The sequence below is a fragment of the Microcebus murinus genome, chromosome 7 (assembly GCF_040939455.1).
Source record: "Microcebus murinus isolate Inina chromosome 7, M.murinus_Inina_mat1.0, whole genome shotgun sequence".
In the NCBI taxonomy this organism is placed as follows: Eukaryota; Metazoa; Chordata; class Mammalia; order Primates; family Cheirogaleidae; genus Microcebus; species Microcebus murinus.
The window spans coordinates 98,427,896-98,499,984 of NC_134110.1; the positions used below are offsets into that span (position 1 = coordinate 98,427,896).

Genomic DNA, 72,089 nt, shown 5'->3' on the forward strand with positions numbered 1-72,089 from the left:
AGTGCCTGGAATATATTAAACATTTAACAAATTACATTTTCACTTTTTAGTAATTTCTACAAAATAAAATCATACTTGTTAGGAGGGTTTAAAAGTATATCTGCTTTTAAAAGGTGGCAGTAAGACTGAGTGCAGCAGCAGACAAATTTTGAATTTATTTACATATACACTCAACTATTATTATCTGTTGGTACATAGATAGTAACAGCACCAAGCTCTGACCACATTTAATTATGAACACAATATTTTCAAAAAGATGATGAAATAAAGATTATCATATGAAATAAGGTGCTGCTGTGGTGGATAATCTAAAAAAAAAGGGTTGAAGTTAGAGACGTTATTTTTGGTACAGAACTTTCTTACCATCAGGACTGTCTACACATAGAACAAGCAGACTCAAAAGAGCTGGTCACTTTAATAAACTGAAGGACTGCTTAATAGAACAGAAAGGGTTCCTGTATTGGTAAAAGTCATAAGTCAATGGTGAAATAGGAAGAAAAAAACTATCTGGGCCGGGCGCTGTGGCTCACGCCTGTAATCCTAGCTCTTGGGAGGCCGAGGCGGGCGGATTGCTCAAGGTCAGGAGTTCAAAACCAGCCTGATCAAGAGCGAGACCCCGTCTCTACTATAAATAGAAAGAAATTAATTGGCCAACTGATATATATATAAAAAATTAGCCGGGCATGGTGGCGCATGCCTGTAGTCCCAGCTACTCGGGAGGCTGAGGCAGGAGGATCGCTTGAGCCCAGGAGTTTGAGGTTGCTATGAGCTAGGCTGACGCCACGGCACTCACTCTAGCCTGGACAACAAAGTGAGACTCTGTCTCAAAAAAAAAAAAAAATTAAAAAAAAAAACAAAAAAACAAACAAAAAAAAACTATCTGGATAACTGATTTATGACACTAATTTAAAAAATCCCAATGAATACTACATTAAAGACAAAAGGAAAACACCAATTAAAACTTTTAAAACAGGTTAGAGACACTGAAAACCAAATTTGGGAAATCTTTTCTTAGTAGATTAAAATTGAATAACATTAGATTATTTCCCATGCCTGGTTCCATTCTAAACCAACCACACCATCATCAAAATCTCTCCATATGTCTACCCTTGTGATTATTTTGTTATTTTTAACAAAATAACAGAAATTATTTTTATTACAGACATTCATTCAAGGTAAACCCAAATGTTAAAATAATACTCAAAAAAAAAGTCACAGAAAAGTCAGAATTAAGTTTTATTTCACATTGATAGAAACCATGAAAAACATTACATTTTCCCATGTCACAGCACAACATTTCAACGGAATATTTCTTGCCATAAATAAGATCTTGCTGATTGTATAACTGAAACAACAGTTTATGTTCTTCAAGGTAAAGCAAAATGACTTAGCAAATGATTGTTTACAATTTTAAATCCAGACATAAACATATGGCTTCATTATTGACATCCTATATAGTCCATTACTAAATTATTTCCATTATCAGGTAGCACCCAGTTATAAAGATGCATTCTTAACATTTTTTGGTCAATGAGAATACAGCAGAAAAATTAACAGTTCAGAAATATAGAGCATATATTTTTGCTAAACTGCATGGTAATCACATCATACATCACACATGTGACTAACCTTTATTACTCACAAATTTGTTTTCAAATAATTTTTACTAGTAACCTAGAAATTTTGACTATTTAAAATCAAATGATTGCTATTTTTATATTCACACAAAACTAATTTTAAAAGAAATATCACTGACTAAAGTGAAAATTTCAAATAAGTCCATTGGCAGATAAAAATAAAGCAAATTTTTTAATGGATTGCTCATTTTCATTTTTACATTATTATTTATTTTCACTAAACATCCTACAATGCATGATTGCTCGTTTTCCACAGTAGTTGGTTTCAAACATATGTACAAAATAAGTAAACTTAAACTCTGTGCTACAAGGAGACCAAATCATCTTAAAAATTAGTTTTTAAGATCAGTCTTAAACACTGCAGAACATACCAGAATATAATTATTCTTTCAGTTGCTTACAGAAAAAATAAAACCACAGAATTATTCTTGTTATGGGGATTGAATTGTCTATTAACTAAATAGATTTAAATTTGGACTACAGTATAGCTGTTTGAAATAAGTAGTGCAGAAAGTTTTAAGCAATGTATGGTTTCTTTATAAAGTGTAGATTTTGATACCTTATGTCTGTGAATCAGAATGTGATTTATGACACATTTCTGTGATATATTGTGATATATTGACAGTAGATGTCTATGGCAGGGAGGCAATATTTAGTCGGCTATGAAGTACAATAAAGAAAGAACATTTTTTTCTTGAGAGGAGAAAAGAATATTAAATAGAAATGATGTCAGGGAAAAGAAAAGCCTGGTCCCAAAATAAAAGGGTCACTGATTGAAGAGAGCCATATTACTCTTTATTGACATTAAAAAGCATTATCCCTATTATTAGGGATAATCTAATACCACCCTCATTCTATGTATTACAATCATTATGTATATAGGAATACACATATAAAAATGCAGACACTGCATGGTGACTCAGCAATTTGGGAATTAATCCATAGACTAAGTCACAGCATGCATAAATCGTTTATATCTTAACTGCTTGTTTATACCTGAACAAATTTTCATTAAGCATACTAGTAGTTTTCAAATGATGTAATAAAAAAATCTGGTTGTAGTATTTTTTATTTTGCTGAATTACATTTGAGAAAAAAGAAGCTAGCTGCTTCACCTTAATACTAGTAATATTCTGGATCATAAGAATACATGTATAGAAATTTAAAAGATCATAAATTTCCCATGAGGAGACATTATTTAGTCTGTGTCACTGGCGTGTATTTGCAAAACATTTTAACACTGCAAACATCAGAGGTTTGGAGACTGGGCACGGGAAAAGGTTTATACTCTATTACAATGATGCTGGTGTACTTCTTACCAAGGCCTCTTAGTGACGTCAATCAATTGGAGGTAGGAGTTTTTCAATGAATTGCTTGACATCCATCATTTCCTGTTTGGAATAAAGTGGCTTAATAAGCAGTTATATAAATCAGAAATTAAATCCCCACTAAAATGCCACTAACCTAATCCATGGGGTACACAGGGAAGGTGAAAACCATATTTTTAATACTACAATTAAATAAAAAGACATTAAAAAAGAAATGAGTCTGAATAGAAATCTCAGAACACTTCCTATGATGATATTATTATCATGCATTGAAATGATAGCTCCCATCTACTATCTAGTTCCATAGAAATGGTCTGCATTTTCCTATACTTAAAACACTGGGACACAGGGAGGTTTAGAAGTGACAGAACCTATACCAAGAAGTCTCAGTAAACATACAATTACTGACAACTAAATATCAGTGAAAAAGCCAAGCTTTTATCATTCCCTCATTTGAATGAAATGCTAAAGGACTGTGTGTTTTTAATAACATCCAAGCAACAACTTGGGAGAGCATGTACCTAAAATGTGTCTGGAAAGATCTGAACATTAATATATCAAAAATCTATCTGCCAGGCGCGGTAGCTCACGCCTGTAATCCTAGCACTCTGGGAGGATGAGGCGGGCAGATTGCTCAAGATCAGGAGTTTGAAACCAGTTTGAGCAAGAGCGAGACCCCGTCTCTACTATAAATAGAAGGAAATTAATTGGCCAACTAATATATATATATAGAAAAAATTAGCTGGGCATGGTGGTGCATGCCTGTATTCCCAGCTACTCGGGAGGCTGAGGCAGTAGGAATGCTTGAGCCCAAGAGTTTGAGGTTGCTGTGAGCTAGGCTGACACCATGGTACACACTCTAGTCTGGGCAACAAAGTAAGATCCTGTCAAAAAAAAAAAAAAGAAAGAAAGAAAGAAAGAAAAGAAAGAAAAGAAAGAAAAGAAAAGAAAAGAAAAGAAAAGAAAAGAAAAGAAAAGAAAAGAAAAGAAAAGAAAAGAAAAGAAAAGGAAAGGAAAGGAAAGAAAAGGAAAGAAAAGGAAAGAAAAGGGAAGGAAGGGAAGGAAGGGAAGGAAGGGAAGGAAGGGAAGGAAAGGAAGGAAGGAAGGAAGGAAGGAAGGAAGGAAGAAAGGAAGAAAGGAAGAAAGAAAGAAAGAAAGAAAGAAAGAAAGAAAGAAAGAAAGAAAGAAAATCTATCATAGAAGAAACTTTCTCCTAGAAGCCTCCTGCACTTAGCTCAGATTTCTCACCTCCTTCAAACTCACTTTCTGTTACCAGCTCTTGTATTTCAAGGCTTTCGCCTCACAGTTCCAAAACTTAGGAATGCGGCAAGCCTTCAATCTTTTAATTTAGTCACTCAGAAAAGAGCCACAGCATGAAAGTGTTCTATTGCACAACACCCTGAAGTCCTAAACAGTTTCCTATGATACCACCTCCTGCTGTCCTCTCTCCTCACCTTCTGTTCCTGTTCATTCAGTCCAGTGGCCTCCAGTGTGACTACATAAAGACTTGTGTACAGAGCCTTTATGAAGCTCTGTTAAAAGCCCAGACTTCGTTGTTATACAATTCAGCCATGTAACAAAAAAACACTTGTACCCCTTAAAACCTATTTAAATAAAAAAATAAATTTTTTTAAAAAAGAAGACTTCCTACTCTTCTCCCACTTTATCAAAATCCTTTCAAAAGGTCTATACACGCTGCCTCTACTTCTTCCTTTCCCTATCCACCTCACAGTCCATTACAGTTTGGCGCTACCTCCCCAAACATCAAGGTTATAGGTGGCTTAAATTAGACAGTTCTTCCTGGCCTATTTCTCCTTAATCCTTCTCTGAAATACATGACATTGCTCCTTCCCACTCTGAAATTCTCTCTCCCATACTCTCAATACCTAACTTCTTTTCTTCTTAGCCTAAATCTTAACGTATCTCCAAAGTTCTATCCCTCAGTTTTTCTTCTCATGATATTCTCCCAAGGTAATGTTTTTTTAGAGACGAGGTCTTGCTATGTTGCCCAGGCTGGATTCAAACTCCCAGGCTCAAGAGGTCTTCCTGCTTCAGCCTCCTGTGCTAAGATAATTCTCCATTGATAACAATATTAGTAATTATTCCAAATCTCCACTTTCAGGCTTAAGCTTCAGAGAAGTATTTCCAACATTCTCTTTTGATATCATGGGGATAGGTCAATCTCAATACATCACTAAACTCCGTATTATCACCTTCCTTTACTCCAAAATTCCTTGTATGGAATTTTATTTACCTACTTTATGGTAGCATCTTCTTAGTCATCTGAGTTAGAAATCCGAGGCCACTTTGATACTTCCTTCTTTCCTATCCCATAGAATTAATCTCTAAATCCTACTCAATTCTGCCTCACCTGTCTCTAGAATATAGATTAGACCACTTATCACTTGGATCAAAAAAATTAATGGCTTCCTGCTGCCTAGAGAAGAAGGCCTCATCAGAATGACATAAAAGCTCTCAACGATCGAGTCTCTGCTCCCTATGTCTTCTGTCCTGTGACACTCGGCTTTTTGTAAGACTCTAGGCAAACCGGACAGCTTGCCTTTCTGTTTAACAGTTCTTTCCCTGTACACTTGATATCCAAATCCCACCATCCTTCAAAATCTAGCTCTTTCACCATGATCTCAGTGCCTCATGAAATTAATCTCACTCTTCTCAGTTTTCCAGGGCACTTTTTGAAAACTTCTAATATAACACATATCACATTCTATGTTCCATACAGTTACCTGGATATGCATCTTTCTCCCCCTATTACATTTTTTTTTTTATTTCGGCATATTATGGGGGTACAGATTTTAAGGTTCCCCCTATTACATTTTAATTTATTTTAAATTTTAACAAAAGGGAATGTTTATTGTTTATCTTTAAATTATGTACAGTGCTTATATGTAACAGGTAATCAGTAGATATTTAAATTAAATGAACTTTTATCTAATGACCTGCTAACGTATGATTCAATATAAATTCATTAATTAACTACTCTCTAAATCCCCAAGCAGTCAAATGTTATTTATCTTGAACATATCACATGAAAGAAGCTACAACTATGGCTGTGATCAGTGATTCCACACACCTACCTGCTGAGATGAACTGTGCATCATGCCTTCATAGGTTTTAAAGGTTACATTAGCTGGATTTACCAATGTTTTTAGTTTTTCAGCAGTAAGAGAACCAAACGTCATGGGAACTAAAGGGTCGGAATCTCCATGGCACTGGAGAATAGAAATATCTCTGTTAGGGCCACTGATAGGACCCTGCAAAAAAACAAAACAAAAAGTAGTATTATTTATTCAAATGTATAAAGCATAATGCCAGGCATTCATTCATTCATTTATGAGAGAGGGTCTTGCTCTGTTGCCTGAGCTACAGTGCAGTGGCATCACCATGGCTCACTAGAACCTCAAACTCCTGGGCTCAAGTGATCCTCCAGCCTCATCCTTCCAAGTAGGTAGGACTATAGGCGCACCCCACTGTGTCTGGCTAAATTTTTCCTTTTTAATTTTTTTGTAGAGATGAGGAGTCTCACTTTGTTGGCTCAGGTTGGTCTCAAACTCCTAGCCTCAAGTGATCCTACTACCTTGGCCTCCCAAAGTGCTGGGATTACAGGCATGAGCCAACACACCTGGCCTAAATTATTTCTATGTTTTAAAAATTCTAGAAGAAAATGTTGGAAAAACTCATAGACCTCGGCCTAGGCAAAGAATTTATGAAGAAGACCCCCAAAGCAATCACAGCAACAACAAAAATAAATAAATAGCACCTGATCAAATTAAAAAGCTTCTGCACAGCCAAGGAAACAATCAATAGAGTGAATAGAAAACCTAAAGAATGGGAGAAAATATTCACATGCTACACATCCAGTAAAGGGCTGATAACTGGAATCTACAAAGAATTCAAGTAAATCAGCAAGAAAAAAAACAAAAAGCCCATTAAAAAGTGGGCAAAAGACATGAAACAGAAAAAACTTTTCAAAAGAAGACAGACTAATGGCCAACAAACATGAAAAAAATGCTCAGTGTCTCTAAATCATCAGGGAAATGCAAATCAAACCACAATGAAATATCACCTAAATACAGTGAGAATGGCTTCTATCAAAAATTCCCAAAACAACAAATGCTGGTGTGGATGCTTAAAAACACTGTTGGTGGGACTGCAGACTGAGTACAACCTCTATGGAAAGTTGTATGGAGATACCTCAAAGAACTAAAAGTAGATCTACCATTTGATCCAGCAATTCCACTACTGGGTATTTACCCAAAGGAAAAAAAGGACATTTTATAAGAAAAGATACTTGCACCCGTTCATAATTGTAAAGATGTGGAAATAACCCAAGTGCCCATCAATACATGAGTGGATTAGTAAAATGTGGTATCTGTGTACAATGGAGTACTACTCAGCCATAAAAAACCCACACAAAAACAGTGAATATCTCTTTTATTAACCTGGATGGAACTGGAGATCATTCTTCTAGGTGAAGTATCATAAGAATGGAAAAACAAACACACTGTACTCACCATTAAATTGGAACTAATTGAATAACACTTATGTGCACATATGGAAATAACATTAACTGGAAATTAAGCGGAGGGTGGGGTGGGGTAGAAGAAGGGAAGAGTAAACTCACACCTAACGGGTACAATGCACACTATCTGGGTGAGGGGCACATTTATAACTTTGACTCAAACTTTACAAAAGCAATTTATGCAATGAAAACATCTATACCCCCATAATACTGTGAAATAAAGTAAAATAAAAAAAAAAAAGAAGAAAAAAATAGTACTAATTTTCTTATCTATCCTAAAATACATCAAACCCTGCAAATATAAGATTTATGACAGTAAGGCTTACTTCTTACCCCATATATGTAATCCACAATAAAGAGAACAGTGCACAGATAAAACCTAGTAAACATCACAAAAGTTTAAGGACATGGCTGTAAGCCTAGCACCTTGGGAGGGTGAGGCAGGAGGATCACTTGAGGCCAGGAATTTGAGGTTAAAGTGAGCTATGATGACGTCACTGCACTCTAGCCCAAGCAACACAGCAAGATACTATCTCAAAAAACATCTAAGTTTCAGTGTACACATTAGCATGTGAGGAAACAAACAAACAAAAGAAATAAGAAAAAAAAAAAAAGACAAAAAACATATAAGGCCGGACCAGGCATGGTGGCTCACGCCTGTAAACCTAGCACTCTGGGAGGCCGAGGAGGCATATCGCTCAAGGTCAGGAGTTCGAAACCAGCTTGAGCAAGAGCGAGACCCCATCTCTACTAAAAATAGAAAGACATTAATTGGTCAACTAAAATAAGTATAGAAAAAATTAGCCGTGCATGGTGGCACATGCCTATAGTCCCAGCTACTCAGGAGGCTGAGGCAGAAGGATTGCTTGAGCCCAGGAATTTGAGGTTGCTGTGAGCCAGGCTGATGCCATGGCACTCACTGTAGCCTGGGCAACAGAGTAAGACTCTGTCTCAATAATAATAATAATAATTAAAAAATCTAAGGAAATTCTTTTTAACAAAGGATGACTGCTGTAAACTATGAACTTTGGGTGATTACGATGTGTCAGTGTAGGTTCACCGACTATAACAAAGTGCTACTGGGCTGGGCAATGTCAAAAGTGGGGAGGCTGTCCCTGTGTGAGGACGGGGATATGTGGGAACTGTGTATTTTCTGCTCAATATTGTTGTGAGACTAAAGCTGCTGTAAAAAATAAAGTTTATTGATTTATAAAAAAGGATGACGTAACACCATCTGCTACCTCTTAGCTCAGCATTTCTCATGGTTACATGCATCAAGCAGGCTACCTGAAATGAGGCCCGAAGTGGAAGCCAGCAACTGAGTGCAGTGACACCCGCCAGTTTCTGCTGGGTGGTAAGAGCGGTATATAAAGACAAAGCTCCTCCCTGAAAAAACAAGCAGGGAAAGTCAGTGGAACAGACACAACAGCAACTTATGAGATTTCTTGTTATTAATGATATCCATTAAAAAAAAAAATCAAACTCAGTGGCTGATGAAAGCCAAAGCACGCAAATAGCAGAAATTCATACACACACCACTGTGTACTAAAGGACATGGTTCTTTACACCAAAGAGGACATACTCACCGACTGGTAGAGACATAGTTCACGGCACACTAAACTGTTGCGTTTATAATGTGCCTTAGGGATATTCTGAATTTATAGTTATTTTGCTCTTCTACAAAGTTTTAGGCCTAAAATCCAATGTCATCTTAAGTTGGTATTATTTTCTAATACAGGAATTCAAGATAGTAAGGACTAAGAAGCAGACACCTTTAGATTATCTGCCTTCCCAGCTCATAAGACCCTGTGTTCTGGGAACTATTACTCCTGCCAGCCATCCAGACACCCCGTCACTCTGACTGTGCCTATGGGTCAATGCACCACACGGGGACATAAGATTCTTTCTTGCCCCAGATAGTGATATTCTTTCTCCCAGCATGTGGAATTGGGATTCAGTGACTGCCAGTCTTTTTGTGTGGCTGGAACTATAACATGTAAACTCAAGAGATGGAAAATATATAGGCTGCAATAGCCAACTGCTAATGGAGCAACTAGCAGGACCAACTGCTAATGGAGAGGCAACCAAGACAGAGAAACAGAGACAAAAGCTAGAAAGACAGTCCTGCCAGCTTTCCAAGTCCTACCTAGTTTCTGAGGCCTTCCTTCATTTTCATCCTCATTTTTCTTGATATGATGCCCTAACAGCTTAATCGTTCTTGCATAAGGTATTAGGAGTAGGAGGTTGGTTTTTGTACATTATAATAAATGATTATCAAATATACAGACTCCTATATGCACTTCCTATTTTGAATCAATCATCAATTTTTTGTCCCTATGTTTACATCATAGTGTGTATTAGAATGTACATTACCTATAAATTTCAACAACCACCAACTCAATAACACCTTTGTTTACTGCACTGTATTAACAACACATCTTCCCATTGAATTCTATCTTCTAAATGATCCCAGAATTCTGACATTTCCCTAATGAAGATGGTCTGAACACAAAGTGGTTGATTTGGAAGATTTACAGATTAGGAGCTAGAGCATTCTGGAGATGGGTCCATAGCAAACGTGATATGCTGCAGTACAGAGAGAAGGTGATTGTGAAGAAACAGTGTCTGTGGAGAAAGGATGAAGGAAGGAGAAAAAGTACAGACAGGCAAACAGATGCCAAAAATAAACATGACATATTTATATCTAAAACCCATTTTACATGGCAAAGACAGGAATACACTCTCTTGTATTCTACCTTTCTGTTCCTATCAGCAGTTTCCTCCTTGAACAGGGGACTTATGCCTGTTGTTAGTGGAATTCTGCTTAACAGAAAATATGTTAACTTAGAAACCTAATTACATGTGTGTTATGATTATTTTGAGAAAATACATCCCAGCAACCTGGAATGTATTTACATTCAGGCTACTGCTAAAATGACAGAAAACAACAAAAGCATAAGAGTGTATGAAGTAGCAATTAATTAGTTCCAGTCCATTCAAATGTAATCCAACATTAAAGGTAAGTATAACAGTCAAGATCTCTCTTTTTTTTTTTTGAGACAGAGTCTCACTTTGTTGCCCAGGCTAGAGTGAGTGCCATGGCATCAGCCTAGCTCACAGCAACCTCAATCTCCTGGGCTCAAGCAATCCTACTGCCTCAGCCTCCCGAGTAGCTGGGACTACATGCCTGGCTAATTTTTTGTATATATATCTTTTTAGTTGGTCAATTAATTTCTTTCTATTTTTAGTAGAGACGGGGTCTTGCTCTTGCTCAGGCTGGTTTCGAACTCCTGACCTCGAGCAATCTGCCTGCCTTGGCCTTCCAGAGTGCTAGGATTACAGGCGTGAGCCACACTCCCAGCCAACAGTCAAGATCTTATAACATCTTCCATTTTCTATGGAAAACTGCTCCATAGAAAGAGCACTGAAACCACAGACTTCTAGATAAACATACTGATGGTACTGACATACCACCCAAAATTTATCTTACCTGAGAAAATCCTCCCAAAATAATTCTGTTAGAAGGAATGCCATTCTTCACCTCTTGATCTATCAAAGCCTTTACTAAAAACAACATGAAAGCTAATCAGCAATACTTTCACAGTTAAGCCCACTGATACAATTTACAGAAAGAAAAAATTAATAATAGAAAAGCACAAATAATATTTAAGGTAGAAATGAGCCAAAAGCTTTACAATACAAAATTAAAACATATTTGCATTATCAAATTTCTCAGATTTTGCAGGTGTTGCTTAAACTAAAACTTCAAAATTTCTTGTCAAATGCTTTGTATTCTTTCTCTCATCAAGAGATGGATTTTTAAAAATATACAGTTATTACCCCACCTTTGGCTCATCTATGGGACCATAGGCATTTGCACCTAAAAGTTGTCATTTTAAAATTGGACATAGTTAAGTGTTTAAAACTGTTCATTCCATTAAAAAAAAAATCACAGCATTAATTTTTCCTGTATGGGGAAATTTTCCAAATTAGTAGTTTTGTTTCTGTAAAATATTTGACACACATCATAAAAATATTTGATAACTCCTAAAATTTTCTTTTTCTCTATAATCAGTCCTGTGTTTTTGGAACAAATGTGTCTTTTACAAATATATCTCCTTTAAATTTTTACATATGTGCAGAGTTTCATTTTTAAGATTAAAATTTACAACTTTATATTTCCTTTTTTGATCAAAAAACCAAAAAATCTACTTTTATTAAAATACCACAAAAAACCAAATGCCCAAATTAAACTTATTTTTGTTTTATACAAAATTTGGTTCCCTATTTACACCCGAAATGTCCAAAAAGAAAGAGAAAAAAATTTTTTTATAATTTAAAGAATAAAATTTTAATATTTATAAAAGAAAAAAGTATAAAAATAAAAATTAAAAAAACCCACAAAATTTGGTTCTTAGTTATAATAGGCTCTCTAACTAGAGTATGGGACAGCAAGTTAGAGACTAGTAAAGGAGACTTAAGAAATTAAAGAACCACTGGAAGTATAAGGGGTTTATTACAGGGGACTGCACAGCCCTGGCTGGAGAGAAGTCGCAGAAGGAGCAGAAACAGCCCCGAGGTGTGAGGGAGAGGAGGAGGGCCGCTGAGATGGGGCCTGGGGAGCGTCAGCAGCCAGCCAGGGAGCTCTGGGGCCCATCCTCCCTCAGTTTCACACAGATTGACTCTCCACGGTTAACCAACCAGCTAGGCTAAAGGTATTTTCACAAACTACAGTGACAGCAGCCAACTGTGGAGTAGGGGGTTCTAATTCCAGTCACTTTCTACCCCAGGCAAGGGCACCAGGCACTCCTGACAACCTAAACCGAGCACACTTGCCTGTGTTCAACAGCACATTCTCTTGGTCCTTTCTTTCCGCTCTGAGTCTGACCCTAATTCTCCCCAATAATCCATTACTTCAGATTGGAAAGAAATGAGCATTTCATAGGCCAACTCTATGGTCAAGACAGACTATTTCATTCTGGGGTTCCCAGGCCTGCCTGTCTTCTCCACGGGGCCCGCCCTCCCTGTCTTCTACCGGGTCAAACACTCCCGTACTATTATTTCTATCAACTATTATTTTTAGACAAAATCCTAGCTGTAGGATGCTAGCTTTGATCTATTTTTTGATGATCCAAAAAGTCGTGTTCTTAGCTTGACATTCCTAAATATACAATGTCTTTTCCCTGTTTCAAAGATTTTAATAGTTTTTTTAAAGACAGATTAAAAGCATCTCACTGGTTTTGGGTTTTAACATATTTTAGAAAATCTCAAACGAATATAAAAGTAGAAAGAGCCATGTAATGACTCCCATGTACACACTACCTCAATTCTGCAATTATCAATTCACAGCCAGGCCTGTTTCACCCATGCCCGCATACAGCAGGAGTCACCACCCAGGTTATTCTCAAGTCTATCACACTGCTCGATTTGTGAATATTTCAGTACATACATGCAAAAGAAAAGGATGCTTCAATGCATTTTTAAAAACTAGGTATCTCCCAGTAAGTTACTGTTCTTTGTTTTTTTTAAAATTTTTTTCTGACAGTTTGTTTTTATAAGAGACCAGGTCTTACTATGTTGTCCAGGCTGGACTTGAACTCCTGGGTAACCCGCCTGCCTCAGCCTCCCAAGTAGCTAGGACTACAGGCACGCACCACCATGCCTGGCTCTAAGTCAGTGTTATATTTTCATCCACAAAAAAATGGCATTACCATGTTCATAAAGGAGAAGGAACTCTTAACCATAGACCAGGCTTTGCAGATTCTGCAAAGCAAAGCTAACACTTCATGGGGCTGTTAGATGAGGTGACTTATAAGAAACATCTATTTTGTAAACAGCTAAGTGCTCAATCAGTGGTACCTATTATTATTACCACACTAAAACCATTCATTAGTAACATTTTCATTGTTTATTATCATTATATCATTATTTTCATTGTTATTTCAAGTCTTCTTTAAAAAAACACTGGCTACAACTATTAAACATTCTGCTGTTTTCTCCACTTGCCTATGTAAATGAAAGCAACTTTTTTTTTTTTTTTTTTTTGAGACAGTCTCACTTGTCACCTAGGCTAGAGTGCCATGGCATCAGCCCAGCTCACAGCAACCTCAAACTCCTGGGCTCAAGCAATCCTCCTGCCTCAGTGTCCTGAGTAGCTAGGACTACAGGTGCACACCACAACAAGCCTGCCTAACTTTTTCTATTTTAGGTAGAGATGAGGTCTCTCTCTTGTTCAGGGCTCAGGCTGGTCTCAAACTCCTAAGCTCAAGAGATCCTCCCACTTCAGCCTCTCAGACTGCTAGGGTTACAGGTGTGAGCTGCTGCACCAGTCCAAAGAAAAATTATTATGTATCTGACAGAGGAGAAAGCTTGCTCTCCATCTATCTCACCTCCACTAACCATAGTCATGTGAGTCCATATGGACATCAAGGCAAACAAATTACATCGTGATCAGAAAGGAAGGAGACAGCAGTACCTACTGAGATCAGATGTGTAATATTTAATCAGTATCAATATGACCACTGAATCTACTTAAAAATATTTAAGAATTATTTTGTCTTTATAGAACTATTCTGTACTTACTACTTTCTGCTGCATGTTTAATTCCAGGTTCATCTTCTTGAGAATCTGGTGAAAGCCCAATAATATCAAACCTGGAAAATAAGGCAAAATCTTAAAAGAACCACTGGATTCTAAGAAGATCTATTCTTTCTAATAAGTATATTTTACTAAATGCATGGTAGTTTGGATAAAAAGGGCAGCTAACTAGAGATTCTCTCTGGAACATGGAACTCAAATTAAAATGCCTACAGAAGCCAAATAATTTACTTAAATATGTGACCTGACATTCTGTACGTTCCTTTCACTCCAATGAATACCGATTCTATCTTAAAAAGTTACAGTGCCAAATAATTTTAGGGCAAGAAAAATCCAAGAAGTTACCTAGCCAATCTTACATCCAAGCAGGAATCTCAGCCTACAATCCCGAAAAGTCTGTAATAAAATCCAGTTATTCATTTCTTTCATTGCATCCAAGGCCAATCCAATGGAATAATTACTTTTCTTTGCCATGCCACTCTTGCATGTACTACCTCATGCCTAATGAACATAGGAATTTAAACTGATCGTTATCCATATTCTACAAAACATTTTGATTATGCATTGTAGATACCTCAGTCCAGAAATCAAGGGAAGCCTTCCTTCGGCCCTTCTAGCTCCCTATCAGGTTATATGTTTACATTATGGTCTCTGGCAACATTAGGGAGACATTCTGGTTCTGGGATAAAGATTTTTACAGATAGGGAAGATGAAAGAACCAAAGGCCAAGATGGGTGGAAACTTGTAAAAATTGCCAAGGAATCTAAAGTGGGTAAAAAGGAAAGTGCATGGGTGGGTTAGGGATGGATGGGAAAAGTAGAGGGGACGAGAAGACACAAGAATGGAGACCCTAATGACGTCTAAGAACAAACAGGGTGGGAACAGGGAAGCAAACCCAAAGGGTGAACAATTGTTATGCATAGTAGGTTTGAATTAAGTGACTTCAGAAGTGGGGCAGCTTCAGATGACAAAGCTCAAGGCATGGCTGTGGATGCCTGAAGTTGAGAGAAGGAAAAAGTCCCTGGTCCCTGGGGAAGACAAGAGGTCAAGGAAGTAACAAGTCAGTCGGGGTTGTAAAAGAGCCATTTACACTAGATCCTGCAGTCACCCAAAAGATAAAATAGTGGCAGGACCTTGAGTGGAAAGTAAAATACCAGTCAGATGTCAATGTCATCATTTTTTAAGAGACCTAATGGCAAGGATCTGAGAGAACAGAGGGAGAAGTCATAGTCTGGAAGTAGCACATGGTAGCACAAAAAACTGACTCTACTTCCTGACTATAAAGTATACAAGGAATGTGAGAATATCTTGAGGGGGCTGAAAGGGAAGAGGTTTCCTTAAAAACTAGCCAGCTCTCAAGGAAAGCAAGAAATTGGAAGGGTGATGAGGCTGTGGCTTAACAGGAGTGTATGCCACAGGAATCATCCAAATGTTTGGTCACTGAAATCAATACAGGTTTATCAAGCAGTAGAGATATTTCCCCATATTATTTCTATTCACTCATTCTCTCCTATTTCTCTACTTCTGTGTACAGCTCCTTAAATTTACTCTCAAATCTAAAGTATAAAAAAATAAGTTAAAGTTAATCATGTAACTTTGCAATTTAAAAATAATTAATTAAAAACTACTGTACAATAAAAGTGCTTCTGATAAAAGATTAAGTAATATAAAGTTTTTATTGAATAAGTAAATTCTTACTTACCAAGTAGGCATAGCCATGTTCATATTTAATGTAACAGGCCTAACTGGCCTACATGAGAAAGAGAAAACAGCAAAATAAGAATAATAAAGCAAAATCCCATCAATCAAAAACAGAGTGAACCCACTCAAAACTGTATGCTACAATGCTAACGTATGAACACTGTTTCTCCATTCCCTTCAAATGTGTTCTGAAGACAGCAGCAGCAGCAGCAGCAGGACTAAGCATGATAAAAAATGTTTCCTTTTTCAACACCCTTACTTAATACTTTTAACTTCTCAGACATGAGAAAGGAAACCAGGAACCAAAATAATTAGAAATGTATAAAATATGAAACTCTGGAAAGAAGCTAAGGACAATGAACATTTATTGCACAGATATTGTAGCATCAATTCCCATATGCTCAGATTACATTTTTGCTTATTTTCTAGTTCTTAGCTATATACCTACTTGATTAAGAGACCTCTAAATGAATAAGAGAAATATAAAATTTGCCTAAGTGTCCCATTATACCCAATTCAAATCTGTGATTAAAAATATGCTGGATAATCTGAATTTAGCTAGGTAAAAAGGAAAGAAAAATAAATACACTGTAGCTACATCTTACAACTATCCTTCTGTTTCACGAAATAAGTCTATTTTAGAGGTTACAAAACTGTTTCAAAATTTCTTTGGGAATATAAACTACCCCAGATGGGAAATAGCTTTAAAGCAATTCAATCTTGGGACAATAACAATACAGTGGAAACTCCAACATAATCAAGAAGTCTGTGTCTTGCTTGATCGGAATACTATTAATAGGTGATGACACGGCAACCCTAGCCACAGTATTCAGGTGTAGCCTACAGATATAAGACAGACCCCCTCTGTTTCATGACAAAAAGAAGAAGTAATCTAATCTTCTGAAATATTTCCCTCTTACAATCCCCTCTTTCATGTTCATGTATCTGTCTCAACTCTAATGCTACCACCACTTCTGAGGATGAATTTCTAACCTACTAGCATGTATCCAAGCCCTCTGTCTTCTCCATGACTACTGCTTCTCAACAACCATTTGACCTAAAACTTGCTAATTTTAATGATTTTCTGAGTTTACTCAAAACTTACTATATTTTCCTCTCTCTCTCTCTCTCTCTCTTTTTTTTTTTTTTTTTTGAGAGAGAGAGCTCACTGTGGTGTCATCATAGCTTACTGCAACCTCAAACTCCTGGGCTCAAGCAATGCTCCTGTCTCAGCCTCCTGAGTAGGTGGGACTACAACGCACCATCACACCCGGCTAGGTTTTTTCTATTTTTTTGTAGCACTGAGGTCTTCTCTAGCTCAGGCTGGTCTCAAGCAATCCTCCTGCCTCAACCTCCCAGAGTGCTAGGATTACCAGGCATGAGCTACTAGTTTCTTTTTGATTCCACAAACATTTTCAGCCCATAATTCAAAATCAAATCTATTAGACTCTACTAGACTCTATTAGATTTTTCCACAGTATATCACATTGCCTCTAATTGATAAAATCCAAGAGTATTCTCAACATAATAAAGATTTCTCAGGCCGGGCGCGGTGGCTCACGCCTGTAATCCTAGCACTCTGGGAGGCCGAGGCGGGTGGATTGCTCAAGGTCAGGAGTTCAAAACCAGCCTGAGCGAGACCCCGTCTCTACCATAAAAAAAAATAGAAAGAAATTAATTGGCCAACTAATATATATAATATAAAAATCAGCCGGGCATGGTGGCTCGTGCCTGTAGTCCCAGCTACTCGGGAGGCTGAGGCAGCAGGATCGCTTGAGCCCAGGAGTTTGAGGTTGCTGTGAGCTAGGCTGACGCCACGGCACTCACTCTAGCCTAGGCAAGAAAGCGAGACTCTGTCTCAAAAAAAAAAAAAAAAAAAAAAAACTTACTACAAAGCTCTAGTAAACAAGACGGTATAGGACTGGTCTGTGATAAACATAAAGATTTCTCATAGACTTTACTAGTAAGTTCCCTTCAGAGATACCCCACAGGTATCTTTTGAACTTTACAGATATTTGTATGTCCAAAATAATTTTTATGGCTTTACGTTCAATTAACCTGCAAGAGAGCAATATTTTAAATTTCTCAACAAAAAAGAAAAAAATATTTCAATTTAATCAAGAGATCATTTTAGTTTTCAGGAATCCTATTAATCTTTATTCTTAAATTGAATATTTAAAAGATAAACATTAATTATATTCAAGTACTTTTCTGTAAGGATAAAGCTATCACAATTGTTTTTCTCCAGACTGAATCACAAACCTGAATATCAGAAATACTCACGCATGCGGGCAGATATATTTGATATGTGAACTTCTGATACCTGCAAAGGCTTCTGCCCATCCATGCCTGGTGGAAAAATTATTTGAATAATACAATTAGACACTGTTTTTAAATCCAAATAAATTAGTAGAACAGTACTTTAAAAATTTGTCAAGATAAATGTTAAATCCTTAAAATATCTTAAAAGTGTAGACCATCAATGATAGTAAACCACCATGAACCTAGAAATTACCTGACAGCTGTTATTTAAGCTTTAGTAGGGACAAAGATAATCTCTCATGATTTCTGAACAGCAATGTGTGCTCTTTCATATGTTTCCACAGGGCTTTTTACAATTTCCCAAAGATAGGTTTTTTTAAATCTCTCTATAACTTTACTACAATGTGCTTATAAAGTGGCAAGACAGACAATATAGTTCACATTTTATACAAAGAAAAAAGGCTCAGAGGAATAAAGTAAATCAGTTGTCTAATATCTCTGCATACTTATGATGCTATTAAAAACAGTAACTCTAATTAATATTCTTTTCTCATGTATGTACACATGTTCAAAACAGAATACAGGAAAAATTTTAAAAAATGTAAATCATCATAATCCTTCTAGCCAGAAATAAACAGTTAATCTTTTGATGCATTTCCTTCTGATTTTTCCCTTGCATATAAATTAAGAAATATAGATTTGACAAAAATGGGATATTATACATGTAGTTTCCTGCTTATTTACACTTTATAATCTCCCAGATACTTTTTTTTTTTTTTTTTTTTTGAGACAGAGTCTCACTTTGTTGTCCAGGCTAGAGTGAGTGCCGTGGCGTCAGCCTAGCTCACAGCAACCTCAAACTCCTGGGCTCAAGCGATCCTCCTGCCTCAGCCTCCCGAGTAGCTGGGACTACAGGCATGCGCCACCATGCCCGGCTAATTTTTTATATATATATCAGTTGGCCAATTAATTTCTTTCTATTTATAGTAGAGACGGGGTCTCGCTCTTGCTCAGGCTGGTTTTGAACTCCTGATCTTGAGCAATCCGCCCGCCTCGGCCTCCCAAGAGCTAGGATTACAGGCGTGAGCCACAGCGCCCGGCCTCCCAGATACTTTTTACATGTTATCTTTACTAAAGGATAAAGTAGAAGCAATTTAAGCTTTCTTGTATAAAAAAGGATGCAAATAAATATTAAATACTTTTGTTAATTATTTTCCTGTTTTAATCCACCTCTATCCAAAGTGTTAAGGACTTATAAAAGATTAATAGCAATAGTGTTAACAGTAACACTTATATAACACTTACCTCTGAGCTAGGCTATTCAAGGAGTTGTACATATGTACACGAATGTTTGTATGTGAGTGTATATGAGTTCATGTGTGTATTGTGTGCAAATATATGTGCCTATGTTAAAGATTTTACTCTGAAAACTACAAAACAAATTGAAAGAAATTAAAGAAGATCTGTATAAATGGCAAGAAAGCCCATGTTCATATACTGGAAGACTTACTATTTTTAAGGTGGCAGTGCTCCCCCCAAATGATCTACAGTTGTCTACACAATCTTTATCAGAATCCTAGCTGACTTTGCAGAAACCGACAACCCCATCACTAAAACAATCTTGAAAAAAATAAAGTTAGAGGATTCACACTTTCTAATTTCAAAAGTTATTAGTACTACAAAATAATAGTAAGAAAAACTAGTACTGGAGTAAGAGCAGACATATAAATCAACTCAGAATCAGAAATAAGCCTTCCCATTTATTGTCAACTTATTTCTGAAAAGGGTACCAAAACAAATCAATAGGAAAGAATAGTCTTTTCAACAAATGTGGCTGGGACAAGTGGATATTCACATGCAGTAGAAGGAAGTTGGACTGCTACCTCACCATATATAAAAATTGGACCTAAGACCTAAATGTAAGAGATAAAGCTATTAAACTCCTAAAAGAAAACATACATAAAACTTTGTGACCTTCGACTTGGCAACGGTTTCTTAGATAAGACAACAAAAGTATAATCAACAAAGAAAAAATAAGTAAATTAGAAATCATCAAAACTAAAAACGGTTGTGCTTCAAAGAACACTACGAAGAAAGTGAAAAGACATAGAATGGGAGAAGTATTTGTAAAATATGTATCTAATAAGAGTCTAATATCCACAATACATAAAGGACTCTTAGAACTCACATACAAAAAGACAACCCAATTTAAAAATGAGCAAAAAACTTGAAAAGACATTTCTCCAAAGAAGACATGCAAATGGTCAAGCAGCCCAGGAAATGATGCTCAACATCACTCACCGTTAAGGAAATACAAATCAAAACCACAATGAGATGACCACTTCATACTCCCTAGGATGGCTATAAAAATAACGATAGGAGGAATAAGTTCTAGTGTTCTGTAGAACTGTTTTAACTGTCCTCATTTGATCATTATATTTTGTATACATGTACTAAAGTATCACTCAGTATCCCGTTATTTATTATTTATTTATTTATTTTATTTTTTGAGACAGAATCTTGCTCTGTTGTCTGGGCCAAAGTGCAGTGGCATCGTCATAGCTCACTGCAAGCTCAAACTCCTGGGCCCAAGCAATCCTCCTGCATCAGCCTTGCATATAGCTGGGACTATAGGTACATGCCACCATGCTCGGGTAATTTTCTACTTTTTGTAGAGCCAGGGACTCGCTTTGCTCAGGGTGGTCTTGAACTCCTGGCCTCAAGTGATGCTCCTGCCTCCGCCTCCCAGAGTGCTAGGATTATAGGCACGAGCCACTGTGCCTGGCCATTAGTAACCCATTATTAACATGTTCAATTATGTATCAACGAAGAAGGAAAAATAATTTTTTAAAAACTTGAAAATACAAGAATTGGCAAGGATGTGGAGAAAATGGAACCACTGTACATCGTTGGTGGGAATGTAAAATGGTCAGTCACTATGGACAATTTTGGCAGTTCCTCAAAAAATTAAATATATTGGTGGTGGTGGCGGCGGCGGCGGCACAAGAAGGACTTGCAAGTGGCTCGGGTTGTGGCCCAGGAAGCGGTGTCAAGAAGTCCTACTGTGCCATCAACAAAATATCCAGAATTCCAGCACCTCTTTTAGCCTCCATGCTGCCACCCTGGCCTGAGCTACCATCAGTTCTCTCCTGCATTACTGGAGTAACTTTGCAATGCTCCTCCTGCTTCCACTCTTCTCTCCCCACCGTCTGCTTTCCACACAGCAGCCAGAGAGATCCTTTTAAACTCCCAGGACAATGTCTGGAGAACTGCCACCAAACACTAACATGAAGGAACCCTGATGCAACCAAAGCACTTCTGTTGGATGAGTCAATTATTTCTTCACTGTAATTGACCCCAGGAATATTCTGTTAACAAATGAAAAACTAGATAACGAAAGAAAAGTAGTACATGATTACAGGCAAGGAATTGTTCCTACAGGTCTTACAGGATTCAGCTTTTCACCCTGACGCTGATGAAAAGATTTTAATGGGAAGAATGTCAGCTTGGGTTCTAATGAACATGAGCATCACAGGTTGTACGATGGCATTTTATAGGACTACACCAGCTGTGTTTCTGGCAATAGATTACCCAGTTCTTCAATGCTGCTGTCAGTTACACCAACAGACATGGAGATGTTCCCCTCACTGTAAATGAATTGGGAACGGCTTACATTTCTTCAACTGGTGCTGTAGCAACAGCTCTAGGACTTCATGCATTAACCAAGCATGTCTCACCACTGATAGGACGTTCTGTTCCCTTTGCTGCCGTAGCTGCTGCTAATTGCATTAATATTCCATTAATGAGGCAAAGGGAACTTAAAGTTGGTATTCCTGTCACAGATGAAAACGGGAAATGCTTAGAACTGGCAAATGCTGCAAAGCAAGTCGTCACACAAGTTGTCATCCCCAGAATTCTCTTGGCAGCCCCTGGCATGGCCAGCCCTCCATTGATTATGAACACACTTTAGAAAAGGCCCTTTTGAAGAGGTTCCCATGGATGAGTGTGCCTATTCGAGTTGGATTAGTTGGCTTGTTTGGTGTTTGCTATACCCCTATGTTGTGCTGTTTCCTCAGAAAAGTTCCATGTCTGTGACTAGCTTGGAGGCTGAGCTGCAAGCTAAGATCTGAGAGACCCATTCTGGATTGCGACGCATATACTTCAATAAGGGATTGTAAAGATGGGGAGGAAACCTCTATGGCTAATCCTGCCAACTGCAAACCTGGAGAAGCCACCTGAGTGAGGAAAAGCCTGTTCAACCTGGGTTCTCCCACTTACAAATACCCTTTAAAGAAACACATTAGCCTTTTGGCATAAAGCTGTAGCTTTTTTAGTAATTGTTTTTCAAAGACAATATCCTAGCCCACACCTATGGTTTTAAAAAAGCACTGCTAGACACAGAATATAGGTGCTTAGTATATGCTCAGTAAATACTTACTGATTATCAATCAGTGAAAGGGAATCTGTTTAAAATATTAAATTTTCATCCCACTCCTGTCTCAAATCAAGGAGCTCTCAGCAGTCAATTAGGAAAAAACAAAAGTTCTGAGGCTAACCTATAAAAATTTACCCTTACATATTGAGAAAAATTTGCTTCCAGTTTGGGCAGTGGGCAGGCCCAAAACAGATGATGAAGCTTTTGGATATGTAGGATTAAAGCTCCTTCATATACCTTCCCCAAACCACAGTCATGGACCAGTGCAATACACTTTCCCTGCTGTCAACAAGGACATGCATTATATTGCGAGTGGATTTCCTTGGTTGATTTTTTTAATTTAATGTTTTATGTTATTATAAAGATGTTAATCTTACCTTGCAGTTATTGACTTTATATGCAATTATTTACATCAAATAATCAAATAACTGAAATGCAAAAATGTCTAATTTTGGAAGTATGTTCATACTAATGCTGTAAGACTGGACTGAATCTGGTTTGTCAGATTTTTTTTTTTTTGAGACAGAGTCTCGCTTTGTTGCCCAGGCTAGCGTGAGTGCCGTGGCATCAGCCTAGTTCACAGCAACCTCAAACTCCTGGGCTCAAGCAATCCTGCTGCCTCAGCCTCCTAAGTAGCTGGGACTACAGGCATGCACCCCCATGCCCGGCTAATTTTTTCTCTCTATATAAGTTGGCCAATTAATTTCTTTCTATTTATAGTAGAGACAGGGTCTTGCTCTTGCTCAGGCTGGTTTCAAACTCCTGACCTCGAGTAATCCTCCCGCGTTGGCCTCCCAGAGTGCTAGGATTACAGGTGTGAGCCACCGTGCTCAGCCGGTTTGTCAGATTTTTTAAGAAGTGAGGCCACACAGTTCCAGCTACCTATCTTTTTGTGTCATTCTTAAAGATATCTTTGACTTTCAGAAAGATACAGAGATAATATGTGTATAAATCACAGTGAATTTTACTTGAATATTGTATATTGCATTTTACCCTGTTTGAAAATAATGAAACTATATACCATTGTTTACATCTGAAATAATTTCAGAGATAACATTTAACAAAGATTACATTTCAAGTCTGTAGATGTTTAATGTCATATACAGTTAGCCAGCTGTATCTGTAGGTTCTGGATTCATGAATTCAACCAAATGCAGATTGAAAATATTTTTAAAAAACAATAAAAAATACAACAATGAAAAATAACACAAATAAAAAACCAATACAGGCGAGGTGCAGTGGCTCACACCTATAAACCTAGCACTCTGGGAAGCCAAGGAGGGAGGATCATTTGAGCTCAGGACTTTGAGATCAGCCTGAACAAGTGCGAGACCCTGTCTCTATTAAAAAAAAAAAAAATTAGTGCGCCAGGCATGGTGGTGCATGTCTGTAGTCCCAGCTACTCCGGAGGCTGGAGCAGGATGCTTGAGCTGAGCAGTTTGAGGTTGCAGTGAGCTATGATGCGCTCTACCTGGGGCAACAGAGTGAGAGACTCTGTCTCAAAACAGAAACAAAAAAACCAGAAACGAAAACAAAAACAATACAGTATTGTAATAATTTATATAGTGCTTACATTGTATTCGGTATTATAAATAACTGAGAGATGATTTAATGTATACAGGAGGTGTTCTACAATTTGGCTAATTGCAAAAAAACCACCCCAATATACAGGAGGATGTCTCCAGGTTATATGCAAATATTCCATCATTTTATATCAGAAACTTCGGCATCCTCAAATACCAGCATCCGAGGGAGGGTCTTGGAACCAATCTCCTACAGATACCAAGGGGCAACTGTGGTGGTTGTTTCATTGAGTGCAGATCATTGTAATTCAGAAATTTGTAAGTAAAAAAAATACAGAAGCTATTTAGTTTTGACAGATTTTTTTTCCTGACAATGTAACCAGACTACATTTCCTCATAAAGAAAAAAATGGTGTGCCTTGTGCCTGTGTTTCTCTCTTCTCTGAAAGGATTAGTGGATCTGAAGCTTTAGGTCACCTGGAACCTTTCCTGATGCCATCAGAATCCTCTCATTTTAGATTTTCTGTCTTAAACTGGTTGAAGCAAAATGGCTTCCCCATGACATTCTGGCCTCATTTGGATTCTGTTGCCCTCAACGCTTCTCTTTAAAGAGCGGTAAAAGCCTGAAATTCAGGACAGATCTCCATGAGATGTCTGGAAGCGAAAGCACTTGAGGCCCAGCCCGCTCACCCCAGCTCATCTCAGGGTCTTCACCCCTGGATAATTTGTAGCTCCATCACAGAATGTTAACCTTCAGCAAAGTTAAAGACTGGCTGGAAGGGTGATGAGCTAACCAAAATCTTAAACACACCAGAAGATATGACAAAAGCACAGTTATAAAAGAGTAATGAACATGGAGATGTATCTTTCAAACGTTTTTTGACGCTTCAGACTCTTAATGCTTTTATATAGAAATATTAACTGTATAATCATAGTTTATTTAAAAAACAAGATTAGCAATACGTATTGTTCTTATAAAAATAACTTTTCTGGAGGAAAAAAATCTACATGTAGTATAATTAGCTTGTAAAGGTAAACAGTTATTAACATTTCTATTGACATCATAAATATTATGATGTAAGCATTTAATTCAGTTTTATTTCAGTATTAGCACAGTGTCTTGCCAATGTTGGAGTCAATGTATTATTTCAGTTCAACTGGATGGAATGTTAATAAACTCAGAATGAAAAAAAATTAAATATAGAATTACCACATAACCCAGCAATTCCAATCCTAGGTATACATCCAAGAGAATTTAAAACAGGTACTCAGATATTTGTAAATGAAGTGTTCACGTGGCACTATTCATAACAGCTAAAACAATTCAAATGTCCATCAACGGATATCTGGCTAATATACACATACTGGAAATAATTCAAAGATCCAGGAATGGATATATGGCCAATGTACATACAATGTGATATTAATCCACCATGAAAAGGAATTAAAATACTGATACATGCTCCAAAGTAGATAAACCTCAAAAATACCATGCTAAGTTAAAGACACCAGATACAAAATGTCACTTATTGTATGATTTCATTTATATGAAATGTCTAGAATAGGCAAATTCATGGAGACAGAAAGGAGATTAGAGGTTTCCAAGATGGAAAGAGTGGAACTTGATTACTTATGGGTTTAGGTGTTTTCATGGGCTGATAAAAATGCTTTGTAACTAGATAGTAGGGATGGTTGTACAATACTGTGAATGTACTAAATGCCAATGAAGTGTTCACATTAAAATAGTTAATTTTACCTATTTGGTACAAAGAACACTATTCTGATAATGAGCACACCAAAAGCCCTGACTTAAGCATTACACAAGATATCCATGTAATAAAAACCCGTGTATCCCTTAATATTTTGAAATTTAAAAAATGGTTAGTTTTATATTAATTTTACCGCAAATGTTTAAAAAAAGAAACTTCAATTAAAAATAAGCAAAGGACTTGAATAGAAATTTCTCCAAAGACACATAAATGGTTAGTAAGCACATGAAAAGATGCTCTACATCATTAAGTAATTAGAATCAATGCAAATGAAAACCACTGTGAGATACCATTTCATATCCACCATAATGGCTATCATCAAAAAGGTAATACAGGCCGGGCGCTGTGGCTCACGCCTGTAATCCTAGCTCTTGGGAGGCCGAGGCGGGCGGATTGCTCAAGGTCAGGAGTTCAAAACCAGCCTGAGCAAGAGCGAGACCCCGTCTCTACTATAAATAGAAAGAAATCAATTGGCCAACTGATATATATATATAAAAAATTAGCCGGGCATGGTGGCACATGCCTGTAGTCCCAGCTACCAGGGAGGCTGAGGCAGAAGGATCGCTCGAGCCCAGGAGTTTGAGGTTGCTGTGAGCTAGGCTGACGCCACGGCACTCACTCTAGCCTGGGGAACAAAGCGAGACTCTGTCTCAAAAAAAAAAAAAAAAAAAAAAAAAAAAAAGGTAATACAAGTGTTAAAGAGGATTGCAAGAAATAAGAACTTTCATACATCGTTCACAGAAATGTGAATGGTAACGCCACTTTGGAAGACAGTCTGGCAGGTTCTCAAAAGGGCAAACATACATGATCCAGCAATTCTATTCCTAAGTCTATACATAAGAGTACTGAAAACATATGCCTGGACAAAACCACTTGTACACAAATGTTCTTAACAGCATTACTCAGCCTCAAGGTGGAAACAATCCAAACATCCATCAAATAAATGATGAATGAATATGGGCAAGGTGCAGTGGCTCACACCCAATCCCAGCACTCTGGGAGACTGAGGTGGCAGTATTGCTTGAGGCTGGGAGTTCGAGAGCAGTCTGCACAACAAAGCGAGATTTTGTCTCTACAAAAATTTAAAAAAATAGCCAGGCACGGTAGCATGTGCCTGTAGTCCCAGCTACTTGGGAGGCTGAGGCAGGAGAATTGTTTGAGCCAGGAGTTTAAGGCTGCAGTGACCTATAATCACACTACTGCACTCCAGCCTGGATGACAGAGCAAGATCCTATCTCAAAAAGAAAAGAAGAAAAAAATGATGAATGAACAAACAAAATGCAGTATATTTACTCAATAGAGCACAATTCTATTTATACGAAATGTCCAGGACACGAAAATATATAGAGATAAAAGTAGATTAGTAGTTGCTTAGGGCTTGGGACAAAGGGGGATTGGGGTGATATTTAAAGAGTTTCTTTTTGGGGTAATGAAAATGTTCTAAAATGGACTGTGGTGATAGTTGCACAACTTGTGGTGAATATATTTAAAACCATTGAATAACATACGAGTGAATTGTGTGGTATATGAATTACACGTCAATAAAACTGTTACCAAAAATAAAGACAAAGAATGCATGACTGAGCCCATTCAAGAGGAATCATTAGAAAGACCCAAGTTCAGGATCATTCTACAGAATGCGAAGAACATAAGGCTATAAAAGAAATGAAAGACAGAAAAACTGATAAACTGTTTCAGACTGAAGATATGACAGCTAAAAGTAACACATATTCCTGGAAGGGATCCTGGACCAGGAAGGAAAGAGACACTGTGGACTGGATGGCAGTGTTGAGTCAATGCTGATTTCCTAACTTGGAGTGTGGTATGGTGGTTATGTGGAAGTGTCCTTGTACATGGGAAATACACACAAGAGTACTTACAGGTGATGGAAGATGACATTAGCATGTTGATCTCAAGAGTTACAAAAACACTCTTAATCAACAGATGATTTGGGGATGGACACGTCTGAAGCTCTTACTCGAGAAGGGAGGGGAAGGATGGGCAATATATGTAACCTTAACACTTGCATCCCCATAATACGCTAAAAAAAAAAAAATAAAAAAAAAAAACAACCATCCTCTAACATGCCTGTCTGTTGTAGGTGTTGACACTGTGGCCGTTGTGTGCCTGGAATGGTTGAAAATTGAATGTAATCATTCCCAGAGCAGGAGAGGCTGCTGGAGCACTTGGCAAGCAGTTGCTTCCACCTTGAAGCAGAGGTATTATACTTTATAATACCAAGGACAGCAAAAGACCTACATCAGGGGTCCTCAAACTTTTTAAACAGGGGGCCAATTCACTGACCCTTAGACCGTTGGAGGGCCATTGGAGAGTACAGCACACATTCCACACATGCGCACTGTGGGTCCAGGACAAGTTGGCTGCTAAGCGGGACAGGCAGAGGCAGCAAAAACACCCACGGGTCGTAGTTTGAGGACACCTGACCTACATTCTCCATATTGTAGAGAGGACCACAAGTGGAATGTATACTTGAGTTTCTTTTTTTTTCTTTCCTATAGTAGCAGTCAACTTAATGGTTTCCAAAATATGTTCTATGGAACCTTGAGATGTTAATATTTCTGCAAAAAAGAGTATTATTTGGTCAAAAAAAAATCAATAGATGAGTTTATATATCTATATCTATCCATATACATACATATATGGGGAGTTGTGGCAGGTGAAACCAGACACAGGACTGAGAGCACACACAATGGAACAATGGGGAAGCTCTGTGACAGCAATATGGAATTTCTTTATACACAAGGACATATTAACTGGGTGCTGTGGCACAGGCCACTTGGAAGGCTAGGGCAGGAGGATTGCTTGAGCCCAGGAGTTCAAGGCTGCAGTGAACTATGATCCTGCACTCTAGCCTGGGGCAACAGAGCAAGATCCTGTCTCTAAAAATAAATAAATAAAAATTTTTAAAAAGTATAAAGTACACATTTATAAAAAATTTTTGAGTTTAGCATGATAAAAAATTATGTTCAAATGGATAAATCTTATAAATATAATGGACAAAAGGAGCTGGACACAGACGGAGCTATACCATATGACGCCATTTATATGAAGGCCAAAAACAGACAAAACTACAGTAATGGAAGTGAAAATAATGGTTACCTTTGGGGATGCAAGTGAGAATAATGGTTACCTTTGGGGATGGGAGGGTATGGATGGGAAAGGGAACTGGAAATGTTCTATAGCTTCATCAGGTTGACGGTTACATGGGTCTGTGTATATAAAAATTTATCCAGCTGGCCGGGTGCGGTGGCTCACGCCTGTAATCCTAGCTCTTGGGAGGCCGAGGCGGGCGGATTGCTCAAGGTCAGGAGTTCAAAACCAGCCTGAGCAAGAGCGAGACCCCGTCTCTACTATAAATAGAAAGAAATTAATTGGCCAACTGATATATATATATATATATATATAAAATTAGCCGGGCATGGTGGCACATGCCTGTAGTCCCAGCTACTCGGGAGGCTGAGGCAGCAGGATTCGCTTGAGCCCAGGAGATTGAGGTTGCTGTGAGCTAGGCTGACGCCATGGCACTCACTCTAGCCTGGACAACAAAGCGAGACTCTGTCTCAAAAAAAAAAAAAAAAATTTATCCAGCTGAACATTTAAGATTTGATATTTGACTATATTACAATCCAATATAACTTTCAAGATAATTTTTAAAAATAGGACATCCAAGTCAAAAAGGTTTCTAGACTGATCTGAGTTTAGAACTGCGTAACAGTTGCAAACCAACTGATAAATTATCCTCTACCTACCAGATTCAACTACTAGTGAAGTACAGAGGGTCCCTGATTTAACGCTGGTTCGACTTAAGATTTTTTGACTTTATGGTGGTGCGAAGGCAAAACACATTCAGTATACTCTTCGACTTTTCCAGTGTAGATGGGTTTATCGGGACATAACCTCATTGTAAGTTAAGGAGCATCCGTATTCAGCTAAGGGTCACTGGAGTTGTCTGAATTTGGCCTTTTCTGGGCTACCTGCTGCTCAGTGCTGATCTAGACTCTACTGACTTTGCAGTAAGCAATAAAAGAGAGAAAGCTGAAGGAAATGAGCTGGCTTCCCTGAGATAAGTCTGAAAAGATTTAGGAAATCATTTTAAGACAGGATTACAGATTCTGCAGATAGAATCAGCTTCTGCCATCTGCTAAGAGAAATGTAAAAATATGTGCAGTATTAAGTGACTCAAGCATATTATTACAGGTCTATGTTAAACAACCCCTTTAATTGGTTTTTCATTGCTGTTTATGTTTTATACTTCAATTTATTACAGGCTATTTATTCACTTGACTGTGATATCTTTTTTGAATATATTTATTTTTCATTGTTAATAATCACTAAGTTTTCTGTCTCATATTTTCAGAATTAGGAATATTTCACAATACATGTATATAGTTAGCTTTGGAAACAGTACACTTACATTTTAATGTGTAAAATAAGCAATATTATGTAGCAATGGTAAATACATGGCATATGGGCTACCACTCCCAGATGGTGGGCCCACAGTAGACATTACCAAGCAATCAAGACACTCTGCTAGAGCCTTGACATTTAGAGACCTTTTCAACAAAGTGATCCAATCAGCATTTAAAGTATACAACTGGCCAGGTACAGTGGCATACACTTATAATCCCAGCACCTTGGAAGGAAGAGGCAGCAGAATTGCTCGAGGCCAGTTCAAGACTAGCCTGGCAATTTAGGGAGACTTCCTCCCTACAAAACATAAAAAGTTAGCTGGCCATGGTGGCAGACACCTGTAGTCACAACTACTGGAGGGTCTTAGGCAGGAAGATTGTCTGAGCCCAAGCGTTTGAGGCTGAAGTGAGCTATGACTGCACACTGCACTCCAGCCTAGTTGATAGAGCAAGGCTCGGTCTTTATAAAACCTATCTGCTGCCCCTACAAAAGATAACAGTATAGCCACATTACAAAATGTTATTTCCATGGTCATTGCCAATGCTGATTTTATGTAAATGTTTCTGTTTCTATGTTTTTTAATTTCTTTTTTTTTTTTTTTTTTTGAGACAGAGTCTCACTCTGTTGCCCAGGTTAGAGTGAGTGTCATGGCGTCAGACTAGCTCACAGCAACCTCAAACTCCTGGGCTCAAGCGATCCTACTGCCTCAGCCTCCCGAGTAGCTGGGAATACAGGCATGCGCCACCATGCCTGGCTGATTTTTTCTATATATATTAGTTGGCCAATTAATTTCTTTTTATTTATAGTAGAGACGGGGTCTCACTCTTGCTCAGGCTGGTTTAGAACTCCTGACCTTGAGCAATCCTCCCACCTCAGCCTCCCAGAGTGCTAGGATTACAGGCGTGAGCCACCGCTCCCGGCCTTCTTTTTCAATTTCTAAGTATATCATTACTGTATTTTCTATTTCAGGATTTGTGCTAATGACCACAGGTATAACTAAACAAGCCCCAAACATCATGGTTATTATTTCAGCTAATTACAGCTTTGGGAATGCATGGCCACTAAGAAACTACACTTAGGAAACAATCTTCCACCTATTAAAGTCCAAAATGAAATATAGGTTCAGTTATTTTCCTTAAAACATTACTACATATAACAAAAGCTTTACTTACCATGGTTGGCTAAGGTAGCTGACTGCTTTACTCTCTTATAGTTTACAAAGTAAAGCCATTTTAAAAAGTATATTGAGAAGACATGAATCAATGGTGATTAGACAAACAGAATAAAATTTTAAATTTGGTATTAATTTTAGAATTGTTCTTTTTAAAACTTTTTTATTATTATAGATTTTTTAGTGACAGGGTCTCACTCTGTCACTCAGGCTAGAGTGCAGTGGTGTGATCATAGCTCACTATAGCTAGAACTACAGACAGGCATGTGCCACCAAGCCCGGCTAATTTTTAAATTTTTTTTGAATGGGGCGGGGGAGGGGTGGGGGTGGTCTCAAACTCCTGGCCTCAAGCAATCTTCCCACCTGGGATTAGAGGCTGTGCCCAGGCTTCAGCCACTATATCTGGCCTAGAATTGTTCTTAATACAATAAAGCCTTACCTATTTTCTCCATACAAAAGAATTCTATACCACTGGCTTTTTGAATTCTTATCACTTTCTGTATGCATATATACATTAGGCTAAGAATAAAAAAGTTGGAATTCACTGTGAAAAAGTACAAGAGCTTTAGGGTATACACTGCTGTTCAAAGGCATTTGGGTATACTCACTAATTCTTGGCCCTGTTTAGTGTAACAGAGGCTGCTGAAGAGTTGCCTCTCAATTATTCAACTCAAACATATAGACAATGCAACTATATTTCACATTCAACTTCGACTATTCATGATTCTGCTTAAAACTGCAATACCACAATTATTATATTAATAACTCATTTCTATTTTGTGCTTTCTCCTATGATAGGCTGCTACTCTGAACTACTTTTGTTTATGTTTTAACCACATACACCACTGTTTTCCCCACCAATATGCACAGACTTTAGCCAACAGCTCTAGCCCAATACAACAGCACAAGAAAATGCCCTTTCTATTATAGAAGATATGTTTAAAAAAAGAAATGAGAAAATTTAAAAAAATTCTACATGCATGAAAGATACAAAGATTAGATATGGACTGTGTCCTCAGTGAGCCTACAATCTAGTAGGAGAAACAAGATATAAATATACCATCATACAAATCAAAATTTAAGCACTACAAACAAGTTATGAAGAATGTCAAAATAAGGAAGAGAAAGAGAAGATTAATTTCAGCTATGGGAATCTCTATAGAGAGGAAAAGCCATAAGATATAAACCATGTTTTCCCCACAATACATACACATATACACACTGTAGTGGGTTTCATTCCGTATTACAATTTAGGGGAAAAGACAAACAAAAAAAGAAAATTAAAAGCCCATGGAGTGGTACAGTCAAGAAACAATTGTTAAAAAAAAAAAAAAAAGGAACAGTAATTACATCTTAGTTTTTATTTTTTATGGGACTATACTATATCAAGAGTTTTATTTTATGTTTTTTGAGACAGGGTCTCAGAGTGCTGCCCAGGCTGGAGTATAGTAGCTTCATCACAGCTCAAACTCTTGGGTCAAGCAATCTTCCTGCCAGTCCTCCTGCCTCAGCCTCCAGAGCAGCTGGGACTATATGTGTCACCACACCTGGCTAAAGAAGTTTCTATTGTTGTAGAAACAAAGTCTCGCTAAGTTGCTCAGGCTTACAGTTTTAGAATATACTTTTCCCACTTAAATTGCTGGAATTCTTTTTTTTTTTTGAGACAGAGTCTCACTCTGTTGCCCAGGCTAGAGTGCCATGGCATCAGCCTAGCTCACAGCAACCTCAAATCCTGGGCTCAAGCAATCCATCTGCCTCATCCTCCCGAGTAGCTGGGATTACAGACATGCACCACACTATGCCCGGCTAACTTTTTCTGTATATTTTTAGTTGGCCAATTAATTTCTTTCTATTTTAAGTTGAGATGGGATCTTGCTCAGGCTGGTTTCGAACTCATGACTTTGAGTGATCCAACCACCTTGGCCTCCAAGAGTGCTAGGATTACAACCATGCCTGGCCTGGAATTCTGATTTATCAAATATTCTTCTATTTCTAGAAATTTGGTGTTTCAAATTTTTCACATAAAATTTTCACTGTACACTCATAAACAAATTTTTGCAGATTCCATTTTTTCTTTGGGAAAAATTCCTAAAAATGGTAATGTCACAAAAATATAAAAAACTTTAGGCCTTTGGATATTGCTAAATTAGTCTAAAAGAGTATTTAAAAATCAGAGATGAAGAGAAGTTGAAGCCATCTCAGATAACGCAGGCCAAGACCACATGGTGAAGAGCCATGATTGCTGTGTTTTTATGTGGATATTATCATGTAGCCCATAGGAAACTACTGGAAAATCAAATGATAAATATCATCATTTTAGGAACATTATTTCCAGTGTATTCAGCTCTCTCACGTAAGCTAAAAATTATAATGAAAAGCTCAATTTTTCATGGTATGAATATACTCACAGTCCTTGACTTATAATGGTTCAACTTAATGATTTTTCAACTTGACAATGGATTTACCAGGATATAACCATCATAAGTCGAGGAGCATCAGTATATCAAAAAATATTCTACAACAGGGGTTATCGCTTTCTGCACAGGATCAAAACAGTCAATATTTTAGGCTTCGTGAGCCAGAAGGTGTCTGCTGCAACTACTACACCCAGCCACTCTAGGATAAAAGTAACCACAAACACTGTGCAAACAAATAGATGTGGCTGTGCTCCACAACAAAACTTTACTTACGGACACTAAAATTTGAGTTTCATATACTTTTCATATCACTAAATATTATTCTTAACTTTTTCTAACCATTTAAAAAAAGTAAACACAAGTGGCAGCCAAAACTACGAGATTCAGCAAAGGCAATGCTCAGATGGAAATTTACAGTTGTAAACACCTATATTTAAAAAGAAGAAAGATCTCAAATCCACAGTCTAACCTTCCATTTTAAAATACTAAAACTCAACCCAAAGCAAGCAGAAGGAGGAAATAATAAAAATCAGAGTGACAATAAATGCAATAGAGAATAGAAAAGCCACAGAGAAAAACCAACTAAACCAAAAGTTGGTTCTTTGAAAAGATCAACAAAAATGACAAATCTTTAGGTAGGCTGACCAAGGAAAAATAGAAGAATCAAATTACTAAAACAAGGAATCAAAGAAAGGACATTACTACTAACCTGACACATAGAAAGGATTAAAAGAGAACACTATGAACAATTATATGGTAATAAATTAGATAATTTAGATGAAATAAATAAATTCCTAGAAAGATACAAACTACCAAAAATGGATTCAAGAAGAAATAAAATCTAAATGGACCTATACTAAGTAAAGAGACTGAATCAGTAATCAAAAACTTCCTACAGGCCAGGCGTGGTGGCTCGTGCCTATAATCCTAGCACTCCACTCTGGGAGGCCAAAGCGGGTGGATCATTTGAGCTCAAGAGTTCAAGACCACCCTGAGCAACAGTGAGACCCGTCTCTACTAAAAATATAAAGAAATTAACTGGCCAACCAAAAATATATAGAAAAAATTAGCCAAGGATGGTGGTGCACGCCTGTAGTCCCAGCTACTCAGGAGGCTGAGGCAGGAGGTTCACTTGAGCCAAGGAGCTTGAGGTTGCTGTGAGCTAGGCTGACACCACGGCACTCTAGCCTGGGCAACACAGTGACACTCTGTCTTGGGGGTAACAAAAGCAAAAATTTCCTACAAACAAAAGCCCAGGACCAAATGGCTTCATGGAGATTTCTAGCAATATTTAAAGAAGAATGGGCCGGGCGCTGTGGCTCACGCCTGTAATCCTAGCTCTTGGGAGGCCGAGGCGGGCGGATTGCTCAAGGTCAGGAGTTCAAAACCAGCCTGAGCAAGAGCGAGACCCCGTCTCTACTATAAATAGAAAGAAATTAATTGGCCAACTGATATATATATAAAAAATAAGCCGGGCATGGTGGCGCATGCCTGTAGTCCCAGCTACTCGGGAGGCTGAGGCAGGAGGATCGCTTGAGCCCAGGAGTTTGAGGTTGCTGTGAGCTAGGCTGACGCCACGGCACTCACTCTTAGCCTGGACAACAAAGTGAGACTCTGTCTCAAAAAAAAAAAAAAAAAAAGAAGAATGGACACCAATCCTCTCATCCAAACAAAAAAAAGGAGAGAACACTCACTAATTTATTCTATAAGGCTGCTATTATTCTGATACCAAAACCAGACAAAGACACACATTACAATAAAAGAAAATGACAGAACAATATCCCATAGAAAGATAGATATAAAATCCTCAAAAAACAAGCAAAAAATTCGAGCAAATCAAATCTAGCATCATGTAATTGGGATTATACACCATGACCAAGTGGGATTTATCCCTAGAATGCAAAGGTGACTCAACATAAGAAAATCAATCAGTGTAACAGACCACTTTACTGAAGATTCTAGCCAGGGAAATTGTCAAGAAAAAGACAAAAAAAAAGCATCTAGACTGAAAAACTCTCTCATGAGTATCTTGTAATCTTATATACAGAAAATCCTATGAAATAATAAAAAAAAAAAAACCCTAAGAGCCAATAAGTGAGATCAGTAAGGTTGCAGGATATAAGATCAATACACAAAAAAGGTACATTTCTGTACATCAGCAATGAACAATATAAAAATGAAATTAATACAAAATTCCATTTAATATAGCATCCAAAAGAATAAAATACTTATTCAGTATATAGTGGGGGGAAAAATAAAGAAGAATAAAATACTTAGAGGAATAAATTCAACAAAGTAAGTGAAGGACTTGTAAATTAGAACTTCAAAACATCATTGAATGAAATTAGAGACCTAAATAAACATATATCCTGTGTGCATGAATGGGAAGACAATACTCTTAAGATACCAATAATCCCCAAATAGATCTATAGATTCATGGCAATTCTTGTCAAAATCCCACCTAACCTTTTAGCAAAAATTGGCACACTAAAATTCATATGGAAATGGAAGGAACCCAGAAAAGCCAAAACAATTTCAATAAAGAAAAACAAAGTAAGAGGACTCACGCTTCCCAATTTCAAAACTTAGGACAATGCTATATTAAAAAGACCATATGGTACTGGCATAAAGATAGACATACAGATCAGTGGATTACACTGAAAGTACATTACAGTTATGGTCAATTGATTTTTGACAAAGGTGCTAAGACAATTCAATAGGAAAAGAATAGTCTTTCTAACAAATGTAGCTGAGATAACTGCATATTCACATGCAAAATAAAGAAGTTCGACCCTTACCTCACACCATACATAAAAATTAACTAAAAATAGATCAAAGACCTAAATTTAAGAGATAAAGTTACAAAACATTTAGAAGGAAAAAGGTGTAAAATGTCACTACCTTGGATGAGGGAATGATTTATTAGCTATAACACCAAAAGCACAAGTAACCAAAAGAAAAAAGATAAACTGGAATTCATCAGTATTAAAAACTGTTGTGCCTCAAAACATACTATCGAAAGGCTGAAAACTCACCCCACAAAATGGAAGACAATATTTATACATCATATATCTGATAAGAGTCTTACTGTTCAGAATATATAAGGAGTTCTTACAAATCCAACACAAAACAACCCAATTTTTAAAATGGCAAAGGATTTGAATAGATATTTTTCCAAAAAAATTTACAAATGGCCAACAGGCACATGAAAAGATGCTCAATCAACATCATTAGCCATTAGGAAATGCAACTCAAAAAGATAATAACAAGTATTAATTAATGATGGGGAGAAATCAGAACCCTCATATACTGCTGGTAGAAACGTAAAATTTCAAAGAGTGACCAAGGTTTTAAAGAAAAATAAAAAATAAAAAATAAAATAAAAAAAAAATAGAAACGTAAAATGGTGTAGTCACTATAAAAACCAAAGGGTTAAAGATACAGTTACCACTGACCCAGCAATTCCATACAAAGGTATATTCCCTAGGGAACTAAAAAATATGGCCATGCAAAATCTTGTACATGAATGTACAGAGTAGCATTATTCATAATAGCTGAAACATATTAACAACTTAAATGTTAATCAACATGATAAATGATGAATGAATTTTTTATATGAGAATTTTTTTAAAGGGATGGTTCTCTTTATGTTGCCCAGGCTAGACTCAAACTCCTGGGCTCAAGGGATCCTCTCACCTCACCCAAGTAGCTAAAACTACAGGTACAAGCCTGGCTAAAAATGTGGATTATTTGGCAATAAAAGGAAAGCAGTATTGATAAATGTTACAATATAGATGAGACTGAAAAAGGCTTTTACTTTGTTAAGTAAAAGCCAGATGCAAAATACCAAATATTGTCCGATTCCATTTATATGAAATGCCCAGAATAAGCAAATCCATAGAAACAGAGATTAGTAGTTGCCAGTGAGGGGAATGAGTAGTCTGCTACTGCATGTGAGATTTCTTTTTAGGATGTTGAAAATATTCTTGAATTAAGGTGGTGGAGATGGCTGCACAACTTCATGAATATATTAAAAACTACTGAATTATATATTTTAAAAGGGTGAATTTTTTGGTATGTGAATTATATCTTAATAAATACAATAGTTCCCTGCCCATCCCCAGTTTTGCTTTCCAAAGTTTTAGTTATCTCCATTCAACCACCACCCAAAAATAGATGAGTACAGTACAATATGTTGAGATCACATTCACATAACTTCCATTACAGTATATTGCTATAATTGTTCTACTTTACTATTATTGTGGTTAATCTCTTACTGTGTCTAATTTATAAATTAAACTTATCATAGGTATGTATGTATAAGATCACTCGAGGCCAGGAGTTTGAAACCAGCCTGAGCAACACAGTGAGACCCTCTAACAAAGTTTTAAAAATTATCCAGTCGTCGTGATGTGCACCTGTAATTCCAGCTACTCTAATAATCTACCCCAATGCCTCATTTTAAAGAAGACTTAGGGTTTTCCTACTACTTTATCAAAATTTACTTATCTTCAGTTTTCCTCCAATTTTTCAATTTTTAAACAGCATTCATATTTTGCCTGAGTTTCAAACAGATAATCCCCAATTTAAGTTAGATATTATAAAAACCCAAAAATCTCTCAATGTGTAAAAAGCCTGAGTAAAAGATAAATCATATAGCTATAGTACAACAAAATGTGTCTGATAAGCCTCCAAATAAATCTTTGAGTTGCCCCCCCTGCCTTTCAACTGATTTCTCTTTTGGGGGAACACCTAATCCTCATTCAGAATGCTGTAGGTATGCCTTTTGTTGCTACTGTTTCTCTTACCAAAATCAACTAGTTCTCCTCAATCTGCTCTGAAATTTTAACTCCCCTGGAAAGCTCTCAATGGCACATTGTCTCTAGTAACATTCCACCAAACTCTGGTATCCAATATCCAAACCAACTTAAGGAGGAATTTGCAATTTTAATATGTTCCAGAAACAGAAGTTGAAAGATGATAAATTCAAGATAATAAGGGGAAAACTCAGATTTTCAAAAAAGATTGTATCTTATTGCACTATAACTAACATCACAATCAATCATTTTAAATACATTTTTAATGTCCTTAAACGTTAAACCTTTGACCTAGTAAGGAGAGTTGCATGACCCCGTTTCATTACTGTAACTATTAATGACACCTACCCGGTATCCCCCAGTCCATGAAGGAAAATAACCTAGAAGAGAAGAGTAAAAATTAATAAACAATGCCTAAATAAGCCCACACAGAATTGTTACACACTAGCCTTGCTTAAGGTTGAAAACGTAATGAAGGTTCTTAAAACCTACGAGAGAATTACACAATACTATCTTTGGCAAGTTAATCTCTACAGATCTTTTTAAATGGCAAAAAAAAAAAAACCCACAAAAACCAAAAAACGAACTGGCTTCTCTCCCTTTAGTTCCTAAGGTAATTAACGTGGGGTTTTGGTCCTTAGAGGTCCCTGTTAGGCAGTCTCAAGTGCAAATTATCATATTCTAGGAAAAACAGTTTGTCTCTTCCAAGTCATAAGTCTCACATATCCAGTAGAATTTTTCCATCACGAAAAGGAGCTTCCGGGGGCAAAAATAAGTTTGAGCTCTCATACACAATTTTCCCCCAGAAAGCCACCTCTAATCTCATAAGACACTAAATCTTCAAACTTCTTTCATTGAGAGCCGGCGTGCAGGGCGAGGCAGTAAAGCGATTTCCTCGCGTGCCGAGCCTCCCCTCCTGCACGAAGCGGCAGACCCGCGCGGCGGCCCGACCTCCCGGCCGGCGGGGCCCCGCGCACGGCGTCCGCAATGCAGAGGCCTGGGGAGCCGGCCCGCGGCGGCCCGACCGGGCGCCCACACCGCGCAGGCCGGCCGCGCCGCCCGCACCCACCCCGGCGCCGCCGGCCAGCAGCGCCCGCCGCACGCGAGGGCAGTCGCCGGTGGGCCCGGCGGGCCCCTCCGAGCCCCAGCCTCCGCCACTCACCGCGGCAGTGGCCTTCCGGGCGGCAGGCACGACGGCAGGCAGCGGAGCAGACATGATGTTGCCGCACATACGACGGCCCCGCCGACTGAGGGAGCGGAAGGGAGAGCGGTCGCCCGGCCCCGGCCCAAGGGCGTGTGAGCGGCGAGTCCCGGCCCGCCCCACCGGGCGCGCGCTCAGGCGCGTGCGCGCCAACGGGCGCCGCGATGCCCTCCGCCGGCTCCGCGCGCCCCCGGCGCGCCCAGGCCCGGCCCCGCCCCCGCGGCCCCGCCCCCGCGCGTCACAAAGCCTGGGCTTCTCCCTCCGCCCGCGCCGGCCGCGGCCGAGAGCTGTGCGGGCCGCCAGCCTCTCTCTCCCCGCCACCCGGCCCGGCCGCGCCTGCCCCGCCCGGCCGTCCCGCGGCGCTCTCCCGCCCGCCGTCGGGGCGCATCCTGCGGGGGGCGCTGTCGGGGCCGGGCTGGCGGCCGGGCCTGGGTCCTGGCTCAGTCCTCCGCTCAGCCAGCACGGTAGAGAAAAGACCGCAAACCAGCGGTACCCAGCCGCAGAGGCTCCCTGGTTCCTCTGCCAAGGTGTCTCCATTGGTAAAAGTCAGAAGGGCTGGACTGGGAGAGGCCAGTCCAGCTTTTGCTATATTTCCAGTTGGGGCTAAGCCAGTGTGTGAGTTGGGAGTCAACTCCCCTTCTCTTTTAAACGTTAGTTGGAAAGGAAAATATTCAGTTGTCACCAAGAATCCACCACATCCCTGAACTGACAATACTCATTGATGGTCCCATGTTGCAATAGTACAGATTTAAGCAGGAAGCTAGATGGTCCCTTTTCTGTGCGGGTGGCTCTACGGTTTAAAATATAGTTTACTCAAGGAATTTATTGCATATCTAATACATGGTAGGATCTGGGAAGGGGACAGGAGATAGAAACACTCAAAACCAAAATGCCCTGACCTTCAGAAGTTTACGATTCAGTGAAGATACTCAAAGGCTATACCGCACACAATACTTAGGGTGAGATTGGGAGGGAAGCTAGTGAACAAAAGCTTAAAAAGGGACAAACTACACTCTCATAGACACAGTAACCAGAGTGCAGAGGGATTTGGGGTCTTATTCGCACTGTTTTTATCATTCTTGTCCCAGATTTGCATGGTGAGAATTTTGTGGGCCCTCAAAAATGTTAAATTTTTTATTTATTGAAAATGATAATAATGGGGCTCATGTTTGATGTACTAGTGTACATTTTTGCTAGGCTTTTAAGTTATTTTGTTGTGAAACATCACAACAAAATAGAGAAAATAAAACTATCTTTAGCTCTTACTATGAACATAACATATTCCAAAATCACTATTTTGTGAAATTTTCTATGATGTAATATGTAGAATTTCAGGCGCCACCAATCACTTTATTGGTGAGGAGTAGGACAGCTCAAGTTGAGGTATCTATGCTATTAATACTATTCCTGCAAGATTCACCCGGCCGTGCATCCTCCAAGGAGTCTTTCCTCACTCTTCTAATTAAATTATCTCTCTCTCCCAGGTAAGGGAATGGAATAAATATAATAATTGAAAAAAGACAAAATTATTTCAGATAGTATGATTGTACAAAGGGAAAACTCAATAAAAGCTATTTAAAAATTACTAAATTGAGCAATATAGCCAACGTCTAAATCAATATCCAAAAGGAATGGTTTTTCAAGATATAATAATAGCTGGTTAGAATATGTAATAGAAGAAAAAAATCTTCACAGTAGAAATTTTAAAATGTGTATATAGGCAAAACTTTTTTCTAAACCACTTTATTGAGGTATGATTGACATATAAATAGCTGTGCATATTTAATGTCTACATCTCCATGAATTTAGGAACAAGTATACACCCCTGAAACTGTCACCACCATCAAAACCATAAACATACTCATCACCTCCCAAAGTTTCCTACCATCCCCTTTATTATTATTATTATTGTGGGGGTGTTTGCTTTTGTTTATTTTGTTAAGAACACTTAACATGAGATAGACCCACTTGTTGCCAAGCACATGGGTTCTGCTGCCTGCCACGCAAAAAGCAAACATGAGAGGTGAGTGAAGAGAGGTAGTTTATTCAAGTGCTGGCAGCCTAAGGAGATGGTGGATTATTATCTCAAAAACTGTCTCATCTTTCTCTGCTTACTGAGCACCTCATAAAGGGAAAGGATGAAGGGGGTTCGTGGAAGAAAGCAAACTTTGTTCAAGTCAGCATGGTTATTAGCAAACAATAGGTTGTCTGGTGAATCTTGTCATCAGCAGTCTGTGGTTGGCCTATTCGGAGTCTTGATCTGTTTTTCTTCAAGGTCATTTTCTAATCTTGCGCCTGACACCTGTATAAGCAAGAATCAGGTTAATTGTAAACTTTTAAGACAGAACAAGCCAAAAGCATGCTGGAGGCAAAATGGCTTCCCTTTAGCTAGCCTAGCGATATAGTCTGAATGGCCTTTGGGGTGCGCTTACACTCTTAGCAATTTTAAGTATACGGTACAGCACTATTAGCTTATAGGCACTATGCCACATACCATGTTTCCCCAAAAATAAGACCTACCCATAAAATAAGCCCTGGCAGGATTTCTAAGCAATTGCGCAATATAAGCCCTACCCCCAAAATAAGACCTAGTGATGGGCGCGGCTACGCAGCGTATCTGCACAACCCGTGCATTTCGTTGTGGAGCGGTAAAGAAGACGAGCAGCCCTTCTCATCTGCCCCATGAGAGCTCTATTGCTCGACATGAGACATTGGGGCCAATGGTTCTAAAGGAGTCACAAGAAATTCAGGATCGAATTCAGGGTTTGGAGAGTTATGATGATGTTTCAGAAGAAGACGACTTAACTCTATTTGAATAAATGTAGGTTGTTGTACCGTACTTTAAAAAAAAAAAAAAAACACATCCCCTGAAAATAAGCCCTAGGGTGTCTTCTTGAGGAAAAATAAATATAAGACCCTGTCTTATTTTCAGGGAAGCATGGTAGTAGATCCACAGAACTTATTTACCTTGCATAACTGTAGGGGGAGATAACCTTGGCTTGATTATTTCTGCCAAAGTATCAAGAAGTAAAACACTTCTGCATACCTTACTGTGCCTAACTAGCCTACCAACTTTAAATATTTACTACACTGAGAGCCCCCTACCTCCTCTTCCTTTGTGTCTTAGCAGCACACCTTAACCAATCGGGTAAGAAGAAGATTGTGCAGTGGAAATTCCAGCCAATGGGATGAGACACAGCCATAGGTCTGCATTAGGTATAGAAAGGGGAGGAACCCCCCCTGTAGCTCACTGGCCGGCTGCTCTTGCTGAGGATCGGTGCCCTTCTGATCAGAAGAAAAAATTTTGCCTTACTGAGACAGTTTGCAGTGTCTATTTTCTTAACAACATTGTGGGTCATTTCTAACATAACCAAAACTTTGTACATTTTAATCATTGCCTCTCCATTTCCCACTTCCCTCAGCCCCTGGCACCCACCATTCTATGAGCTTTGCTTCTATGAGCTTGACTATCTTAGAGTCTATATGTAAGTGGAATCATACAGTATTTGTCTTTCTGTGTCTGGTTTATTTCACTTAACATAATGCCCCCCAGGCCCTTCTCCTAAATAGCAGGATTTCCTTCTTTTTTAGGTCAAATAATATTACATTACATGTATATTGACAACCCAAAATAAGTGACTGAAGCAAAGGTCTCAGTCATGGAGGTTCATTAAGCCAAAGTTGAGGACGAACCCATGAAAAACAAAAACCACAGACAAACTGTGGTTGTTTTTCCAAAGCAGGATTTGGGAACTCAGGTTTTAAAGGGTATAGAAAGAAACAAAGAAGAAGGGGGTGGGCAGTGAAACAAAATGGTTACATTCTTATGAGACTATATTTTACATAAGGAGAATGTTAGAAGAGAAAAAATGAGTGAAGGAAGCACCAATTTTGCAGATGTCCCCAGTGGGTGGCAGAATGTTTGATCTTGTCTCTGTTCTGCATGTGGGAAGATAAACCTATAATCGACATGATTCATGTGGAATCAAGCAGATTTTAGTTTTAGTATCTAGCCCCAAAGTTTCAATTTGCTTATGGGAGACCAGCAAGGAATTTCCTTATGAATGATCTGTGGGTGCAGGCCATGGCAAATGCCTGAGGCCCCTTACCTGACTAACTCATAGTTATTATTATTTTTTTTAGTTTCCAAGAACTCCTTGTTCTAAAGCTGTCAGCTCTGTGAGGGCAGGCCTTCTGCTCTGGGCCAGTCTCCATGGCACCCCAGCACTTAGGCCCACCCAGCATTGCAGAGCATACCCTAGTAAGTGGGCCACAAATACGGAAGGGAAGGATCAGGAACCCAAGTAAATCTATAACCATGGTATTTGACTAATGGATGATGTTAATAACAGCTATTCATTTGGAAGGAGATTTTGCATGACTCAGCCTCCAGCCTTGACCTTCTTTGTTGCATAAGGAGTTGAAGGGGGGATGGTCCTGAGATTTTTATTTCCTTTACAATATATCACAATTTCTTTACCCATTCATCTGTTAATGGATGTTTAAGTTGTTTCCGTATGTTGGCTATTGTGAATAATGCTGCAATAAATATGGGAGTGCAGATATCTCTTTGAGATCCTGATTTTAATTCCTTTGACTAAATACCCAGAAATAAGATTGTGAGATCATATAATAGCACTATTTTTAATTTTTTTTGTGGAACCAACATACTGTATTCCATAATGGCTACACCAATTTGCATTCCTATCAGCAGTGTACAAACGTTCCCTTTTCTCCATATCCTCAATAACACTTGTTATCTTTTGCTTTTTTTTTGATAATGGCCATCCTACAGGTATGAGATTGTATCTTACTGTGGTATTGACTTGCATTTACCTGAAAATTACCTATGTTGAGCATCTTTTCATCTACCTGTGGCCATTTGCATGTCTTCTTTTGAGAAATGTCTATTCAGGTCCCATGCCCATTTTATAGTCAGGTTATTTGGTTTTATGCTATCCGGTTGTATGAGTTCCTTGTATACATTGAATATTAACCCTTTATCAGATATATGGTTTGCAAATATTTTCTCTCATTCTATAGATTACCTTTTCACTTTGTTGATCGTTTCCTTTGCTATGCAGAAACTTTTTAGTTTGATGTAATTTTACTTATTTATTTTTGTTTTTGTTGTCTATGCTTTTCATGTCATATCCAAAATAACATTGCCAAGACCAATGTCAAGGAGCTTTTTTCCTATGTCTTCTTCTAGGAGTTTTAGGGTTTCAGGCCTTATGTTTAAGACTTTAATCCATTTCGAGTTTATTTTTGTGTATTGTGTAAGAAATGGATCCAATTTCATTCTTTTTGCTCATGGATATCCAGTTTTTCAACATAATTTACTAAAGAGATTATCTTTTCCCCATTGTGTTTTCTTTGTGGCCTTGTCACAAAGAATACACGTATCCATGGGTTAATTTCTAGGGTTTCTATTCTGTTATACTGAGTGTATGTGTCTATTTTTATGCCAGTACCACACTGTTTGGTTTACTATAGTTTTATACTATAATTTGATATTAGGAAATGTGATGTCTCCAGCTAATCCTCACCGTATATGTACTGTTGTTGGAGACTAAGACCCTCCACATTCCAACGACTTGTCCTGACTTGTCCTACACAGGGAAAATAGCCTAAGATGAAAATAGCACCCAGCCCTCCAGCTATAGTTCTGAGAAGAATGACATGCTTGCTCCAGGGCATGCTACCTGTAATTGTTCCCGACACCCTGCCAGGTTGGGGTTGAGTGATCCATCACAAACAGCTTTCGGTGCCATTGAGATGCTGATTGGGGCTGATTAGCCCACACCCAAGCCTCATCATTCCCCCATTCTATTTTTCTGTTTCTACTTCCTTGTTTCTGTATATAAAACCTACTAAAAATCCAAGTAAAGTAGACCTTGACAACCATTTGCTTGGTCTCGTTTCTTTCTCTCGCCCATCTCTTTCAGGCACGGTCCCCCTCGCCCCCACGAGTAACAGAAGGTCCCGCGGGCCGGGACATACTGTTCACCAGGAATCTGAGTTACATACAAATCTGACCTAAAGATGCTTTCAGGAATATATATCGTAACTTGGGGACCACCTGTATATACATGTATATATCATACACATATAAAATGTAGTATTTTCCACTTAACTTTGTTTTTTTGTTTTTTGTTTTTGGAGACAAAGTCTTGCTCTGTTGACCTTACTAGAGTGCAGTAGCGTCATTGTAGCTCACTGCAACCGCAAACTCCTGGGCTCAAGTGATCCTCCTATCTCAGCCTCCCAAGTAGCTGGGAAAACAAGTGTGTGCAAACTTGCCCAGCTACTTTTTGTATTTTTTGTAGAGATGAAGTCTCACTCTTGCTCAGGCTGGTCTCAAACTCAAGTGACCTCAAGTGATCCTCCTGCCTCTGCTTCCCAGAGCTCTAGGATTACAAGCATAAGCCACCATGCCTGGCCCCACTTAACCATTTTTAAGTGTAGCATTAATTACGTTCAAAATGTTGTGCAGCCTTCACGACTCATTTCTAAAACTTTCTTACCACCCTAAACAGAAATTCTGTAACCATTAACAATATGTCCTCAATCCCTCTCCTCTGAGCCTCTAGTACCCTCTAATTCATGTAATAGTTGTCCTTTTGTATCTGGCTGATATTACCCAGCACAATGTTTTCAAGGTTCATCCATGTTGTCACATGTATCAGAACGTCATTCCTTTTTGTGAGTTAATATTTGGTTCTATGTGTATACTACGTTTTGTTTATTCATTCATCAGTTTATAAGCAGTTGGAAACAAGTATCTTCTGGAATTCTTGCCCTCAGTTCCTTTGGATGTATACATTCAGCTTTCAATATTTGACTATTGTCTGGGTATGGTTCTCTTTTCATTTATCTTTCTAAAACTTCATTGAGTTCTTGAATGTATAGATTAATGTTTTTCATCAAATTGGGATGTTTTCAGTCACTACATAGTCAATATTTTTCTGCTCTTCTCTCTCTCCTCTCCTTCTGGAATGTTCATTCCACGTATGTTCGTGTGCTTCATGGTGCCCCACAGTCCTCTAAATCTGTTCATTATTCTTTTTTTTTTTTTTTTGAAAGTGAGCTGGTTAATTTCCTTTAATTTCAAGGTCACATAATGGAATTATTATCACTGTTTTTTTTTTCTTTTTCTTTTCTTTTTTTTTTTTTTTTCAGGAAGAATCAGATAGGAGCAATCAGAGTGTTGCAGGCTCTGATTACGCAGAGACGTATAATCACGTATCATGCGAACTCCAATCATCATTTTCTCATCTGCACTCCAAGAGGAGTAACAGGTAAGGATTATCCCACCTGACGATACTGTTTTTTTTTTACATCAAAATGTGATAGATTAAAAAATCTGACAGTCCTATCTTCATGAATTTGAAGTGTTATACTATCCAAATGTCTCTTAATTAGGAGAATGCTAACCTGGGTTAGAACAACAGGAATATGTTTTAACACGGTTGCCTCCTAAACAATACCTCATGGAAAACTCATTCTGTGGGGTAACATGTATTACTTGAGAAAAGGAATTTCATAATCAAGAAAGTTTGGGAAATATTAGGTTAAAGAAATCTCAACTAGGTTCTTTGATACAAGACTTCTCAAAATCTTTAATAGGCACTGTGAAACTTCAAAAGAGGAATGTATGTGACATGTGGCATTTGCCCAGTGTATTTTAGTACAGATCCTTTTTTTCTAGTTCAAGGAAGCCACTTTAGGAAACATAATCTGACCCAATGTTGTATTTCTAAAAGAGCTGTTATGGGAAGTTTTGGGTAAGAACACAAAATAGCTCTCCTTAACATGAATTGCTCACCTGACCATTAATTATAAAACGGTACAGGTCATGCTATAATTTAAAATGCATATAATGAATGAAGTTCATATGTCTAAATATAACTGAATTATTTGTAGTGGCGAAAATGAAAACACATTTCATTTGTAAGCAAAAGGTCTATGTAAAAATGGTGAGAGCCAAAGTGCTAATCCATATTACCACTAAACATTTAAAATGAGGTGTTGTCCCAAACACATACTATTTAGCCTGGAAGTGGGTCTGGCAGTGGTGGACTGTAGTGAAGCTGGCAGGATCTCCGATTTGATGGCTACATTGGTGACCGCACCATCCATCCTGTCTCACATAAGCCCGGCAACTGTGCTGCCTTCTCCAGCGTGGGCAGTAACTGATCAAACTGGTCAAGGTCAGCTGTAAACTGGCTCTGGGACTCCAGTTTAATTTCCTCAGGAGCAGGTTTGGTCATTGGGGTTGGGTTTGTTTTACAAGGATCCATCTGCTCTTTCTTTTCCACTTTCACCTTTACATCATCCAGGCTCAGGTTTGGAGTTGATCTTAAATCTTTCTCATCTTTATCTAAAAGGTAGCGTAGGAGCTGATGGTCCTTTGATTCTTTTTTCTTTGAAGAATCCAGTTCTAGTTTTATACTGGAGTTGCCTTGTGCCTGTCCAGTTACTGACACAGAAGTAGATGCACTGTCCTTTTTATCAGGCTCAACAGACAAAGTGGTGATATCTGAGGGGCTACCCTCCTGTAAGAGTCGGTGCAGAATTTTGTGCCTCTCTGTCAGTGAGCTATGGGATGAGGGGCAAGAACCCCCTGAAGAGTTAGCAGAGGCAGAGTTGGAAGTGCCTGTGCAAGACAGCACATCTTTGCAACTTGTGTCTATATCAGCATGTCGTAACTGCTGTTCGGCAGTTGTTGTCAAAAGCTGCACTAGTTTGTGACTGGTTTGAGAGTATTTACTGTCTCCATCTGACAGTCTGTCATTGTTATGCACAAGCCCTGAATCCAGAGGTTTGCCATCACTAGAGCTGTTGTCAGATTGAATCATTTCATTTAAAATGGTTGCAATCTCTTTGTTATCTTTGGACTCAGCTTTTGCTGGTTGTATATTTAATCTGCTCGGTGAATTCTGTGAGCTGATCTGCCTGAGGACTGGAGAACTGGCAGAGAAGCCAACAGAGTTATTGGTTCCTTCATTCATACCCTGTAAAGATGTTACTGGGATATTTGAATAAGATCGGTTACTATTATTACAGGCACTACTTGTCATGCCAACAGGGGAGTTTAATGTCGAAATATTAGGAGGGAATGAACTATTTGGCATCCTGGGCCTTGTTGCCAATCCAGAAATAACCTGTCTCCTTGGAGACATGAACTGCGCTAGTGATATTCCTGTACCTTCCATAGGAGAATTACTGAGATTTAAAGAGGGATTACTGCTCTGGGAACTGGCCTGTCCTTGGTTTAAGGCAACATTGGCTACAATCTGATTTCCAGGTGAGCATCCAAAACTCCCTTGGCTGTTGCTAGAATTACTATGAGTGCTGCTATGAAGGTCTGAGCTCGGTTGTCGGTTTACTCTGGTGGATACCATGTTGCTGTTGGATGGTGGCAATGTGGATGAACGAGCCACACCATGAGCTGGAGAGATACTAGGATTGACTGAGGGGTTTACTCGGGGAATTGACATTCCAGAATTAGTGTCATCTTGAGGAGAAAGCCCACTGTGTTCCCTGTCGATGATATGAATTCCCATGATGAAAGGTTGCATGTCTGGACTTTGAGGGTAGCAAAGTTTACACTTGGTGTGGGCGCTAAGCATTGTCCCATCATTCAATATGAATCTATAGGATGGGCTGGAGGCAGTGCCACGAGTCATCACTTCTTGAAATAGTTGTCTGGCATAAGATGGCTCTCTGCCCTGAGGTTGGAAGAAAGTATAAATGCACTTCCTCACTAAATCTTCCCAGCCAGTTCTGCCAGCAGCTCTCAGGGAACTAGTATCAATAGAGATGATTTTACCTGTAGTATCTTGCTTGGTCATAAAGGATTCTACACCCGTAATAGCTGGAGGCCAAGGTAATCGTCGTGCAATACATATCAAACATGACTGAAATCTTCTCCATCCTCTTGAATTGATTTTGGCTGTGACACAGCAAAACACTGCATTACTTCATACCGCTGGCAAGCTTCTTGGTTCTCGGTACCTGGCTCATCTGGAGGGTGAATTAGCATCCTGCAGTTAAAGGTATGGCTATTTCGTCGTGTTGCTTCTTGAGGCCAAGGAACTCCATTTACTAGTGATTTTGGTAGCAGATTCTTCACAAATTCTGCATGATCCCCCACATGTAGTATGCTGTAGATGCTGGTATTCATTAATTCCTCCTGATTGTAACCCAAGTAGCTGGTTACATTCTCTGACACAAATACAATTCTCCCTTCACAGTTCACAACAAAGAAAAATCCATCCAAAGCCTCTAAAAGAAGAGGTCCCAGGGATTCCTTTTCTATCACTCCTTGACTACTTGATGAGATGTCTGGTTTCTGTACATCGTCATCAGTTGTTGATTTCTCTTGTTCCATTCTCTTCATCAGCTGCATCTGATCGACCATTTTCTTCAAAATCTTGCATTTGTCTGGTTTTACACTCAAGCTGTCAGTGTCACTAATGTTGGCAGACAATAACTCAGCTAGCTCTTCTAAATATTTATTTTCTTGCTCCCTGCGCCTCTTTTCAGTGCTTGATGCCAATGTGTCACATGGTGATCCTTTTCTCTTATGTGAGTCTGGGTTAGCAGGGTCGGATGAACTGTCCCCGAGGCCACTCATGTTGAAAAACTTCACACCTGGGAGACTTCTTTGCTCATAATGAATTCTCAAAACAGATATGGTCAAATCTATTGCTCCGGAGGCAGCTTCCACAGGAATGGGGTAATGATGTTTTCCAGAGATGGCTCTAGTCTCTTCACTCTCACCTCATTTAAGGCCAATTATACGAATAACCTGTTTATTTCTAAAACCTCTCAGAGTAGTATTTAGTGATTTCTCAGGAAATTATTAATTCATTCTCTGAAACAGTTGTAAAGGGAAGCTTCATTTGGAAGCAAGGTTTCCTACTGCATGATCTTGCCTGGTGGTTCTTGATTTTATCATCAGAGTCACTTCCAGTTACGTTTCCATCAGTATGGATAGACCTGGCGCTGGCTCTGCGCGAGGGAGCAGCAGTGAACAGGCGCTCGAGGCCCGGCCCAGCCGTCGGAGGACAGGGCTTGGCGAACCGCGTCAGAGTCCCGCGCGCCGGGCCTGGAGAACAAGCATTTCAGCCGCTCTCCGCGGCCCCGTGCTCTCCTCCTCCTCGGCCGCCGCCCTGTTCATTATTCTTCATTTTTTTTCCTCTCTCTTTTTCATACTGCGTAATTTCTATTACTTTATCAATAAGTTCTCTGATTCTTCTGTCTGCCAGCTCAAACTCACTGTTTAACACCATCTAAAGAATGATTATTCAGCCACACATTTAATATTCTCTCTAGTATATATGCCTCTTTATTACTTTTTTCAATATGAATAGGCTGAGAATTTTTCAAATCTTCAAGTTCTGCTACTTTTAAATCATGCACATCAAAACTCTTCTAGCTTCTACCCGGTTCCAAAGCCACTTTCACATTTTATGGTTTGTTATAGCAACATCCCACTTCCTGATATCAAAATCTGCATTAGCTGCCGGGCACTGTGGCTCACGCCTGTAATCCTAGCACTCTGGGAGGCCGAGGCGGGCGGATTGCTCAAGGTCAGGAGTTCAAAACCAGCCTGAGCAAGAGCGAGACCCCGTCTCTACTATAAATAGAAAGAAACTAATTGGCCAACTGATATATATATATAAAAATTAGCCGGGCATGGTGGCGCATGCCTGTAGTCCCAGCTACTCGGGAGGCTGAGACAGAAGGATCGCTCGAGCCCAGGAGTTTGAGGTTGCTGTGAGCTAGGCTGACGCCACGGCACTCACTCTAGCCTGGGCAACAAAGCAAGACTCTGTCTCAAAAAAAAAAAAAAAAAAAAATCTGCATTAGCTTGCTAGGGCTGCAATAACGAAGTACCACAGACCAGATGGCTTAAGCAACAGAAATTTATTTTTTCATAATTCTGTAGGTGAAAGATGTGAGATCAAGGGGTTAGCACTTCTGATGTCTTCCTCCTGGCTTGTAGATGGTCATCATTTCCTTGTTTTTTCACATGGTCTTTCGTAAGTACAGATCTGTGTCTAAACTTTCTCCCTCTATAAGGACACCAGTTATCTTGGATTAGGCCCTCCCTAGTGACCTAATTTTAATGTAATTACCATATTAAACACCCTATCTCCAAATACTAGGGAGTAAGGCTTCAGCATACGAATTTTGAGGGAGGAATAATGCAGTCATAACACTCCGCCTGGCTTGGAACCTGCACCCTATGAGCAAGCTGGGGGGAGGGCTACTGTGGCCCTAATATTCTCAGCCTGCCACAAACTGGAGTAGAGCATCTGCCCTGCAAGTAGGGACTAATGTAGGGTAAGGAAGCCCAGTCCTCCCATGCAGAAAATGTCACCTTAGACTAGAAGCTAAGAGATGACAGAGACCCTGGTCTTCGCATGCATAGCTGTGTAAAGTAAAGGGGACATCACTCTGAGTTGGGGGAGGGGTGGCGATGAGAGTGGTTATAGTTCAAAGGCCATAATAGACTCTTCCTTTTCTTACAAAGATTGATTATATTTTCTTGAATAAATATTTCTTTGTTCTGTGCCCATTAAACAATTTCCAGAAACTTTAAATTAAAAAAAACAATAATTTTCACTCCTTATATGCTTGTTTCACTGGCAAGATAGTCTGCTACAGATTGAGGTTTATCAATTTTATTGACCTTCTCATTTGATTTTGTTTTTTTCTTCTTTTTTAGCTTCTTTTGCAGCTTCTTAAGTTTGGGTCGTTGATTTGAGATTTTGTTGTAGTCTCCAGATTTTTCTTTTTTTCTAATATAAGAATCTGATACTATAAATTTCCCTTTAAGAATTGCTTGACTACATTCCACTTTCTTCTTCTTTTTTTCCTTTTCCTTTTCTGTTTTTAAAGATAGGATCTCTTGGCCCAGAGCAGTGGCTCACGCCTGTAATCCTAGCACTCTGGGAGGCCGAGGTGGGTGGATTGCTCGAGGTCAGGGGTTCGAAACCAGCCTGAGCAAGAATGGGATCCCGTCTCTACTATAAATAGAAAGAAATTAATTGGCCAACTAATATATATAGAAAAAATTATCTGGGCATGGTGGCACATGCCTGTAGTTCCAGCTACTTGGGAGGCTGAGGCAGGAGGATGGCTTGAGCCGAGGAGTTTGAGGTTGCTGTGAGCTAGGCTGATGCCACGGCACTCCAGCCTAGGCAACAGAGTGAGACTCTGTCTCAAAAAAAAAAAAAAAAGAAAGAAAAGAAAAAAAGAAATAGTGGTGAAGAATGTTAAATAGTATATAGTTTATATGTTCAAGAAGGTAGAAGGATGAGCATTTTAAGGAGAGAGATAAAAAATGTAAAAAAAATCTATTTCACAACAATGTGAATATACTTGACACTACTGAACTGTACACTTAAAATGTTTGAGATGGCAAATTTTGTTATTTTTTTTACCAAAATTAAAAAAAAAAACACTGGCTGGACATAGTGGCCACACCTCCCACTTTGGGAGGCTGAGGCAGGAAGATCATTTGAGGCCAGGAGTTTAAGACCAGCCTGGGCAATATAGCAAGACCTCATCTCTACAAAAAATAAAAATAGCTGGGCATGGTGGCACACCTGTAGTCCCAGCTACTCAGGAGGCAGGAGGATTGCTTGAGAGTGGGAATTTGAGGTTGCAGTTAGTTATTATGACACCACTGCATTCTAGCCCAGGCAATAGAGCAAGACTCTGTCTCAAAAAAAAAAAAAAAGGTTGCCAATTTAAAAGACAACAAACAAACCAACCCACAAAGAGACATCCAGAGATGAAAAATATAATGTCTGAAAAGAAAAACAGTCTGAATAAGATTATCAGCATATTAGACACTATAGAAAAAAAGATTAATAAATTTGTAGATAATAGAAATTATCTAAAATGAAACAAAAACAGGAAAAGATGAGCATAACATAAATGAGCTGATAAAGTGGCCTAATACAAGTATAATTGTACTCACAAAAAGCAGAGCAAGGATGGGCAAAAAATTTCAGGAAATAGCCTGGGAACCGTGGTTCATGCCTGTAATCCTAGCATTCTGGGATGCTGAGGCGGGAAGACCACTTAAGGTCAGCAGTTCGAGATCAGCCTAAGCAAGAGCAAGACCCCATCTCTCCAAAATTTAGAAAAATTAGCTGGGCATGGTGGCATGCTCCTGTAGTCCCAGCTACTTGGGAGGTTGAGGCAGGAGGATCCCTTGAGCCAGGAGTTTGAAGTGGCAGTGAGCCATGATGATGCCACTGCATTCTAGCCACAGCAACAGAGTGAGACCCTGTCTCGATATATATATCCTCTTGTGTGTGTGTGTGTGTGTGTGTGTGTTGGGATACAATTAAGTCACTTGTAATCAATTTTATCCTTTTGAGGTTTGCTTTCTTGCTTTGTTAGGAGGGTCCCCACAGCCTTTAGTGTAGTCCTAATTGGTCTTAATACTGGTACAAGTACCCTTTTGAGAATGACACTTATGTTAGGAGATATTTTTATTTGGCTGGTGGGAACATAAAGTTTTCCCAGTCCTGAGTGAGCTCTGAAACTGCTTCTGCCTCAATCTTTCCGGTAGTCTTTTACTGGCCTTGAGTAGTTTCCTCACACACGTGCTGATCAATTCTCATTTGGAACCCTCCCTGCACAGGTCTCTCTTCTATCCTTGCCCCATAGATTCTAGTAGGCTGTCCCCACACAAACTCCGTCTTCTCTGCTCAGGGAGACCACCGAGCTCTGTTTGGGTACTGCCTTCCTGCATGCAGCCTGAAAATTCTCTCCATGCAGTAAGCTGGGGCTTATTCATACCATCTGTTTTATTTCTCTAAGAGATCACTATCTCTCACTGCCTGTTAACTAATGTCTGGAAACCATTATGCCATATATTTTTTCTTATTTCTTAATTGTGTATGATGGGAGGATAAATCTCATTTTAAAAGAAAATCTGGTTGTTTTCACTCCATCATCTGGAAGCAAAAATCTCAAAAATACTATATATTGTTAGTGGATACATATACACAGGTAATGAAAGAATAAAGAAAGGAGCCGGGCGCGGTGGCTCACGCCTGTAATCCTAGCACTCTGGGAGGCTGAGGCGGGCGGATTGCTCGAGGTCAGGAGTTCGAAACCAGCCTGAGCAAGAGCGAGACCTCGTCTCTACTATAAAATAGAAAGAAATTAATTGGCCAACTAATATATATATAAAATTAGCCGGGCATGGTGGCGCATGCCTGTAGTCCCAGCTACTCGGGAGGCTGAGGCAGCAGGATTGCTTGAGCCCAGGAGATTGAGGTTGCTGTGAGCTAGGCTGACGCCACGGCACTCACTCTAGCCTGGGCAACAAGCGAGACTCTGTCTCAAAAAAAAAAAAAAAAAAAAAAAAAAGAATAAAGAAAGACATGGAAAAAAGAAATTCCATATTCAGAATAGTGGTTATTTCTGGGAAGCTGGGAGAAAGAGGAATGCGATTGTGTGTAAAAGAGGGCCTATAACTATATATGTAATATTTTATTCCATTAACTATGTGGTGAGCACACAGGTAGTATTACAGTTAACATCAGACCCCAAATATTTCACTATAAAAAGATCCCCAAAAGAAGAAAGGATTAAGTTTTTTAAAAAGAAACCACAAAAATACAAAAAACAAAAAGTACATCTTAGTGGCAGCTACATACAACCTTGACTGAATCTTTTGCCCCCTACTTCAAGTGTGTGTGTAATATACAAGAAATAATCTTTAAAATTACAATCATCGACCATTCATGAAATCACTGAATCCGTTCTGTGCCCATTATTTTTTTATTTTTATTTTTTGCCCTTAGAAGTTGATATGGAAAATATGCCTATCACCAGACTGTTCTTTAGAAAAATTTAAGACGGTTTGACTGACGGTTGGCAAACTGGACTCCTGAGTAGGGAGAATGAGGTAATGTTCTAAGGGTTCATTCTTCCAGCTCTGTAAAATAGTAGGAAACCATTTCCTCAACATTAGAGGGCTGAGATAGCAGGGAGACTTGGAAAAGCCCACCAAGCCACCTCTGTTTCTGTTGTGTGCCTACTGGAGGGGCCAGAGCCAGCAATGCTGCCCATGCCCTTGAGCAGCAGAACTCTTGCCACAGCCAGCCACGTAGCTATCCATCTTTTCCCTCATTTTTATTTTCCCTTTAGTGTGTGGAAGATTGTAGGATTCATTAATAATGTTTTCCAAAAATTCCTGATTCTCTGTCTTCCGAGACATGGCAGGATTGCATTTCCCAGACGTGGTTTGGGCGAGGCCGCGTGGGTAGGGTTCTGGTCAATAAGTTGTACGTGGAAGAGACTAGTGTCATTTCCAGACCAGAACTTTCATTGTTGGCGTGAGGCCTCCAAGAGCCTCTTCTCATTTGTCACAGCCACCTGCAAGTTTCATGATGGCCTGGGTCCTAGAATTTACACAGATAAGGAACAAAGGCCCTTCTAATCCTTACTGGGGTTACTGTGTAATTTAGAAATAAACCTTTGCTTAGGAAGTGCTGAAAGTTCCTTTGTATCACTCAGCTCTCATGTTCCTTTGGGGACTCAATCCTTGACTACTCAGTCCAAAAGTCCTCCCAAAGATCAGTTACTTTCGAACACATTCTCTTGTTTAATTGTCTTCATGGCACTCCTTACTCTCTGAAGTGGTTTTTTACTTTATTTGTACTTGCTCTTGTGTGCCTCCCTGCTCTAAAACAGAAAACTTACTCACTTCATTCATTGCAGTCTCCTCAACTCTTTGAGGAGGGATCAGATTGGCCAGAGACTTACAGGCCATGGAAGATGTTTGCATTTTATTCTAAGTGTGATGTGGAGCCTCTTCAGGGTAATGAGGGCAACAGGGAAAGTGAAAATAGGTCAGCCAGTAGACCGTTGCATCGCCGTAGGCACGGTGATGATGGGTTGAACTAGGTGGTGTTTCTGGATGGAAGAGGTGGGTCTTGTTGATGTGGGAAATAGGGGAAAAGAGCAATCAAGAATGACTCTCAATCACACCACTGCACTTTTGCCTGGGCCACAGAGAGAGACCTTGTTTCTAAAAATAAATAAACAAGCAAACAAATGCCTACCTGAAAAAACAAAAAAAAGGAATGACTCTCAGGTTTCTGTCTTTAATAACTAGGTAAATGGAGATGCTGTTTATTAAGACAGGGAATATAAAGGAAGAACAATTGGAGGGGTATTGTGGAAAAAAAGTTGGAAATCTAGAATTCCCTTTTGACTATGTTAAAAAGATATTCTAGTCAAGATATCAATTAATTATCTGGAGATATATCTATATATCAGCTTTTGATTGCATATACAAATTTGAGAACTTCTAAGCCATTTATGATCACTTTTGAAGAACATCTGCATAGAAAAAAAATACATTTTAACATTTAGAGGTCAGACGGTTGTAGGAGGAGCCAGCAAAAGTTAACTGAGAAAGATCAACCAGGGATGGAAGACGAAAACCAGAAATGTGGGCTGTCCCAGAAACCAAACAAGGGAAGTATTTCAGGGACAGAGTGGTCCACGGCTTTGAGTGCTAAGAAGTCTAGAATTCTAAGAATTAAGAAAACAAAGAATTTTTTGCTAGATTTGGCACTATGGAGGTTATACATAGGAAAACATGTGAATCAAAGAAGAGGATGGGCCGGGCGCCGTGGCTCACACCTGTAATCCTAGCTCTCTGGGAGGCCGAGGTGGGCGGATTGCTCGAGGTCAGGAGTTTGAAACCAGCCTGAGCAAGAGCGAGACCCAGTCTCTACTATAAATAGAAACAAATTAATTGGCTAACTAATATATATACAAAAAATTAGCCGGGCATGGTGGCGAATGCCTGTAGTCCCAGCTACTTGGGAGGCTGAGGCAGGAGGATCGCTTGAGCCAGGAGTTTGAGGTTGCTGTGAGCTAGGCTGACGCCATGGCACTCACTCTAGCCTGGGCAACAAAGTGAGACTCTGTCTCAAAAAAAAAAAAAAAAAAAAGAAAGAAGAGGATGTAGAAGATAGCCTATGTAGAACTCTTCTGAGTTTTTCTATGAAAGTAAAGAGAGAAATGGTTATAGTTAGAGGGCTATGGAGGGATGATGGGTAAAGAAAAGTGGCTTTCTGTTTTTGTTTTGTTAAGATGAATGATATTAGAGCAAAGTCCTATTAGAGCATTTTTGTAGGCTGATGAGGCTGTCCTGCATGAGGAAACATTGCTGATGTAGGAAAGAGAAGGGATGATCAAAACAGCAGGATCTTTATGCAGGTGAGAAGTTTGGGTGTGCAGATCACAGGTAGGAAAACTGAAATTTAATAGAAAAAAAGCTACTGCCTTCACTTTAATACTTCATTTACTTTAATTGGACGGTAGAGGATCCATGCAGTTATAAAGATTATAGGTATAGTGGTAGGATTTCCAGGACATTCCCAATCTCATGACTTACTTTTTTTTTTCTTTAAGAATAAGGGGAAATTATTAGCTGAGGAGAGAGAAGATACTAAATAGACATCTTGAAGAGTTAAAAAGTAAGTTTTTTAGAATACTGGAGGGGCCAGGCACAGTGGCTCACACCTGTCATCCCAGCTCTTTGGAAAGCAGAGGCAGGAGGATTTCTTGAGGCCGGAGTTCAAGACCAACCTGGGCAGCATAGTGAGACCCCTATCTCTAAAATAAAAAATGAGCAGGTATGGTGGCACCCACCTGTAATCCTAGCTACTTGGGAAGCTGAGATTGGAGGACCATTTGAGGTCAGGAGTTCAAGGCTGCAGTGAGCTATGATTGCACCACTGCACTCCAGCCTGGGTGACAGAGGAAGACACTGTCTCTATAAAAAAAAAAAAATACTGGAATAGGAGAGCCAATTTGAGATTTCTGATCATAGATTTAAAGACAGCCTGCCAGACTGAATACCAGTTCTTTGTAGCCAGGAAAGAGGAAAATACTGAAAACTGTTCAAGAGAGAGCAAATACAGGAATTGTTGTAGAGTATAACATTTACACCTAACAATCATTTAAAGCGTATAGCTATAATATAGTCCATGGCAATGTTAAAGGAAAGATACAGCTAACAAAAGGTTTTGAAGGTTGAAAATCCAATAAGTATATTTTTAAAGCACTTAAATTACATTATTTAAGTTACAAAGTTTACCATGAGAGAACTAAAATGCTAGGGAGAGTTTAAATTAGCTAAATCTTCATCTATCATAAGACAAGTGAATATACATTAAAAGTTGATAAAAATTAGTGACGGAGACATTTTATTAATTTGTAAATAAGGAAACAATCACTAGAGGAAGCAAAAACAGAAAGTCAAACATGATTGCTTATGAAGAGTGAAACTCAAAATGGGATAGGAAACTACTGCTTTTCATTATAAGCCCTCAGTACTATTTGCTTTTTTAAATAACATACTATATTACTATATATAGTAATTTTTTAAATAACATACTATATTACTATACTTTAATAAAATTAAACCAAAAACCTATTTAGATATGAATAAAGACCTGTAAGTTGGGACCAACCCTGGATAAGACTAGGTAGATTTTATCATGATGACATTTATTTCTATACCCTCTTCACAGCCTTCCCTTGCTATTAGTTTTCTCCTAATATTGAAGGGATTCCCTGCTCTTCTGCTCTTCAGCTTCAATCATCACAGAATTAGCCTATTCTTGGTCCCATTGTAAAAGTGCCTTGTTCTTGGTGCATGGTAAAATTCAATAATAATCTCAAAACTGAAATTTCTTTCCTCTTCCTGTTCACATTCCTGCCAATATATTAGAATACTATTTAATGTGTCAATCTCATTTAGGAAAATGAGATGGGGAGGTCATATATGTGTTTTTGTGTTGTTTCTTAAACTCAAAAAACAGAGGATTAAGTTGACCACACTCTTCATTTTGTAGTATATCATTATTAAGGATTTTTATGGTTCATGCAAAGCACTTTATCTGATGATTTTTTTCTTTCCTTTTTTTTTTAAAGACAGGATCTCTCTGTCACCTAAGCTGGACTGCAGTGGCACCATTATAGGACATGGTAAGCCCGAACTGCTAATCTCAAGCAATCTCCCTGCCTCAGCTGGGACTACAGGTGCATGCCATCACACCCAGCTAACTTTTAAATTTTTTAGTAGAGACAGGGTCTTGCTATGCTGCCCAGGATGGCCTCGAACTCCTGGCCTCAAGTGACTCCCTTGACTTGGCCTCCCAGAAGGCTGAGATTACAGGTGTGAGCCACCATACCCAGCATTATCTGTTGAATTTATTACTTTTTATTTTCATTCCCCACTCCCATTCTCTGCTTACACAGAGAATGTTGTTGGTTTTTTTTCTTTTTTTCTTTTACATAATGAGCTCAGAGGAATTAATCTATGTTAACAGACTATCAGGTATTGATATAGATAGGGGAAGATTACTTGGCAGTGTGTGAGGCCTTCCCAAGGCACTTCAAATTTTAACAACTTTATGGGGTCCAATTCATTCTTTTTATGTAATGATTCAGTAGTCACTATTAACTGGGGCTGGAATCAGGATGGACCTTAAATAGTTGTTGAGATAAATGTTTTCTTATTATAAGTTTTCCAAGTATGTGGGTGTGTCATAAATGTTACTTGTACAGTTATGAGGATGATGATGTAAAACTTCCATAGACTTAAGGTAGGATTATTGATTTATGGACCACACACACTTAACTTACAATCTTACAACACAGATGAAACTCATCAAATTATTTTGACAGCCTTTTATGCTTAATCAATATGTTGGAAATGGGATAAGCAAACATCTCCTACAATTAATTGTAAACTATTATTCCCACTATTATTAACTGATGCCCACAAATAACATTACATAACTCACACAACTTCTACTTCCAAGAAGTGCAGTAGTACATTATTTTGTATATCATGTAACTCATTTATTCAATAAAAAATTTTCCCATGATAGAAAACATTATTGGTATTAACACTCAATCAGAATTTCATTACTTAATGCAAACAATGATATTCTAAGTAAAGAAAAAAATTGTGCACCTTTCTGTAGATTAGGATAAGTTTACAATTATATTTTGCAATTTTTTTCCCAAACGTATACAATTTCTAATAAAAATTAAGCAGGAATGTAAAGGAATGTGAGGGAGCAAAAAAAAAAAAAAAAAACCACAATGAAAAGAGAAAATAAAGTTCTAATATAAAGATGAAAACTAAAAATCATTAAGAGCAGGAATTAGCTTCTATTTATTTCCATATTCTATTTGTATTTCTAAATAGAGCCTGGAACTTACTTTCATATCATTTTATAGACCTCAAATATTTATATTTTTCTTGTATTTTTTGCCATATAAGAGGCCTACTTTTCTTTAGAGACCAGGTCATCCATGGTGACTCTGTCATCCATGCTGGAATGCAGTGGCCTACTCATAGCTCAGTGTAACCTGGAACTCCTGGACACAAGCAATCTTCCTGCCTTAGCCTTCCCAGTAGCTAGGGCCATAGGTGCCCCCACCCCAAGCCTAGCTAATTTTTAACATTTTTTTTTTTTGTAGAGGGTGGGGGGTCTCACTATGTTGCCTGGGCTGGTCTCAAACTCTTGGCCTCAAGCAATCATCCAGCACCAGCCTCTCATATCGATGCGATTACAGCCATGAGCCACTTTGCCAGGTCTTTTTATAACTTCTAAAAAACATTTTAGATATTTGTGAACAGCCTACTGAGGTGTGTGTGCCTTCAGGGGCAGATCAGTGTCCTTGAGGGCAACCCTCCTCCCAAAGGGAGGACAGGTGCCCAGCCCAAGCAGCGATCCTGCTCAGGGAACCTCCCGGCCCACATCACAGCCAGGGGAGACCCGGTAGTGTGCGGTCTGGCCTGCTGGCAGAGGCCCAGGAGAAACCACGGAGTTGGGAGGGTAGAAAAGAGTGAGGCGCGCTCCAGACTGTGGGTCTCAGACAGCCCCACCTCCACAGGCAGACTTTCTGACTGAGTGGGGCCATTCCAGCCCCTCCCTGGCAGCTTTTCCCAGAAGCAGAGAACAGAACTTTGACCCGTGATAACAGCATTTGTGGTGCCTGAGGGCAGGCCTACCCAACAAAGCTCCACCCAGACTCACTCCCAGACCAGCCCTCACTGAGGTGGAGAATAAGGACACACCTGGAAGTCCCAGGGCCCCACTTACCACCTGAGGCACTAGAGTGCCTCTCCAGAGGAACAAGAGCTAGATACAAGACCCCAAAACAACAGTGTAGCCTGTTCCTCCAAGCCACCTACTGATAGTGAGGACATTCTGCATACCCTTTTCACAGCACCTACTGACTCATCATACAGGGTGCAGTGGAATCTCACCCACAAACACCACCTACTGGCTCAGAAACCAAACAGGGTGTGTCAATATCCAAATGAAAACCTAAAGGCAAGAAGCAACAACTGATCCAGATGGGAAGAAATCAGCGAAGGAACTCCAGAAATATGAAGAACCAAATGGAAAACACACCGCCAAAGAGGAGCACCAGCCCCTTAGAAACGGACACCAACCAAAATCAGGCAACCAAAATGATAGAAGAGGAATTCCGAATGTGGATCACAAGAAAATTCCATGACCTGCAAGAACAACTCAATAACCAACCCAAAGAAACCACAAAAAGCCTCCAGGACCTGGAACAAAAGTTCACTAAAGAAATCAATACAATGAAGAAAAGCTTAACTAAAGTCCTGGAAATGAAGAATCAATTCAGGAACTACAAAATTCAGTGGAAAGTCTCAAGAACAGGGTTGATCAAACAGAAGAAAGAATCTCAGAGATTGAAGATAACACCTTCCAATTAAATAAATCAGTCACAGAAATAGAGCAGAGAAACAAGAGAAAAGAGCGAAGCCTACAAGAGCTGTGGGATTATGTGAAGAAACCTAATGTGAGGGTCATAGGGTTGTCAGAAGGGGAAGAAGACAACACTCAAGGGTTGGATAAGCTATTTGAAGACATAATAGAGGAAAATTTCCCAGGCCTTGCTAAAAATCTCCAGATACAAGTTTAAGAAGCTCGAAGGACCCCTGGGAGATTCCATGCAAACAGGAAGACGTCACAACATGCAGTCATCAGAGTGACCAAAATATCAACTAAAGAGGCCCTTCTATGAGCTGTAAGATAAAAGAAGCAAGTAACATACAAAGGAAAGCCAATCCAAATAATGCCAGACTTCTCTACTGAAACTTTACAAGCAAGGAGAGACTGGGGCCCCATTCTCACTCTTCTGAAACAGAACAATGCCCAGCCTAGAATCTTATTCCCTGCAAAACTAAGTTTTGTATATGAAGGAGAAATCAAGACATTCTCAGATAAGAAAAGACTGAGAGAATTCACCAAGATAAGACCAGCCCTTCAAGAAGTACTCAAAACAGCATTACCCACGGATCAGCACAATAAACACTCATGAATCTAAATCTACCCAAAGCTAAAGATAAAAGCCAGATACTACAATGGCTCAAGAGAGAAAACAAAGCAACAAAGTTCAACCCAACATAATGAATAGAAATCTGCCCCCCTATAAGTTAACTCAATAAATGTGAATGGCCTGAACTCCCTACTCAATAGGCTGGCCGAATGGATAAAAAAATACAAGCCAAGTATCTGCTGCCTTCAGGAAACACATGTAACCTGCAATGATGCAGTTAGACTAAAGGTAAAGGGGTGGAGAACAATATTTCAAGCAAAAGGAAGCCAAAAGAAAAGCTGGCATGGCAGTGCTGATTACAGATAACTTAGTTTTTAAATCAACAAAGGTAATAAAAGAGAAAGAAGGTCAATATATAATGGTGAAGGGTACAGTTCAACAAGAAGACATAACAATTCTAAATATATGCACCCAACATAGGTGCACCCAGATTCATAAAGCAAACTCTACTTGATCTAAACAAATGGATAAACAACAACACCATAATAGTCGGAGACTTTAACACCCCACTGACAGCACAGGACAGATCCTCCAAACAGAAAATCAACAAAGAAGTAATGGACTTAAACAGAACTCTAGAACAAATGGGCCTGACATCTACAGGACATTCTACCCCCAAACCCCTGAATATATGTTCTTCTCATTAGCCCATGGGTCATTCTCTAAGATTGACCATATCCTAGGACACAAAACACATCTCAAACAATTTAAAAAAATAGAACTTATACCATGTATCTTTTCAGACCCAATGGAATAAATGTAGAAATCAATCCTAACAGGAGTTCTCATTTCTACACAAAGTCATGGAAAGTAAACAACCTTCTGCTGCATGATCACTTCATAAATGAGGAAATCAAGATGGAAATCAAAAGATTCTTTGAACTAAATGACAAAGGAGACACAAATTACCAAAACCTGTGGGACACAGCTAAAGCAGTCCTGACAGGAAAGTTTATTTCCATAAATGTCTATATCCAAAAGTTGAAAACATCACAAATAGACCACCTAATGAATTTTCTCAAAGAGCTGGAAAAAGAAGAACAGGTCGACCCTAAACCCAGCAGAAGAAACGAAATCATTAAGATCAAATCAGAACTAAACGAAATTGACAATAGGGAAACTATACGGAAGATTAATAAAACAATAAGTTGGTTCTTTGAAAAAATAAATAAAATTGACACACCTTTGGCTAGACTGATGGAAAGCAGAAAAGAAAAATCTCTAATAAGCTCCATCAGGAAAAATAAAGGAGAAATTACAACTGATGCCCCAGAGATGCAAGATATAATTTATGAATACTACAAAAACCTTTATGCACAAAAACTGGAAAATGTGGAGGAAATGGACAATTTCTTAGAAACTCATAGCCTCCCTAGGCTCAACCAGGAAGAAATAGAATTCCTGAACAGACCAATATCAAGTACTGAAATTGAAACAGCAATAAAATACCTTCCTAAAAAGAAAAGTCCTGGACCAGACGGTTTCACACCCAAATTTTACCACACCTACAAGGAAGAACTGGTGCCTATTCTGCAGAAATTATTCCACAACATTGAGAAGGATGAAAACCTCCCCAGCCCCCAACACATTTTATGTAGTGAACATAACCTTGATACCAAAATCAGGAAAGGATGCGACAAAAAAAGAAAACTACAGACCAATATCCCTTATGAATATAGATGCAAAAATTCTCAACAAAATCCTAGCCAATCCAATGCAGGTGCTTGTGAAAAAAATAATCCATCACAACCTGGTGGGGTTCATCCCAGGGATGCAGGGATGGTTCAACATACACAAATCTATAAATGTAATTCACCATATAAACAGAAGCAAAAACAAAGACCATATGAGCCTCTTAATAGACGCAGAAAAAGCATTTGACAAAATTCAACACCCTTTTATGATAAAAACGCTCAACAAAATAGGCATAGATGGGGCTTACCTAAAATTGATACAAGCCATATATGACAAACCACAGCCAATATCATACTGAATGGGGAAAAATTGAAAGCATTCCCACTTAGAACTGGAACTAGACAAGGTTGCCCACTATCTCCTCTTCTATTCAACATAGTGCTGGAAGTCCTTGCTATAGCAATCAGACAAGAGAGCAGAATTAAGGGCGTCCAAATGGGAGCAGAACAGATCAAACTCTCACTCTTGGCTGATGACATGATATTATACCTAGAAAACTCCAAGATTTCAACCAAGAGACTCCTTGATCTGATAAATGAATTTGGCAAAGTCTCAGGATACAAAATCAATACACAGAAATCAGAGGCATTCATATATACCAAGAACAGTACAAGTGAGAACCAAATCAAAGACTCAATTCCCTTCAAAATAGCAACAAAGAAAATAAAGTACCTAGGAATATATTTAACCAAAGAGGTAAAAGACCTCTACAGGGAGAACTATAAAACACTTAAGAAAGAAATAGCAGAGGATGTAAACAGGTGGAAGAATATACCATGCTCATGGGTCAGCAGAATCAACATTGTTAAAATGTCTATACTCCCCAAAGTGACCTATAGAGTCAATGCAATCCCTATTAAAATACCATCATCTTAAAGTCCCAGATCAGTTGACTAAAAAAAAAAAAAAAAAAAAAAAAAAAAAAAAAAAAAAAATACCATCATCATTTTTCGCAGACATAAAAAAAAATAGTTTTACGCTTTGCAGAGAAGACCCCATATAGCAAAATCAATCCTAGGCAATAAAAACAAAATAGGAGGTATCAATTTACCAGATTTCAAACTGTACTACAAAGCTATATAGTAATTAAAACATCTAGGGACTGGCACAAGAACAGGGGCATTGACCAGTGGAAGAGAAAAGAGAACTCAGATATAAAACCATCCTCATATAGCCAACTAATCTTTGACAAAGTAGACAAAAACATACACTGGGGAAAAGAATCCTTATTCAATAAATGGTACTAGGAAAACTGGATAGCCACATGTAGAAGACTGAAACAGGACCCACACCTTTCACCTCTCATAAAAATCAACTCACGGTGGGTAACAGACTTGAACATTAGGTGTGAATCTATTAGTATTCTATAAGAAATACTCTTCTAGAAATTGGCCTAGGCAAAGACTTTATGAAGAAGACCCCAAAGGCAATCATGGCAGCAACAAAAGTAAATAAATGGGACCTGATCAAATAAAAAGCTTCTGCACAGCCAAAGAAACTGTCAAGAGAGCAAACAGACAACCCACAGAATGGGAGAAAATTTTTGCAAGATGCGCAACCAATAAAGGGCTGATAACTAGAATTTATTTATAACTCAGCAAAATCATGAAGGAAAAAAATCAAACAACCCTATCAATAGTGGGCAAAGGACATTAACAGAAATTTTTCAAAAGAAGACAGATAATGGCCAACAAATCTATGAAAAAATGCTCAACATCTCTAATCATTAGGGAAATGCAAATCAAAACTGCAATGAGATTTCACTTATCTGCAGTGAGAATGGCCTTTATCAAAAAGTCCCCAAACAATAAATGTAGGCGTGAATGCAGAGAGATAGGAACACTCCTACACTGCTGGTGGGAATGCAAACTGTTTCAGCCTCTGTGGAAAGCAATATGGAGATACCTCAAAGCGATACAAGTAGACCTACCATTTGATCCAGCAATTCCACTACTGGGCATCTACCCAAAAGATCAAATTACACTCTACAAATGGGACACCTGCACTCGAATGTTTATAGCAGCACAGTTCACAATCGCAAAGATGTGGAAACAACCCAAGTGCTCATCAATACATGAGTGGATTAATAAAATGTGGTATATGTATACCATGAAGTAGTATTCAGCTTTAAGAAACAGTGGTGATATAGCACCTCTTCTTGTATTTTCCTGGATAGAGCTGGGACCCATCCTACTAAGTGAAGTATCTCAAGAATGGAAAAACAAGCACCATAAGTACTCACCAGCAAATTTGTATTAACGGATCAACAACTAAGTGGACATATAGGAATAACATTTATCAGGTGTTGGGTGGGTGGGAGGGGGGAGGAGGGGATGGATATATAGAAACACAATGAGTGAGATGTGCAATGTTTGGGGGATGGTCCCGCTTGAAGGTCTGACTTGAGGGGGAAGGGGGTCATGGGTAATTGTAACATTTGTACCCCCATAATATGCTGAAATGAAAAAAATGGAAAAAAATGACAAGAAAACAAAACAAAAACAAAAACATTTTATTTTGGAAACTCTCCCATTCTAGATTTCTAACAACATAGAAGCAAGATTCTGTTTGATTTGCTCCATACATATTTCTCACAAGTTTAGTGTCTTGCTTATCGATATTGCTCAAAGAATGCCACTCTTTCTTTATATAGTTATCTTACACTTGATTTAAAGTAACTTCAAAAAGGTTTAAACATAAAAACAACTGCCCTCCAAAACTTGTCTCACCTTCATTATCTGTAATTACTGGTAAGAGCTAGCTGGAACAACTCTCCAGCAAAAGAGTGACATATCAAAAGATTATTAAAAGAAACATTCTTTTCTATGTTGAACTCAAGATGAAAATAGAGAAGCTGGTCTTTTGGTGTAAAAATATTTCTGTATGTTGTGATGTAGATATTCAATTTATATTATAAAAAATGCTTTTGTAATAGGAAGTAGTGTAAGCTTGAATCCTTGCCTTGCCGCTTGTCTGGACACCTTGGTCAAGTTACCCAACCTTGCCAAGCCTTACTTCCCTCCTCTGTCTGTAAAATGTAATAACATCTATCCATAGAATGGTTGTAAGTACAAGAGGCCTAACTCACAGCCGCTGGCGCTCTGCGTTGTGCCTACGGTTAACTGTAGGTGATACTAGTAAGTGATTCATTCACTCAAAACAATATATGCACACGGATGAAAATTCATACTTTGAATCTTATTCAAAGTTTGGTTTTAGCCAGGCATTTTAATAGCTGAACTCTGGTTATTATTTTCGTATCCCACTGTATATAACTGCGCCAGCTCAAAAACTAAAAATTGACCACTCACTGTATTGCATTATGGGTTCGGAGAAGACACTGCCTCACAAGACGTTGTCTATAACACAATTATGCAAGACCAAACACTGACTCAAGGAAGATTCTTTAATGCACAGCGTTTTCTTTTCTTTTTTTTATTGAGACAGAGTCTCACTTTGTTGTCCAGGCTAGAGTGAATGCCGTGACGTCAGCCTAGCTCACAGCAACCTCAAACACCTGGGCTCAAGCGATCCTGCTGCCTCAACCTCCCGAGTAGCTGGGACTACAGGCATGCGCCACCATGCCCAGCTAATTTTTTCTATATATATTAGTTGGCCAATTAATTTCTTTCTATTTATAGTAGAGACGGGTCTTGCTCAGGCTGGTTTTGAACTCCTGACCTTGAGCAATCCGCCCGCCTCGGCCTCCCAGAGTGCGAGGATTACAGGCGTGAGCCACCGCGCCTGGCCAATGCAGTGTTTTCAGTATGAGCACTTGTTTGGCGAAAGAGAATGTTTCATGTTCAGGATACTAAAGGGGAGCGCCAAGAAGAAGCACAATCTCGGAAAACACAATCACATCCCCCAAAGATCCAAACCAAAACAGAGCGACAGGAGACCAGCACTCAAACCCCGACGCCGCTGGGAGAGTCCGAGGCTCCCTTGTGCGCGACTGCAGCGCGACAGGGGCGGGACCGTGGCCGTAAAGCAGCGTCGGGAGGCCACGTGACCTCTGCGTGTGCTCTGGCCGACCTTGGGCACTCTTGGCTCTGCGGGTGATGGCGAGTACCACGCGGGGCGGTGGGGCTAGGGCCCTGGATCTGCTTCGGGCTCTGCCGCGTGTAAGCCTGGCCAATTTGAAGCCGAATCCCGGCTCCAGGAAACCGGTAAGTGGCTGGTGGAGGTGCGGGAAAGCTCTGGGGACCCGGGCGATGGAAATGGCCCTGCACTCTCCGTGGTTCTGGAGAACTGCCCTTTGCAGAGGGGTGTTGCCATAAACGTGGGGTTGCCAGGTCCCTGTTCTCCTTTACTGCCACAGAGGAAAATCTTCCCACGTGCTCCCAATTCTTAACAAGGTTTATATATAAAAGCGTAAAAATGTTAATTAGGGCAGAGGAGCAGACCCGCAGAAACTACAAAATGATTGTGTCATTCAAAAGTGGATTTTGAATTGAAGTGCTTTGTCAGTATATGTATTCGTCGGAAAGATGAGAATTGAAAGATCTAAATTGCATCTGTCTCTTCTGCAACTCACTGAATACACTGACGGCGCACTGTCAATTCATTGCTTTTGTGCAGTGATAGGAAGCAAATTAAGGAAAAGATTTTCTCTGTCAGTCTTCAAATAAAATTACAGGTATAGGGGTAACAATTACTTATTTACAATTACAAAATTAAAAAAATTTCTTGAATATCATTGAGACTTTGTTATGGCTGTTTAACTCTAGGATTTTTTTTTTTTTTCAGTTAAGCTCTTCATAGAAACCTTATCACCATCCCATCCTTGGATGTTTTTGCCTTTGAAGCACAACTTGGACTTTGGTTTCAAGAATTAGCTAGGTCTTCAGAGGCAAAGATGCTAAGTGGATGTTTGAGCTATTAGAGACAGTACTTGGCACACAGTAGTGTTAGCTAGTACTGGTTGGATGGATGAATGAATGGCATAACAAAAAGGTACACAGTGAAGAGGGGAAATGCACTGTTTTAAAATGCATTTGAATATCATCAAACTCTCTTCTTTCCTTGCAGGAGAGACGACCAAGAGGTCGGAGAGGAGGTAGAAAATGTGGCAGAGGCCATAAAGGAGAAAGACAGAGAGGAACCCGGCCCCGCCTGGGCTTTGAGGGAGGCCAGACTCCATTTTACATTCGAATACCAAAATATGGGTTTAATGAAGGACATAGGTAAGGTTGCCTTGCTTTTTAAAAGTACAAGTCCTGGCTGGGTATGGTGGCTCACGCATGTAAGCCTAGCACTCTGGGAGGCCGAGGTGGGGGGATCGGTCAAGGTTGGGGGAGTTCAAAACCAGCCTGAGCAAGAGTGAGACCCTGTCTCTACTAAAAATAGAAAGAAATTAATTGGCAAACTAAAATTATATATAGAAAAAATTAGCCAGGCATGGTGGTGAATGCCTGTAGTCCCAGCTACTCGGGAGACTGAGGCAGCAGGATGGCTTGAGCCCCGGAATTTGAGGTTGCTGTGAGTTAGGCTGACACCAGGGCACTCTAGCCACGCAACAAAGTGAGACTGTGTCTCAAGAAAAAAAAAAGTCCTTAATTTCTGTTGAGAATCATCCAAATAGTAGTTTGGTAGAAATTTTAAATTTACTTTGAAGCAAAGTTTTGCTCTGTACCTCTGAACATTTTTGGTAATGAAACTTAGGTTGGATTAGTAGGAGAACAAAAAAGCCCCGACATTGCACTCAGACTTGCAAAATGAAGATTATAATGCCTGCTCTTGTGGTTGTTTAGAGGATTAGCAATAGTATACAGTATATAAAAAAATCTGGCTTGCTGTGGTCACCCAATAAATGATAACTACTGTCATTACTTTGAACTCCACGTTAATGCATAATTCAGATAATGGGTTAAACTTTTCACAAATTTTTGTATTTGTGTAAATGAGTGAAATAAATGCTTAGAGAGGGAAATTATTTTTACTAGAACAAAATAAGTACTGGTGTTGTTTTAATACCCAAATCAAGTAACATTATGTGTTTGTGTTGCACTCAGGAGGGTTTTATTTGGTTAAACCATCAAAATTGATGGAAGAAAATGCTGGACAAAGCTTTGAGTTGATTTGGAGAAGTTATAGGAAGACAGTTTTCCAACTGTTACATTCTTGTTTTATAGCTTCAGACGTCAGTATAAGCCTTTGAGTCTCAATAGACTGCAGTATCTTATTGACCTGGGTCGAGTTGATCCTACTCAACCTATTGACTTAACCCAGCTTGTCAATGGGAGAGGTGTGACCATCCAGCCGCTTAAAAGGAATTATGGTGTCCAGCTGGTAGAGGAGGTGAGTCTGGGTTAGATCTTTTGGTGTTACATAGATATTTTTGATTTCCACATAATGAATACTCTACTCCTTTTACTTTTATCCCATTTGTGTCCCTAACCATTACTTGGTGGTGATCATGTTATACCCAGCTGTGGTTTTGGAAACCTGGCATCCTGTCATGGTAGAGCTCTGTCTCCTTGTCCTTGAAAGCTCTTCTGTGTATCTGTACAGTTATTCCCTTTCCTTTGGTTTTCTGCTTAAATGTCAACCTATCAGGAAGGCTTTTTTGGACAGCCTTTTCTAAGACTGTGCCCTGCCCTCACAGTCACACTGACAGCTTTACCCTACCCAAAGTGTTTTTCTTTGAATACATATGAACACTTGACATGTGTTATCGAGTTATGCATTTAAAGCCAGGCACAGTGGCTCATGCCTGTAATTCTAACACTTTGGGAGGCAGAGGCAGGAGGATCATGTGAGCCCAGGAGTTTGAGGTAGCTGTGGGCTATGATGACACCATTGCACTCCAGAGCCTGGGCAACAGAGAGAGACCCTGCTCCCCCCCCACAACAAAAAAAACCCCCAAGTTACGTATTTACTTTTCAATGTCTTTCTCACTAGCATGTAAGCTCTCTTGAGGGCAGGTACTTTGATTCATTGCTGTGTTTTTAATATTAGAAATATTGTAGTCATCATAGTCACTGAGTTAATATTTATGGAAGAAAGGGATGAGTCAAATTCAAATCTAATTGAGGTGAAGAAGTTTTATTTTTATAGGAATTGGCTAGGGGTTCATAAGCAAATTTTTTGTATATGGTTAATTACTGTTT

The 72,089-nt window shown here is 39.0% G+C and overlaps 2 protein-coding genes, 1 non-coding gene and 2 pseudogenes across 5 annotated transcripts in view; 2 read left to right on the forward strand and 3 right to left on the reverse strand.

Annotated features, from left to right (window-relative positions):
* Positions 1–2,831: 2,831 nt before the first annotated feature.
* On the reverse strand, positions 2,832–40,038 carry LYPLA1 (lysophospholipase 1). 3 transcript variants are annotated; one of them, XM_012789278.3, is made up of 9 exons: positions 39,790–40,037; positions 38,976–39,007; positions 18,087–18,152; positions 15,805–15,852; positions 14,088–14,158; positions 10,996–11,069; positions 8,793–8,891; positions 6,061–6,195; positions 2,832–3,028 (listed from the first exon to the last, which is right to left on the reverse strand). In XM_012789278.3, exons 1-9 carry the CDS (start codon positions 39,856–39,858, stop codon positions 2,975–2,977), a joined length of 648 nt encoding a protein of 215 aa, XP_012644732.1. In that variant the 5' UTR covers positions 39,859–40,037; the 3' UTR covers positions 2,832–2,974. The 3 variants fall into 3 exon arrangements, with proteins under 3 accessions (XP_012644732.1, XP_012644731.1, XP_012644733.1); XM_012789277.3 differs by having other exon boundaries at positions 6,061–6,237; positions 39,790–40,034; XM_012789279.3 differs by lacking the exon at positions 8,793–8,891 and having other exon boundaries at positions 6,061–6,237; positions 39,790–40,038.
* LOC105884898 (sideroflexin-1 pseudogene) lies at positions 21,440–22,286 on the forward strand (annotated as a pseudogene).
* Positions 40,039–47,015: 6,977 nt separating the features above from the next.
* LOC142872069 (U8 small nucleolar RNA) lies at positions 47,016–47,152 on the reverse strand. Its single transcript, XR_012920310.1, has one exon. It is a non-coding gene; the product is annotated as a U8 small nucleolar RNA (small nucleolar RNA).
* Positions 47,153–47,838: 686 nt separating this feature from the next.
* On the reverse strand, positions 47,839–50,862 carry LOC142871970 (nuclear receptor coactivator 1 pseudogene; annotated as a pseudogene).
* An 18,113-nt stretch (positions 50,863–68,975) lies between these two features.
* Positions 68,976–72,089, forward strand: part of MRPL15 (mitochondrial ribosomal protein L15) — a 12,012-nt gene continuing 8,898 nt past the window's right edge. Inside the window, exons 1-3 of the mRNA XM_012789269.2 lie at positions 68,976–69,146; positions 70,009–70,163; positions 71,112–71,277. Of these exons, the coding sequence (XP_012644723.2) occupies positions 69,039–69,146; positions 70,009–70,163; positions 71,112–71,277 (429 nt within the window). The 5' untranslated portion in view covers positions 68,976–69,038. The remainder of the gene's footprint in view (positions 69,147–70,008; positions 70,164–71,111; positions 71,278–72,089) is intronic.

What these genes read in the sequence shown, in the direction of transcription:
- LYPLA1 (XM_012789277.3), bottom strand. Translation starts at nt 39,858, where the DNA reads ATGTGCGGCAACATCATGTCTGCTCCGCTGCCTGCCGTCGTGCCTGCC. An exon ending in AAATATATCTGCCCGCATGC is followed by an intron (nt 15,853 to 18,086) that starts GTGAGTATTTCT and finishes TTTCTCATGTAG; the next exon opens with GCCAGTTAGGCCTGTTACAT. An exon ending in AACATGGCTATGCCTACTTG is followed by an intron (nt 14,159 to 15,804) that starts GTAAGTAAGAAT and finishes CTTATTTTCCAG; the next exon opens with GTTTGATATTATTGGGCTTT.